Raw genomic sequence first — 61,868 nt, forward strand, 5'->3', positions numbered from 1 at the left:
AAATGATTCAAATCTTTAACTCTCAATCTTGTATGTGGACGTCACCAGACAACCGAAGACATTACAAATATTGTTGTAAAAAACTGGGTTGCATGCAGTAAATTATTGAAGTTGTACTTTATGTCACGTCAGTAATCCTTTATATTGCTTGTGAACCTCAAACTTGTGCCGCACTTTAAATTGCAAAACCGCACGTCAATCGCAGTGTGTGGTCCATTGTGTGTATCTGCATGGTGCTGTGAAGGAGCCCAGTCACCCAGAAGCTCATTTACATAGCACTCTGCACACGTAGCTTTCCCTCCAGGTATCGTCACCCTAGGGTATCGCCTAGTTTAAAGCAAGGTAAGAGACTTACTGGCACTAACCTTCACTGAGGCCCTAGAACCTTCTGGAGCGGTTTACACGCGGAGCTGCACGTTTCGACAGACATCACGCACTGTAGAATGTCCGACGTGGGAAAGGATGGGCGTGGGTTAGGTCACGGGTAGCCTGCCGTGACCTAATTACCACAAACTGGGTCATGCAGTGTTGATTCAGGAATGCATGCCTGCTTGATGCACCAGATATCCAGGAACGAACCGACGACGGGAACGCATAGCGCGATTGGAAGAGATCAGCGGCCTGCATCGCGACAGTGAGCAGCGGCTTCCAGTACACAGCGGGCTGGGCGGAAGTGCAGGTGAAGAGGGCTTAACAGACCGGAAGGAGGCCCTGGCAAAATCACCCCTGGAAGCTCACATTACAGACTCGGCCAGAGGAGTCCCGGACGGCACATACCACGCAGCGGGGATCAGACAAACAAGCTCCCAGGACGCTGCACTGCACAATAACTGATAAGGGGGCAGGATAAACGGAAAAACAGGCGATCAATAAACTGGGACCTGGGAAGCCAAAACGAGCACTTGGACAGGAGAAACGCGACGTGCACCAGAAACAAAAAAATGAAACGCCGGATGGGGGCGGGAAAGCCTGGTGGGAGGCGTGAATGCGCGAGGGGAGGCAGGCGGATTGGGAGAGAAGCCTGATGGGGGCGGGAGAGCCTGGTGGGTGGGCGTGAATGAGGGGAGGACTGGGCTGGGCTTGCATGCGGATTGGGAGAGAAGCCTGATGGGGGCGGGAGAGCCTGGTGGGTGGGCGTGAATGAGGGGAGGACTGGGCTGGGCTTGCATGCGGATTGGGAGAGAAGCCTGATGGGGGCGGGAGAGCCTGGTGGGTGGGCGTGAATGAGGGGAGGACTGGGCTGGGCTTGCATGCGATGCGCGTGCATGTTGACGGGCACTGCATGAAAACCGCGGGCTGAAAGCCCTTTGGTTTGAAGAGAAAATAGCCGACTTGAATTCTCCCCATTTCCCATTCCTGCGGAATGGTAAAGGCTCGACCTAAAAACTAGGAGAAATTAAGCATTTCTCCTCGTTTCGCCACCTTAAGAACAGGTCTGACCTGTTGTTAAGGTGCCACCTACTATCGCCTCTCTTGATAATAGGTGGCAGCATCGAAGTGAATGGATGTGGTGGTGGAACAATTATGCTATTGAGACTTGAATTCAGAAAGACTCTAGCATCTAGCTGCTCTTGAAGTAGGAAGCCATGCAGTTGCTTGGATAACCACCACTGCCGGATGGTTTAAGCAAATCGCACCAAAATGTGTCCCACTGAAGTGGCTATCATTTGAAGCAAGAAGCATCATTAGGTTTGCATGCAGCATACATTAAACACTATTGCTGTGACCGACTAACTAACCAACAACTAACCAGTTCAGGTGGAGAGCAGAGATCCTTTGCTTTTTAAAACACCAGCATTTAAGAAGAAAACAATCTCAACAACTGTTTACTGCACCCCTAGGCTGTGGAACATCAATCCATCAGCCATCAGGACAAGCCAGTCTTATGACACATTTCCAAATGTGAATGTTCCTGATTACAACTGTAATGTTTTTAAATGCCTCCTTTTTTTAATTAATAGTGCCTCATTTTCTATCCAAGATACTTCATTTTATATCCTCTTATTGGTACAGCAATATCTTACCATGCAGTACTCTTCCATGTCGTGCATCACAAGTTAGAAACAGTTTTTTTAGGCAAAACCTTCTGTAACTCATTGGATCTTTTCCATACTATACAAAACCCTCTGAATAAATACATTCCTATGTACTATCAATAAACCTAACTGCAGAGGATGACAAAGACAACCTGTGCAAGTCCTATCTTTTTGTTTAGTTTCATTGACGTCACTCGCCAACGCGGTGGTGGGATTCCATTTAATAGGGAATAGACTAACCCGGAGGCGTTCAGTGAATTTACTATCGGAGGCAGGGAATAGAGGACCTTTGCATTAACTTGCCGGTGAGTTCTGATTAGCATCACGCTATTTTGTGGAATATTGGGCACACTGCCCGTAGTTGCCTTTTTATTGCATTCACCACTACGTCATGTTCTCTTACCGCTTTGTTTGACACAGAGAGGGACAGAATTTGGAGAAACATCTCGCTCTTATTAACATCAGATTATCGCACCAGACAGGTGAGAATCTAGAACCTGATTCACAGAGTGATAGGGGTCAGGGATAAAACTTGATCACAAGTTGGGTTGTAGCATTGCCCATTTTTGATTATCTGTTTGACAGAACAGACCAGGGTTTTCGCTTTCCAATGCAAGATTGTGATTTGCCATGTAGTTTGCCATACGTGACGCCCTCTAAATTGACAGGTGAGCCGTGGTTTGGTTGGTAGGATTCTTTCAGTTTATCATTTTATTCAGAGTTTTACAATTAGCCTTCTCTCTTTTCAGACTTTTTACGTGACACATTAGTCCGAGCACTTATACATGAGTTACAGCTGTGAGTGACAAGTATTCCATCTTTGAATTAAAAGAATTGTTGAGCAACGCTGGATGGAATGGACATATTTCTTTATTTATTTTTATTTGTTAACAAGTGTTGGTTTACGTTGATTATGTGATTGTAATCATTACAGTATTGCATGAATTGAGCAGCAAGAAATTACACACACTCCAGGTGGGGTGTACTTGGGTAGTGCAGACTTTGTCTAAGGCAGAGCGTCTTAGTCTATATCTTCTTTCAGAATCAGTGTTGAGGTAGTACCACATCAAAGTCAGCACACCGATTTGGATTAATTTTGTACATTGTGTTTCTTTAGATTAGTAGCAAAATAGAGTGCACTACAGCTGTTATAGATCATTCATTTTTAGAAAGTGGACATTTCTATGCACTTATAGCTCTGTGTGCCTTGCAGCCTACCTTCAATACACGTCTCGGTGGGTGACAGCTACATTTTGTGCATTACCTCCAGACAGCCACAAACACAGGAAGGCTAGGTGTATCTGGTTTCCCGTCTACATTCATCTACATTCCAATAGCTCTTCCTAGGCAGGAAGGGAGGAAGAGACTGATAACCCCCCCACAGGTAAACTTGGGCCAGGACTAAGTTGAGAGAAAACGTGTGCACTTCAAAGACCCTTCTTTTTGTTTAAATCTTTTTATTAGGGTTTTACATTTCAGGTTCCCACGTGGGACACCAGATAGATCATAGGTCAGTCATCACACATGTAATTGTTATACATCAACTACGAGTACAGTATTTCACCCCTACTTCAAAGGCACAACTGCGTATCAGTTCTGGGTCTCTGACCCCCTAAAAACAGACTCTTCTGAATCTACGACTGAAACCACTAGATAAGCTGATGTGCTGCTTAAAGGACTCCTTGCAGGACTACTGACCTGGAAGGCCTGGTTTTCACTAGTGCTACCCTGATGCCTGCTGCCTTCTGACTCTGCTAAAGGAGAGCTTGACTTCGACTTCGCACCCATGTGTCTTCCAAGGGCTTGTTGGCCTACGTCCTTTTGTTAGGACTCAGGGAAATCAAAGTCTTTTCCCCGATACTGTGCCTGATTCACTGGAAGTAGACTCAGATACTTGCACCAGTGAAACTGAAGCATATCCTGTCTGGTGAATGTAGAATCTGCACATTAACCCTGTTGCAAGAACAGAATCTATGAATCGAACCTGGAGCCTGAGCAGCTTCACCGGAGCCACTGCATTGACCGCTGCCTTGCCGCCACACCTGAAAGAAGAGCGACTCATCCTTTTGACAAGCGTGGAGAAGCCCGGGACATTGAATTTGCAAATTAACGCATTGCCATCAACGTGTGTGTGAAATCAATGCATCCCCTCAACTCTTGAAATTACATTGATGCATGTGTTTGAGACTAGGGTCAAGGTACCCTGCATGGCTCCTGTAACAGAATTGCACTAAGCTGTCCCACTTCACCTGTATTAATTCCTAAGAAGAAGGTGGAGTTTCTACACACTTTTCACTGAAAGGTATGTAGACTGGACTATTGAAGATTGTGGAGAAGTGTGGCTCAGGGGTTAGAGGCGGCAGACCCGGAAGCTGAGATCGGCCCTGGACCAGGTTCAATTCCCCGCCTCGGCGGGTCTTGGGCTAAAAATTCCACGGACTTGATAATTCTCGCTCCGGTGCCTTCTCGACTCACGGGTTCACACTCTGCGACTCTGGGCAATAGCTTGCTTAATCTCCACAACGGCCCCTCGCGGCGGGATGCCTGGCTTTCACCTTGTGGATATCCTGCCGGGGTTATCTCACAGGGGAATACCAGGACGGGTTCCCTAAGCAAGCGCCGGGAAACCCACTGCGGGTAGCTGTGCGCTATATAAGCTCAAATACATTTACATTTACATTTGAAGATTCTGACCAACAACATAGCAGCAACTGATATAATTGTCACGTTCCCATTGTCTTTTGACAGTGACTATCAACGATGGTTGGAACAAACATATATGTCATGAGAGACGGAATTAGCATGTCAGAGTGTGAGGAATGAGTGGTAAGTCAGTGTGGGGTCATAAAATGTTCTTAAGTGATCACTTTCCATGAAAAAATGTACACACGTAGAAATATTTCCTTGTGTCTCAAAGACTGAGATGATGGTCTTTACATATGACGTGTAATGTATTGATGTAACAGAATTGGTATTAGCCATTGTATTATATTGTAAAGTATTGTATATAATTGTATAACACTGCATATACTGTTTGTATTAACTTTTATATTTTTCAATTACTTAATGTATTATAGACAAAGAAACTCTAAGTCAAGATAAGAGAAGCTGATGAAACTGACACAAGGAAACAATGGTTTAATTTCATCAAAAAATACTTTCTTTCAGCCTTGGGAACTCATTAGAGCCCCGTACAAATTATTACAGGTCGATTGGGACATCTTATGCATTTTATGTCTTGTTCTTCCTTGTTTGTTCTTCCTTGTCCCAGACCGTATATAGTGTACAGCATATAATAATCTATTTTTCTAAAAATGTTGTAGTGTAATCCTTGTGTTACTATGTGTTTTGCACAAATTCTTTACAGAATGCCTCTTCATATAACCCTGACTGCTCTGTGCCACACTACCAGGGATCATCACCACCCCCTGTTGTTTAAATATTTTGTCCTCCATAAGCGTGGAAGGGTATGCTCAGACGTGAGTCCCTTGCTTATTGCACCATCAGGATTCAAGCAAGCCGGGCCGAAGACGGCTGTAATGCCTGAAACCGGTCCCCGGAAGCTTGTTTCCTTCCCAGTGAAAGAATTGGCTTGGTAGTTTGTCCTGCCCTGTTCCCATGATGCACTGGGCCAGGGACAGACTAATTTGCATATAACCAGGTTCTGAGCTGGGATGGTGCAGTGAGCTAAAAAACGGTGTTGGATTAAGCCCTGATCTCCTGACTGGGTGAGAGTATTCTGCTTAATTCAGAAACTCTGTCCATCACCACCCCCTGTTGTTTAATTACACTACCAGGGATCAGCACAGGGTGGGTACCTTTAAGTTTGTATCTAGTTTACCCTGACTAGAGTGGTAGTTTCTGCTTGGACAGGGTTCATACCTTAGCCAACCAGAAACATCAGTTCTAACAAACAAATAGTGAGGCTTTACATTACCTTGCTACAGGGAGACATTACATGGGTGGGGTAAGTGCCTTACCATGTATCCTTTGTCAGTGGCGTGTTGGGTACTTGCGCAGAAGCAGAGATGCCTTTTCCCAATGCCCCGTCCAGGAGGCCTCCCAGTACAATTACAACTGCACCTAGGAGAAACTCCCAAAGGGGGAAGGGGGAGTGGATACAGTAATAAAGAAGACACAGAGACTGTCTGTGATTATCTGCCTCCAGTTTTCCTGCTTGACTTCCTCCGTTGTTGAGCTTCTAGCAGATGATTGTGGAAAGTAAACAAGAAAAGACAATACTAAACAACTAAATCTCTATTTGCTCTTTCGTTATTCTTTATCACTATTCTACATACAATAATAATGTAAGACCTTTGCCTCTCTTTTAATGTCTTCGTGTTTTCCAGCTATTTTCTTATTCTATTGCTCTAAGTAGTGTCTAGATTTATTTGGAGTAGAAAAAGATATATCAATAACTTGTTGTGATATATTATGTACTGTCTGCTACTATTTGATATGGTCTTATACTCACTTTCGATTTTCTAACTGTCTCTTTTTAACTTCTGTTTCTTCTGTATTTCTTTAGGATGAAGATGCCAAATGCTAATTTTCTTGGTAAGTATTTACAACTTTCTCTTAAACTGCTTCTTAAAAATTTCTAAAGATTAGAGTTCAAATATTCAATTTCAATAAGTTATGTAATTACTTAGCTTATTAGCCTGTGGTTCGAAGAGTCTCTTCACAGGAATATTTACCCACTGTCTGGTAACACCTTAAGTGCTGATACAGCTTCCTCGACGAGTTTACAGCTTCCAATTTCTATGCGCAGACTCGAATAATGACACTGCCTCCTCGACGAGCTTGCAGCCTCAAATTCAATGCGCGGCGTCGAAGTATGCAGCGCTCCGTGAATTCTGTCCGCGCATGTCTTAACAAGGAACTCTTCTTCAAACAATCCAGAGCGAAAGAACTGCGGGTTGACGACTTCCTATCCGTAGTTGACGACTGAAATTTCCGAATTGCTTCATCGACGAAATACGTCAAAAACACCCTAACTAACTAACTAATTCACTGAGAAGATAGAAAACGCAAGCGTCTCATTGAGAATTCGCAGGTGAAGTGCATCAATGTTCTATCGTGATCGCTTCAAATCAAACTCCCCCCCCCCAAAAAAAGACTAGTTCTGCGCCTTCCATGACTTGTCGGCCATCTTGGAGTGATATACAGCCAGATTCATGAGGCCAAATTGCGCTCGCAATTGCTGCAAATTTGCATTTGCGAGCGCAATTTGAAGAAAAGGAATTCTTGATAGTGAAAACTCTATAATTGCGAATTCGCTAAAGTAAAATTGAGAGTTTGCAAATAAATTTGCAGAATCCAGGAAGAAGCCCATTAGCGAATCGGAAATTGTGAGATAGCAGGGATTCTGCTAATCAATTTTCGAAATCGCTATTCAAGAAAAATTGCAAAATGCGAAAAATCCAAAAATCGTTATTTGCGAGGTGCAATTTAAGGAGAACCCAAACCAGGTGGTAACCAGTAAGGAAAAAAAAACCAACTTTAACAAACTACCAACAGGTGCAGGCCTGACCAGACACACTTAAGGAGATGCAGCTGGAGCATGAGGACTCTCACAATGCCAGGAATCTACATGGTGGTCAGGCGGTGAAGGCTACAGCGAGCAACACAGAACAGACGCAGTATCCAGGAGCGAATATTCCGCCAGCGGATCACCCTTCTGGGCCAAACTAATGAACAAATTTACTCTAAGTACCGGCTGAATGGGGCAATGATCATCAAGCTGATCCGGGACCTAGACCCCCTGATGCAGCACCCAACAAGGAGGACCAATGCCGTGCCCACCCATGTCCAGGTATTGTGCAGCCTGAACCTACTGGCCTCCGGAAGCTTCCAGGGGATAGTCCCTGTTGCAGGGGGGATATCCCAGCCCACCATGTCCCGCTGTTAGGAATTAAACACCTTGACATGCGAGATTGCTGGTATGTGGTCTTTTGCCCAGTTCCCTAAAACTAAAGGACAGCTATTTCTTTTTAGACGCTCCCTTAACAGAGAAAAGAGGCACGGCAGAACGTAGCCGTTGCTTGGCTTACTGTTCCGGTACCACGCCCCCTCTTCACTTCCTGGTTCCTTGCTCGAGTCCTCCGTGGCGTCCTTTGGATTTCTTCGAGTGTTCCTGGACCCTTTCCTTCCTGTATTCACTCATTCCCTGGCCCTGCAGCAGCTAGCTGGTCTGTTACTCTGTGAGAGTGTTTTTGCCGGCATTTCTTGGTTTTTACGCGAGTGTGTTATCGCGACTACCCTTACTTTGCTCACGCATTTTGCGGGCGTTTGTTTTCTCGTTTTTCTTTTCTTGGCTTCTGCTGTATGAATGGTACTTACCCTGCATTTTTCAGTTGTTTATTGTCTCCTGTGAGAGTGAGCGCTCCGCCCTTACCTTCTTTTAGGGCCGGGTGTCTCTCCTCGTGAGTGTGTGCTGCTCCGCTATTTCCACCCACAACAGCCGGCCGGTGCTCCTCATTCCCCTCATTTAGTTTTCGGTTGTGTCTGGTGTGTATGTCCTTCGAGAGTTCTACTCCTCATACCCCAATACTGAGTATCCTGCTTACCTTTACTGAACTCTTCGATAAAGCCCACCTGACTTCCAGTTGGGGTAAGCACACCTGGAAAATCACGCATGTCATTGTCTCCTGTATGAAGGTTAGTGAATTAAGGAGATTTTATGTGTATTGCATATTTTGTTTTCTAGCCTGGACATCCACCTGTGACTCCTGCTGTACCCTGCCGACCCCCTCGTATGAGGAGAGTGGTGGACACTCCTTGGGTAATTCCCTCATACTTTTAGGGGACAGTAGACAGGAGTGTGTATAATTCGCATTCTTGCTTCTGTGTCCTGGAGGTGTAGGGATTCTTCTTCGCTCCCGTGGAAATTGGTTATTCGCCTGACAGAAAGCCAAGCCCACGAATTGTACTTCCCCTGAGCGAAGATGGATCCTGACCCTTCGTTAAGTCCTCTCGACCTCCAGGCCCATTCAAAATAAGAACTCACTGCGGCCTTAGTAGCCCTTCAGTCAGAAGTAGGTAGATTGGGGGTAGAAAATCAAAGACTCTTAGCTGAAGTACACCAGTTAAGAACAGGAGAGAGAGACACAGGTACCATACCTAAAACTAGAAAAAACTATTTACAGCCCGCTAGGTTCACTTTAACTCCCCCAGAAACAGACAAAGGGGCTAGCGGCGATTCCCACATCTCCCCTGTTCAAGTCACAGTAAATACCCCTAACACTGTTCCTCTAGCCATGCTTGAACGATTCACAGGAGATAGCACCAAATATAATGTATTTATGAACCAATGCCAACTCCAATTTTTGTGTAAGACTGCATCTTTTCCCGATGACTCTGCCAAAGTAGCCTTCATAATTTCCTATCTTGCCGGGAATGCAGCAGAATGGGCGGTTCCCTTAGTTCAGAATAATGATCCAGCGTTATACGATTTGGATCTCTTTAAGGAAAAGATGAGAAGTCTCTTTGCCAAACATTCATATATGCAAGCAAGTGATACAGAGCTACTCAATCTAAAAGAAGGCTCCAAAGATCTCTTGTCTTACATTACTAGTTTCAATCGTTTGGTGGCGGAAACTCATTGGCCAGACGACAAGCGAACTTCCTTGTTTTATCGTGGGTTGGGTGATGACTCAAAAGACTTACTCTCCCAAATAGTGAACCCCCCGGAAGATTCTGCCTCCTGGTGACCATCCTGACTCGTCAGAGGCGGTCGCTCATCCTCACTCTGCCTCCCCGACCTCACTGCGGTATCGTTCATTCATCTGCTGTGCTGTGCCCAAATTGATTGATTATTTAATCTTTCAGCTGCTTTGCTGCTTTGTGCTGCGCCCAATTTGTCTACTTATTTATTACACAGCGCTCCTTACTTTAGCAGAGCAGAGTAGCGCTAGTCCAAATCGGACTAACTAGCATACTAGCACAGCGCGCTGTAACGCTGAGCTCTGTCTGCGGTGCCTCGCTTTCACTATTGTGTCTCCCTGTGCCCTAATAGTAGTTTTTTGCGTGTGTTTGCAAGTGTGTGCCCCGACTGCCATTTTGTATAGTACCTTGTTGTTGTTTAGTCTCCCCTCCCCGGATATCCACCCCACCTCCCAGCTGCTCCGCCCTCGCCCCTCCCCCCCACTTCCTTTATATGACTGATGTACTTCCGCGCAGCGTTCACGCGCAGCGATCACGCCCCATGCGCGCCGAAGGTGCACCAAAGGTAAGCCCGTCTATGCCCGTCCGCGCCTGGACCGCGCCCAGCACCAGACCCCCTGGTCCCCGCCTGACCCAGCCCACTAGAGTCACATACGATGCCGCCACTCTCCTCGCCCTCAATCCCGGCCGTACACCACTATGCTGCAAAGCTACTCCAGGACGTACCCACGGCCCATTCGCCTGCCTCCCCTGCAAGTTCAACTGCTTCAGAACACTCACAAAATCCACATCCTCCAAACACAACTCCGACTCTAACCACCTAAATTGCATCCTGCTTAACACCCGCTCGGTCCACAGACACGCAACAGAACTCTGTGACCTAATCGACACTACATCACCTGACATCGCCTTCCTTACTGAAACATGGATGAACACATCATCAGCCCCCGACATCGCCATAGCCATACCGGACGCTTACAAGATTATCCGGAAAGACCGCACCAATCAAACAGGAGGAGGCATCGCCTTCGTCCACAAAAACACCATCAAAATCACAACCAGCTCCGACAACAACCTTGCAACCGCCAATCATCTCCACTTCCAGATCCACACCGACCCAAGGACCACACTTAGAGGCACCCTCATCTACAGACCCCCAGGTACCCGCACTCAATTCAGCGATGACATCACGGAATTCATCAGCCCACACGCCCTCGCCTCCGAGAACTACATTCTTCTAGGAGACCTCAACTTCCACCTTGAAAACAAATACGACAGCAACACCACCACCCTTCTGGACAACTTGGCCAATCTTGGACTCAAACAACTTGTTGACACCCCCACCCATGTAGCCGGACACACGCTCGATCCTATCTTCACCTCCAGCAAGCACATCTCCTTCGATCGCACCACAGCTCTCCATTGGACTGATCATAGCTGTGTTCACTTCAACTACAAAACCACCCTGACCCCCAACCGTCCACTACCTATTCCCCGGAGAAACTGGAACAAAATCACCACCGACCAACTCCTCTCATCACTCCCACCCTCTCAATGGACCCAGACCAAGCAGCCACCAACCTCATGCAATGGATTACCCACAGTGCGGACAAATTAGCTCCCCTGAAAAAAATCAGATGAAATCAGCCAACAAAAAGGCTCCCTGGTTCAATGAGGAACTTAAAAAATCCAAGAAGCTATGCCGCACCATGGAGAAGAACTGGAGAAAAAACCCTACCTCACACAACATGACCTCCCTCAAGACAGTCACCCGCAAACACCACCAGCTGATCCGATCCGCCAAGAAATCAGCATTCAAGGATCATCTCGACAACAACACTCATAACAGCAAGGAACTCTTCAATATCGTCAAAGAATTCACCAATCCCTCCACAGCATCTAACGACATCACTCCCTCCCAAGCCCTCTGCGATGCGCTATCCTCCTTTTTCTACAACAAAGTCGCCGACATCCACAACAGCTTCGAGAATTCTCCCAGCGATCAACCCGCCCCACCTCCCTCAGATCCTACTCCTCCAACTAACTACCTCAACGCCTGGAAGCCAATCACCACTGAAGACACCATTCGCCTCATGAACTCAATCCACTCTGGCTCGCCTTCTTACCCCTGTCCCCACCACATCTTCAACAAAGCTGACTCCATCATCGCACCCCAACTCCGTGATGTCATCAACTGCTCTTTCAAATCTGCCACCTTTCCAGAAAGCTGGAAACACGCCGAACTCAGCGCCCTTCTGAAGAAACCCACAGCAGACCCCTCAGAACTGAAAAACTACCGACCCATATCCCTCCTTCCTTTCCCGGCCAAAATCATCGAGAAAGCCGTCAACAGCCAGCTCACCGCCTTCCTTGAATCCAACAACTCCCTTGATCCATCTCAATCCGGGTTTCGAGCCAAACACAGCACCGAAACCACCCTCATTGCTGCGACCGACGACATTCGAGCACTCCAGGACAACGGAGAAACAGCGGCCCTCATCCTACTCGACCTTTCCGCCGCTTTCGACACAATCTGCAACAGCACCCTTATACAACGGCTCAGCAACATTGGCTTACAAGGAAAAGCCTTGGACTGGATCATCTCATTCCTCGCTGGGAGAACTCAAAGAGTCCGACTTCCCCCATTCTACTCAGAGGCCTCCGAAGTCATCTGCGGCGTACCTCAAGGATCCTCACTCAGTCCCACCCTCTTCAACATCTACATGAGTCCTCTCGCCTCCATCGCGCGTCAACACAACCTCAACATCATCTCTTATGCCGACGACACCCAGCTAACCCTTTCCCTCACCAAAGACCCCAACACCGCCAAATCCAATCTTCACGAAGGCATTAAAGAAGTAGCCGAATGGATGAAACAAAGCCGCCTAAAACTCAACTCAGACAAAACGGAGGTGCTCATCCTAGGATCTTCCCCCTCAGCTTGGGACGACTCTTGGTGGCCTTCCGCTCTGGGCACAGCACCCACACCCACAGACCATGCACGCAACCTTGGCTTAATCCTAGACTCCTCTCTCTCGATGTCCAGACAAGTCAACGCCGTCTCGTCCTCCTGCTTCAACATACTTCGTATTCTCAAAAAGATCTTCCGCTGGATCCCCCTCGAAACAAGAAAGACTGTCACCCACGCATTGGTCACGAGCCGACTGGATTATGGTAACACACTTTACGCCGGAATCACAACAAAATTACAGAATAAACTCCAGCGCATCCAAAACGCGTCAGCAAGACTCATATTGGACATCCCGCGCCAAGATCACATCACCGGTCATCTAAAAGACCTCCACTGGCTTCCCGTCAACAAAAGAATTACTTTCCGCCTTCTCACCCACGCACACAAGGCCCTCTACAATCTAGGACCCGAATGTCTCAACACTCGTCTGTCCTTCTACAAACCCACCCATCAACTAAGATCATCCAATCAAGCCCTCACCGCAGTCCCGCGCATCCGGAAATCCACCATGGGTGGCAGATCCTTCTCCTTCCTGGCTGCCAAGACCTGGAACTCACTCCCCACCCACCTAGGCCTTACGCAGAACAACATCTCCTTCAGAAAAGAACTCAAGACCTGGCTTTTCGACAATTAATGAACCCCTCCCCCTAGCGCCTTGAGACCCTCTGGGTGAGTAGTGCGCTATACAAATGCTTGAACTTGAACTTGAACTTCATTGATCTTGTAGTGAAATTGGATCATAGATTGCATGAGAGGAAAGGATAAAGAACTCGAAACATTGTACCTAGGTTTCTTTTACCTAGAGTTGAGAAACCCATACCAAAAGATGTCCCTGAACCCATGCAAATAGGGGGCATACGCGGTCCTTTATCTACAGAGGAAAAAGACAAGAGAAGAAAATTAAACCTATGCTTGTACTGTGGAAACGGTGGCCATTATGCTAAAGACTGTGCAGTCCGTCCTAAGACACCAAGACTATCAGCTAGCAGTCTTTCTAGTTCGGAAAACTAGAAAGCTTGAGGAATAGAGAGGTCACTTCCTCAAGCTACATCCCACAACAAATCTCTACCAACAAGATACATGTAGTAAAACATTTCAGCTTACCCATTACACTCATGTACAGTTGTAAAAAAACAATTCACCATGTCTGTCCTCCTAGATTCTGGAGCGACAGGAAACTTCTTTGATATTAAACTCGCTAAACAGTTGCGATTGTCTTTTGTTGCGAAACCCCAGCCTGAATCCATATGGGCAGTAGATGGGTCCGAGTTATCTTCAGGGATGATAAGTTATCAAACCCCGTCTATGGTTATTGTTTTTAATAATGGGCATTCGGAAAGTCTTGTCTTTGATCTCATAGACGCTCCTAATTTTGGTGTTATTTTGGGAGTGCCATGGTTACAAGTGCACAATCCAGTTATAGACTGGGTTAAAAGAACAGTCACCTTGATGTCCCCGTATTGTAAATCCCATTGCTACTTAGAAGCCAGAGAACCTGAACTCCCCTTATTTTGTGCCGTCCAAACAGGAGCAGACCTGAGGTTACCTGAACAATATTCAGAGTTTGAAGATGTATTTAGTGAACAAGAAGCAACTAAATTACCTCCTCACAGGAGTTATGATTGCAGAATTGACTTGATACCAGGCGCTGATTTGCCCTGTAGTCGGATTTATGCTTTAACTCCCGCAGAAAATGACTATCTAAAAAACTATCTGGATGAAATGCTAGTGAAAGGTTTTATCAGACATTCTACTTCCCCCGTGTCTTCTCCTTTGTTTTTTATTGATAAGAGGGAAGGTGGACTCAGGGCATGCCTCGATTATAGAGCCTTGACTAAAATCACAATAAAAAACAAATACCCTCTGCCCCTGATTCCAGTCCTTCTGGAACAGTTAAAAGGAGCAAAAATCTTCACCAAGATAGATCTCAGAGGTGCTTACCATTTAATATGCGTCAAACAGGGCGATGAATGGAAAACCGCATTTCGCACTAACTTTGGGCTCTATGAGTATTGCGTTATGCCATTCGGTCTGTGCAACGCACCTGCTGCGTTCCAATATTTTATCAATGACATTCTACGGGAATATATCGACATTTCTGTTATTGTCTATATTGACGACATCCTTATATTCTCGCAGAATGAGAAAGACCATGTGGAACACGTACGAAAGATCCTTACCAAGCTAAAGGAAAACCAGTTGTTTGCTAAATTGGACAAAAGTATGTTTCACCCTACTGAAGTGGATTTCTTAGGCTTTACCATCAAACCTAATGGCCTGCAGATGGATCCCAAGAAAATTGAGGCTTTGGTTAACTGGAAAAGTCCTAACTCTGTGAAGGAAATACAATCATTCCTAGGATTCGCCAATTTTTATCGGTGGTTTATTGATCATTTTTCTGATACAATAGCACCAATAACTCAACTCCTGAAAAAAGGAGTACCTTTTAAATGGTTGACTGAAGCGGAAAGAGCCTTTTGTGACTTAAAAACTCAGTTCACTTCTGCTCCTATCCTTCATCACACAGATAATACTCAACCATTTTTTGTAGAGGCGGATGCCTCTCAATACGCTGTTGGAGGCATACTTTCTCAAAGAGACCCTGAGACAGGACAAATGCATCCTATAGCATATTTCTCTAAAACCGTATTACCAGCGGAGAGAAACTACACTATAGGTGAAAGAGAATTGTTAGCTATTAAGTTGTCCTTTCAAGAGTGGAGGCATCATTTATTAGGATCCCCACATATGGTTACCATTTATTCGGACCACAAGAATCTTCAATTCTTTAAATCAGCAAGAGCCCTAACGTCCAGGAAAATGAGGTGGTTGTTATTCTTTAGTGAACATGACTTTTTAATCACCTATCGCCCAGGGATACAACAAGGAAAGGCTGATGCCTTGTCACGGCTTGGTCATGACCAATGTTTGGAACAAGAACAACCCCGTCCTATAATTCCTGAAAACAAGATACTGGGAGTGGGGGAAAAAGACCATAACCTTCTTGAGGAAATCAAACATCTTCTCCTAGACTTGTCACCGGAAGACTGGTTGAAGGATCCTCTACACACCGTTAGAGAAGTGTTGTTCTATCATGACAACAAATTGTTTGTCCCTGTTTCAGAATTGAGACGGAAGATCATAGAATGGTGTCATAGTAGCTCCTTGGCCGGTCATCCAGGCATTCGGAGAACCACTGAACTATGTCACAGGTGGTTTTGGTGGGATTCTATGTCCAAAGAGGTAGCAGCCTATGTACAAGCTTGTGCAACTTGCACTTGCCAAAAGGCATCACATTGTGCTCCTACAGGACTCTTAAAAAACATAGCCATTCCTCTGAATCCTTGGCAGACAATCAGCATGGATTTTATGACGGATGTACCCCCTTGTCAAGGTTTTACCATGATCTATGTGGTCGTTGATTTACTGTCCAAAATGGGACATTTCATTCCTCTGAAGAAAGTACCTTCCTCTAAAGAACTAGCATCTGTCTTCTTGAAAGACATTGTCAAATTACATGGTTTACCCACTGTCATAATCTCAGACAGAGGTCCACAGTTTGTCTCAAAGTTTTGGAGGGGGTTGTGTTCTATGCTGGGTATAGACCACAGACTATCCACTGCTTATCACCCCCAAACTGATGGGCAAACAGAAAGGACCAATCAAACTGTAGAACAATGTTTGCGTTGTTTATTGACTTCCCTTCCATCCACCTGGGTTCAAGCCCTACCCTTGGCAGAATTCGCCTACAATAATTCTAGTCATTCCGCTACACATATCTCTCCTTTTTTCTTTGTGCAGGCACAACACCCTAGAATGATCCCCATTACAATACACCCTGAGGACTCCTCTGTGCCTTCCCTAGATGAACACCATGCCCAAATCAAGCTAGTATGGGAAACAGCAAAGACAGAGCTAGGTAAAGCCAAAGAAGCTATGAAAAGACAAACTGATAAACACCGAAGACCAGAACCCATGTATACCATAGGAGAGAAAGTGTGGTTGTCCACTAGAAATCTAAAGATGGAAGGGTCGAAAAAACTCCAACCCAGATTTATAAGTCCCTTCCCCATCGAGAAAGTCATATCCCCTGTCACCCTGAAGTTGCAACTACCCCCTTGCATGAAAATCCATCCTGTTTTCCACAGCTCATTGATAAAGAAATATATCCCGTCTATTGTCCCTGTAATCCCTCCTCCACCACTACAAATTGATGGAGAAGCTGAATATGAAGTGAGAAAGATTCTAGATTCCCGGAAAGCAAGAGGCAAACTCCAGTACTTCATAGATTGGGTAGGATAACCCCCAGAGGATAGGTCATGGGAACCTGCAGAAAACATTCATGCAGCTAGATTGATTAAACAATTCCACAGACTTCATCCTGCTAAGCCTGGTCCTCTGAATAGACCTTTGAGGAGGGGTACTAAACACCTTGACATGCGAGATTGCTGGTATGTGGTCTTTTGCCCAGTTCCCTAAAACTAAAGGACAGCTATTTCTTTTTAGACGCTCCCTTAACAGAGAAAAGAGGCACGGCAGAACGTAGCCGTTGCTTGGCTTACTGTTCCGGTACCACGCCCCCTCTTCACTTCCTGGTTCCTTGCTCGAATCCTCCGTGGCGTCCTTCGGATTTCTTCGAGTGTTCCTGGACCCTTTCCTTCCTGTATTCACTCATTCCCTGGCCCTGCAGCAGCTAGCTGGTCTGTTACTCTGTGAGAGTGTTTTTGCCGGACTTCGGCATTTCTTGGTTTTTACGCGAGTGTGTTATCGCGACTACCCTTACTTTGCTCATGCATTTTGCGGGCGTTTGTTTGCTCGTTTTTTTTTTCTTGGCTTCTGCTGTATTAATGGTACTTACCCTGCTGTTGTTTATTGTCTCCTGTGAGACTGAGCGCTCCGCCCTTACCTTCTTTTAGGGCCGGGTGTCTCTCCTCGTGAGTGTGTGCTGCTCCGCTGTTTCCGCCCACAACAGCTGGCCGGTGCTCCTCATTCCCCTCATTTAGTTTTTGGTTGTGTCTGGTGTATGTCCTTCGAGAGTTCTTCTACTCCTCATACCCCGATACTGAGTATCCTGCTTAACTTTACTGAACTCTTCGATAAAGCCCACCTGACTTACAGTTGGGGTAAGCTCACCTGGAAAATCACGCATGTCAATGTCTCCTGTATGAAGGTCAGTGAATTAAGGAGATTTTATGTGTATTGCATATTTTGTTTTCTAGCCTGGACATCCACCTGTGACTCCTGCTGTACCCTGCCGACCCCCTCATATGAGGAGAGTGGTGGACACTCCTTGGGTAATTCCCTCATACTTTTAGGGGACAGTAGACAGGAGTGTGTATAATTTGCATTCTTGCTTCTGTGTCCTTGAGGTGTAGGGATTCTTCTTCGCTCCCGTGGAAATTGGTTATTCACCTGACACCCGCTGCCTAAGGAGATTCCTGGATGCAATGCCCCGGCTACACCACTACATCTCATTCCCCACCACCCAACAGGACTTGAATGACACCAAGCTTCATTTCTACAACATTGCGCAATTCCCACATGTTATAGGATGCATTGACTGTACCCACATCCACATCTGCCCACCAGCACAAACTGAATACATGTACCGCAACCGCAAGTCCTACCTCTCCATCAATATCCAAATGGTGTGCAACGCCAAGACTTTCATCACGGACATAGTGGCACAATATCCGGGGAGCACACATGACTCCTTCATCGTCCGGCACAGCGGCATGCACACACGACTGGCCAGGGGAGACTTTGGCGAAGGACACCTACTAGGTAAGTACACATGCCCCCAAATAGTACACTGTGATCATGTATCTGCGCAGAACAGGCACTCACCCTGTGCTTCTTACCTTCAGGTGACAGCGCCTACGGTCTACGTGAGTACCTCCTCACCCCATACCTCAACCCTGCCACACCACAGCAACGGCGTTACAATGCTGCACACATACGCACAAGGAATTGCATAGAGAGGACATTTAGCCTATTGAAAAGCCGTTTCCGCATACTTCACAAGACTGGTGGGCCATCAAATACACACCTGAGGTCTGCTGCCGCATCGTGGCCGTGTGAGCAATACTCCACAACATTGCTACCAAGCGCAGGATACCAGTGGAGATATCTGGCAGTGAGTTGGAAGGGGACAACCGCCCACCTCCACATGTGCGTTATGCATGCGAGGAAAATCCTGCTGAAGGACACAGCACCGCAACCACATCACTATTAACTGTTTCTAGTGCACCCATACCCCTAACACAACACTGCACTCATGCATGACAAATGTAATAATGACATGAGTTGGATTTAAGTCAGACCATAAATCTTTATTGTCAATGCACAATAAAGTGGCCTTTTGTTTCTATCGTGTCACATGAGGACAGTATTTCTTCATACCTCCCCATGCAGGGGTAGAGGGCTTGCAGAGGTGTCCAGTATGGCCTTACCGACAGTGTCCAAGTTCTAACTGGCGGCTGCGACGAGACGCACCAAGTCATCTCTCTGGGTCCTGAGGGACGGTGTTTGCCCGAGATGATGCTGTGGGCCTGCTGCTGCGGCGACGTGCTGGCACAGGCGGCAAGGATATGCTGCTGTTTGTCGACGCAACCTCGCTCACATCGTCAGGACCCCTGATTCTCCATGGGCAGTGGGCTGGCAGCCGAGCACTGCTGCTGTTAGCAGATAAAGTGACCTGGCCAAATCCTGGCAACACTGTGCCTGCGTGACAGCTGTGATGTCGCATTACCTACAATGTGGTTCGACCTGGTGTAGGCTGACAGGCCGGCCAGTTGTTGGTGGTGGCTGCAGCAGGTCATGTCCTGCTGGGCTACCAGCAGCTGGCTGTTCTCCCTGACAGCAGCGGCCATCTGGGCCACATTTTGGGCAGTTGCCTACAGCTGTGTTTGGATTGCTGCCAGGTGACGCGCCTGGGTATGGTGCACCGCCAGCATACGGCATTCAATGGCCAGGCCAGGACCAGGAAGATGGAGTGCCCTGCCCATGCCTGTTGAGGCCTGACGCTGCTTGCGCCTCAGTGGGCTGTAGTGTGTTCTTTCTCCAGCTGTGCGCCTCGCCTGCCTCCTACGCGCTGGTGGTGTGGCCTGTACCCCCGCTGTGGGTGTCTGTTGGGGTGTTGGCTGGACACCTGTGGCTGCAGGGGTGGCCCTGTCCACACGGGGTGGTGGTGGTGGAAGCACTGCAGGTGGCTGTGATGGACCGAGTTGTTGATTGGACTGGCCCTCACCCTCAGTGTCCTCCTGGTTCTCTGTGATGTGCAGGGCCTCGCTATCAGTGCTGGGTTGGTCGACAGCACCTGTGAAGTAAAAGAGTGAATGATTAATGTTATGTCTCATGCACATGTCACCACGGACAGACAGTTCAGGGAGTGGATCTCCACCTCCCTCGACTCTATCCTCCCCATAAAAACCCGTGAGGACAAAAACGGGAAAATAGGATCAGCCCCATGGTACAGCCCAGAACTTAGAACTCTTCGCAAAGATTGCAAAAAAGCGGAGCGACTGTGGAGAAAGGACTGGCTTCATGCCAGCAAGGACGCCTACCGTAGGTCAGTGAGAACCTATAAATCCGCCCTGAAGCTCGCTAAAGCTTCTTACTACAACGCCAGAATAAAAAATTCCACTAACTCAGCGAGAGAATCTTACCTCATCGCCAAAGAACTGCTGAAAATACCAGCGCCCCCCTCTTTGCACATACCCCCTCCTGACAGAAGTGATGAATTGGCAACCTACTTCGACTCCAAAATCGCCCGGATCCTAGCCTACCTCCCACCTCCCAGTCTATCTAACCACACGGACAATGAGGCAGCCACCAACCCTACAGGCAACACCCCACACCCACAGTTGTCCACATTTAGGGCAGTATCTCTGGACAATGTAGGAACAACTTTGGCCAAGATGAAAAGCGGCTCTCCCCTTGACCCCGCCCCCATCAGATTCCTGAAAACAGTGGCCCCTACCATAGTGCCCACTATCACGGAACTGATCAACATCTCGCTATCCCAAGGCTCTGTCCCTCCGAGCTGGAAGAGTGCTGTAGTCAAAGCTCTTCTTAAGAAACCTCAACTGCACCCCTCCGATCTGGCCAACTACAGGCCGATCTCGCTCCTCCCATGCATTAACAAGATGGCCGAGAAACTGGTCAATGTGCAACTGTCCCAGTTCCTCGAATCCAATAACCTTCTGCGTCGGTCCCAAACTGGATTCCGTCCCGGCCACGGCACGGACACCGCCCTCCTCGCTGTCATCGAGGAGGCAAGGTGCATTCTGGATTCAGGAGGATCAGTGGCTGTGATCCTCCTGGACCTCAGTGCAGCCTTTGATACGGTGAACCACCGTGTCCTACTCCACCGGTTGGCCGGGGGAGGAATCGCGGGCACCGCGCTCGCATGGATAGAATCTTTTCTATCAGGCCGCTCATTCCAGGTATGGGACGGCAACTCCCACTCAGCCCCTCTCCCCCTTTCTAGCAGAGTCCCCCAGGGGTCTTCGCTAAGCCCCACCTTGTTTAATGCATACATGGCCCCTCTTGAGGATGTTGTCGCCCCATTCGGTATAAAGATAGTGAGCTACGCGGACAACACGCAACTGGTCGTCTCACTCTCACACCTTGACAACCACCCAGACAATCTGTTGAACTGCCTCCAGGATATCCACCACTGGATGTGCGAGTCATCACTAAAGCTCAACGGATCGAAAACCGAAGTCATGCTCATGGGTAAGAAATGGACCACCATCCCCCCATCGGTCTGGCCAGACGTTTTCGGCGAGGTGCCCACCCCGAAAAAAGAAATCAAGACATTGGGAGTCTGGCTGGAACCTGAGCTGTCTATGAAGACCCAGGCAGCCAAAACAGCAGGAACCTGTTTCGGACTCATGCGATCCATCCGCAAGATCCTTCCACTACTTCCTCCCTTATCAAGGAAACTCCTGGTTCAAGGTCTGATCCTTGCTCGGCTAGACTATAGCAACGCCGTCTACCTCGGAGCCCCTGAATCTACCCTGGCAAGACTCCAGCGCACTCAAAATGCGGCTGCCCGGCTCCTCATGAGTCTCCCCTCCAGAGCCTCTGCCAGACCAGCGCTCAAGGCCCTACACTGGTTTCCAGTGCGTCAGAGGATAGAATTTAAGGCTCTGTGTACCTCCCACAAAATCCTCCACGGTCTAGGCCCTTCTATCCTGAAAGACATGGTCACCCCTACAAGGCCCCCAGACTCCTGCGCTCGGATAACGAACGCTTGGCCATAGTCCCTAGATTTAGGAAGGTACGCACCGGCGGTCGACGCTTCGCAGTAAAAGCGTCCTCAGGATGGAACTCACTCCCCCGCAGCCTGCGGCTGGAACCCTGCCACCTGCTCTTCCGTAAAAAATTGAAAACTTTTCTTTTCCCCAAATAGCACCACTTCCCCCCCCACCTCCCCCCCCCCCCCCGGTCTCCACAAGTTTTACAGCGCGGGGATGCCTCCGGGTCACCAGGCGCTCTATAAATCGCTAAATAAACTAAATACAATAAATAAACACGAGATGTTGATACATGCATGCAGGCTTGCTTTAACTGACTGGCTTTTGGAATTACTTTGATTTGACAGGTCTGGCTGTGTTGAGCTATCTGGGGAATTATGATTTCACTACAACTACCACAATGCAATGGGGCATTTCAGGTGTGCATGGCCTGCATTACTGGGGATGTCATATTGCTAGCTCAGGAGTCATGGGCATTGTTGGGGGACAGGGTCGCAGTCGCATGGCACTTACCTTCTGATTGGTGGCTGGGTCGGGACGAGTCCAGCTGGATTACCCCCACGCAGGCTTCTGGTGCGATGGTGTCCTCTATGAGGTCCTCCAATTGAGTGTTTGGTGTGGCAATAGGATCTCCTCCACCGGTGGCCAGTTGCTCCCCAATGCTCTTGGCAATGCGCTCCTTTGCACTACCTCTCAAGTCGTAACAGTGCTTCTTGAGGTCATCAATTGACCCCTGGCTCACCCGGACCGAATTTACTTTTGCGTGGATGCACAGCCAGATCCAGCACTTGTCTGCCTCTGGCACCCTCCGGGAGTCTTTGCCGAAGAGGCGTCCATGGTCCTTGCAGACCCCCTCAATCAAGTACTCGAGCTCTTGTTCAGAAAACTTGATTTTTCTCTTCCTCCCTTGCCCACTGCTCCCTGCTGCTTCCTGGGACATGTTGAGGATTTGTGCCTTGCTGGGGTGCTGCAAATTCAAAGGTTTGGAGCTCTTCAGAATGCTGCTTCCACTGTCTGGCTCAGTGTTCTGTTTGTGGGTAGGAAAAGCCTACTTCCTGGTTGTGATGTCATCAATAGGCTCGAAATGCGACTTCCCGTTTTTGCGATCTCACAGTTAGCGAAATCGCAAAATGCGATTTCCCTAATTGCGAGATCCAATTTCTACATGGAAAAATGCCGATTCTGGGAAATTTAAGCGATTGTGGGAAAATCGCAATTGGCAATTGCGGCCAATTGCGATTTGCTTTTTTCTATCGCATTTCTACATGAATGCCCTTCTGCGAATTTCAAATTGCGATTCGCTATTTCTCGCAAATTACTATTCTCAGAATGGCACTTTTATGAATCTGGGTGATAGTCTCCACGCTTGTCTCCAGGTAATGGCTCTGACTTTCTGCGCATTTAAAGCTGTTAGTTCTCGGTGTGTTGTGCAGACAGAAATATTCTGATCTTCTGGGATCCTGACATCCACCCATGGGTTTTGACACAATCCCAGATACATAAAGGTCTGAAGACCTGGGGGCATATTATCAACAAAGGGCGTTACATTATCGCCGCTTTTATCGACAGGAAACTGCCGATAAAGCGGCGATAATGGGTTTGATAATATGCTCTATTGAATTCCAATCGAAGCCCATGTTAAATGTCTTCACATCTAACATGGGCTTCGATTGGAATTCATAGAGCATATTATCAAGCCCATTATCGCCGCTTTATCGGCAGTTTCCTGCCGATAAAAGCGGCGATAATGTAACGCCCTTTGTTGATAATATGCCCCCTGGTATTATATTTGACTCATATTTAAAAAGAACTTGAGAATTCACTGAAGAAACAAAGGTTAAAGGGACAATATAGTTAGCTCACAATGTCACCTAAAATATTTAGGGGCAGAATTATGTCGGACTTGCGCCACTTTTAAGCCGTTGTTGCGTCACACAATGGCGGCGTAAACATGGCATCCCTGTGACCCATTTACAACGTGACGCATCTAGGCAGTTGCGTCACATTGTAAAGCCCTGCGCCACTTGTGGGAGTTCTGGCACAGGGTGGGCGTTCCGGGGCAGGTGCGCCTCGCAAAAGTGCCTGCGTGAAATCTACAAGATTTCACGCAGGCACTTTTACGCCAATGCTGCATCAAAACCCTGCGCCTGCTTGAAGCAGGCGTAAGGTTTGATGCAGCATTGGACAAATAGGACCCCCCAGAGCACTGCTGGAGCTGCGTCGCGCTTGCGACGCAACTCCAGCAATGCGCCGCCTTTACGGCACAGATGCGTCATGCATCTGTGCCGTTTTTGCCCCATGGTGCGCCGCATTGTAAATGCGGCGCACCGTGGCGGAGCTGTGGCCACAATAACTGGCGCATCCCTGGGGTTGCGCCAGTTATTGTAAATCTGCCGCATAATTTTAAATGAACAAAACCACTGAAATTCACCAGTTATAGGTGTCTCAAGTAACAATAATTCATATCCTAAAGTAACCCTTTACCATGCACTGCTTAAAAACTAACATATTACATCACTCATGACATGTTTGATGACTTAATTGATAAATTCACCGCAACATCTAAAATGACATAATTGACGACAAAGCAGTGTATTGTGGGGGCACAGGTTAGCCAGCAGCCAGGTATACAGCAGACAGTGTGCACTATTTACCCAGCAGCCAGCTACATAGTAGACATTCTTTTCCACGGGTCCAACTGCTGAACACATAGCAGCAAGGTGTCACTATTTAACTTTAAATGGCAGATATGTTTTACCATTAAGGCACTAGTAGATACCTAGGTAGGTAACAGATAGTCTGCATTATTTGGATGGTGGACAAATACAAATCAGAGGAGGTTTATTGGATGCCCCACTGTATAGCAGTGATTCTTTACCCTTGGTCCATCAGTCAAGAAATATCAGAGAAACCTTCTGATGCTATAGAATGGATCATATTTATCAACCAGTCAGGGTGAATTTTAGTTTTTTTTTCTACTTGGCTACTTGATCATTTGTACATGATCTCTGCTATTTTAACTGTTGGCCAGCCAGATGGAAGATATAAATTACCATTTTCCTAAAAAACATCCACCATGTAAAGTTTTTTCTATTTGCCTTGCCACCTACTAAAGGGATAGTTATTTTTTACATCAGCAGAATGGTACATAAGCTCTGCTTTGTAGTACACTATTGCATAAATATTGCATTTCTTTGCTATTTCCCCGCAGCTAGTCAAAAAATAGAGTGTGTCAGCTATTATACTGGTTGGTGGAGAACAGTGATCCTTCTTTGGTCTCTGCACAGCTATTCTCTAAATCTTTGCTATTTCACTATTATACAGCCAATGACCAAATTGTGCATAATTGCGGCAGATGGTGAAGTTTTTTTGCTATAAGCACTGCCAACAACTGAATTAGGGAGGATTCCTGCTATTTTGGCAACTGTCAGGATAATAGCTATTTGCATGGCCATTGACCAAACAGTGCATAATCTCTGTTTTTGTAATCAGCAGTCTGGTAAATAATCTTGTTTCTATGATAATCTGTTTTATTATGAAGTTTGTGATGTTTCTGTGCTTCTTGGGCAGTCTCTGGCCACATAATGCATAGTCTCTGCTATTTAGTCACTGATTGGATAAATACTTAGGTTATGTTGCTATTTACTCATCCTCAGGGAGCAGAGTGACATTTCTTGGCTATTTGGGTGGCCGCCGATCAAATGCTGCACAATCCCTGCTGTTTAGACATGGCCCTGGTTTATAGTGAATTGTTTTTGCTATTTACATAGCTAGTGGAAACTTAGTGTATAATCTCTGCTATTTAGCCAGCAGCAAAGCACATTCACTGTTTAGCAAGGGGCCACCACCATTCCACAAACAGCTGTGCCAGGCCATATCTCAATGCCTCTTACACACTGAAGAAGACATGATCTCTGGATCTTTTCCAAAATGAAATGAACACTGTTCTTAACACACACATTAACCACCTTAATAGAAAGCTTTCAAACTGAAGTCTAATTCTGCTTCACCTGACCCGCTCTCTTATAAAGAGACAATGAAGCATCTCTTCAGAATTTTAGCAAAGTAACGTTCTTGTGGGTTTCAAAGCAAATCTTTCCTTTTTTCATAACATGACCTTCGATCCTTCAGTGCACTATGAAATTATAATTCTTCTCCAGTGACATTTTAAAATGTGATTCAAATTTAGATGCATTCTCTGAATACTCAAAAGTGGGACTACAGTCACAGAAGTTTGCTAAAACATTGAAAAAATAGAAATACTGCAAAGTTTTATATCCTTGGATTTAAATAACTGCCATGTTTCATGTGGGTATGAGCAGATGTGGTTCCTAAGCTCCCTGTGCCACTGGATCCAAGCCATTCCTGACAAATAAGCCCTAATAAGGGTGAAACTGGTGCTGGGCTGCTTGTTTTCAGGTTCCAGGAAGACCTGACTTGGCAGTTCAGGCTGGCCTGTTCCCATGAAGAGCAGGGTCAAGCTGATTTGCCTATGGCTGAGTCCAGGTGTGGGGTTACGGTCAGCCAAAAACAATGGATTGGGATCCGGTGCGAGCATTTGCCTCTGGCTAAGATGAATACAAGCATTCTCTCCATCCCTTTTGTGTCTACTTTTTCAATGTCAAGTAGCCCAGAGCATCACTTTGTGCAGATGATGTATTGCTATCATTTGTGAAAAAAAGACACATCGGTGCCATCCCTGCTAACTGAATTTTCCACATTATCTGGTCACAGGATAATTGGAGTAAAAGTGATGAACCACCATGTCAAGGATCACAGGATAAGGTATTCATTAATGATTTCACCTTCCAGTGAAAACAAGATGGACCAACATGCCTAGGTGTCCTCATCAACAGAGACCTTGAACCCATGATTGAAGGCATGCCGACTCCTCTGATACCTAAAGCAAAACTAGGATCATGCTCAGTGGCAGAAGGGCACAGGCAGTGAAAATGTTAGTGGCTCCATTAGAATGCTACCTGTGTGCATGCCAAAGAAATTGCATTCTGTTATTTGTATGGGGAATGTAAAGCATGGAAGAAGCACCTACAAATTACAGGCAAACAAGGATTCAGGAGTCCTCTGATGATCCCATATGGATTCCTACTGCGGGCACATCTGCCTTTATAGGTAAGTGACATACGCTTCCAAGATATCAGCATGCCCCTCTCTGGGTTCACCTAGGGAGGGAAATATACATCCTACGGGCTCCTTACATGTCTATATTGTAAACTCTGTTTACTATTATGAATGACCCAATTATCCGCTCTACCCTCAGGCTTAGAAAACTAAGGCTTCAATTCAACCCCTTCATCCATGATGGTGCTCCCAAATGGGGGAACTCTGTGTTTAGGTAGGTAGGAAAGGTGTACATAAGGAAACGTGGAAAAGGCTTGGTGTGGACACACTAGAGAAGTTTCTTGTATCTGGAACATTTAAGGTCTTTGCAGCTCTGAGAATGGAATTTGGCCTAGAAGAAACCATGTCTGGGAATATAACCAAAGTGGATCCTGTCTCAAAAGTATGTTCTCTAATACCTCCATAGATCTGCCCTCTTCCACAATAGTGGAACACTTGTCAAGATGGGACAACCACAGGGGAGTTGTGTCGGGCATACATAGTACTGTCATAGCTAGCACCTTGCTGGACCTTTTGAGGACTCACTATTTTTGATGTAATGGGTTATACTACGCCACAAATATTTGAAGGAAGACCATTTAGAGATTTTAGTATCCCACAAATCAGGTTTAAGAGAAGGAAGTCTAAAATGTAGGTACTTTAAAACACTTAAACACTATCACTGGACAACAGCCATGCTTAAACAGACTGGCCTTCTCAGATACCTCTTATGTTGGTAATGCCAACAGACTGACGGTACTATTCTGCTTGTGCTCTGGCCCTGTCCCATCCTAGTCACATGCTGGATGAAAATATAGAGAACACTATGTTAAAATGGTGATCTTGTTCTCATCCCTTCCCCAGGCTAGAAGTTCTACAGCATACAACTGGCCTTCAGAAGATCTCTTGTCATTTGAAGAGAAGGTGAGCAACCTGACTGACCACAACCTATGCCACTGTGATGTCCTGATATACCATCTCACAACAAATAGGTAACTAAAAGAAATTGATGACATCCTACAATAAGTTCATTTATGAAATGAGAACCAGAAGTGTTCCTCCAAATCGACTGCTCTTCCTACATGACAATGATCAACAGAATGATGCCTTTTTCATCCTCCTTCTCACACCTCCTTGCTTCCATACAACCTAGACATTCTAAGCTTCCACAATCAAGCAACAAGGCAGGTGGTGAGTGGACCCTAATCAGGGTACCTTCTCCTGTGATTGTTTCCTAGTCTCAAGGGGGAAATTAGAGTTTGGCGGTTTAAAGTAAGTAATTCTTTAGCAAGAGCTGGAGCTCATGTGAATAAATGAGGAATAAAGGAACACCCACTACAGGGTGTGCCAGGAACACAAAGGTGAATACATATAATAGAGGAAACCTCTATAGAAATGAGAAACTTCACACGCAGAAAGTTTAACAATTCTAGTTGTTTCACTATACTATTAGAGTAATTTGGGAGAAATAAAACACCTTTTTCATTATCAAAAACATTTTAGTGTAACACAAACTCTTTGAAGATGATAATACCTATGTAAATTACAAATATCTTTTTTGCTCCATTTCATGTTTATAGACAAGTCTTGGTTATAATTTTGATATTCATGAAATATGTCTGATGTACTTTTCACTGCTTGAAATGAGAATGAAAGCATGTGTGTGCATCTGAACCTACATGTATTCTCGATAGGCCCAAAGTCTGATAAATATCCCAGAATAGCATTTATTTAAAACCCTGGTTAGGGCCCTTTTCCTGCTACTCATGAGAAGTGCACCAGACTCCTATGTTACTGGTATCAAGTGCAGAACCAAGAGTTTATGATTTAAATGAACTTGGCAAGAGAAGGGATTATAAAATCTCATGTGATTCTGTTGCAGGCCATATTGTACTCATGTCAGATTGGTGCTATTGGTTCTGACAGGTCGGGTCGGTAGGACCTGCCTTGGGGAAATATATGAAAAAAGTTAAGGTGTTCCTCAACTGCACAGAGTAAGTTCTAAGAATATAAGTCCTCAATATTAAATACGTCTGAAACAGTTAGTGTTTAAAAAAGTAAGCGCTGCATGTTTAAGGAGGTGTTGTATAGTATGAATTAAGTGATTTTATTAATTTAATTGTTATAATACTCCGATTTAAAAATGATAGTAAATTGTATGTATACCAAGAAGTAATATGTTTATTGATACCGCTGTGCTATGTATCTGTTGCTGTTTTTATTTTATCCTTTTTAGTAAGACAAGAGGAAAATTGTACTTTTATGGTTGTAACAAACCAAATAAAGTTTGTTTTGACTGACTGACAGTGGGGATCCATTGATTCCAATAATGAATCAGTGGGCGGTCTAAAGAAGTCAAAAGGTTAACAAACACTGCTTTAGAGGATAACATTTTTAAAGGTGTATGAATTGGTTTCGCTTGGTGATATCACTTACTGTTATTCCTTATATAGGAATAAAAGTTTGAAAATGATCACATAATATCTGGAGGTACTGTCCTGTAATACTTTCCGTGATAAACTATTCTTACAAGCTATCTTTCAGGATGGCTTTATACAGACTCTGAAATCCAGGTAATATCCTCACAGGATATCTCCTGTACTGTTAACTATATACTGTAATGAACTTAGCTGGACACCACATCTGTTAAGCGTTTTTTACTTTATATCGAGGAAGATCTTTGCTCTGCCATTTATAATAATTGAGTTCATGACTCCTTTGCCTTTTTGCACATTGTCACTTTAATTGTATCTGTATGAATTTGAAGTGTGCTTTTATTTAGCTTTTAACAGTATACTAATTTTAGATACTTTTAATCAAATCGTACCTTCCACCAGAAGAACTTGCACCTCTCTGGGCGGGTAACAGGGATGGCTTACTCTGCAGCACTTCCACTTGTCCAGGAAGTACTCAGGTGTGGGTCTCCGGTCCAGATGCTGAGCCATAAGGGAGATAATAACACGGCTGCAGAGCGGCTGCGCAGCGGGCGCGCCAATGGTGCGCCAAGCCCATCTGCACCTGTCCGGTTCTGGCCCGTGCTTAGTTCCAGGCACTCTGCCAGTTTTAGCCCCTACTCTGTATCTAGGTTCATCTATACTGGGGTTTAGCTATGAGATTTCAACATTAGTAGTAAGTGCTGTCAGAAATCTAGTCCTAGCATTTATTCGCCTGTGGTACCTTTCCAGTGCCCTGACTTAAGCTTCTTTATCTGCCCCACTAAACCACAATTGGTGTCACCTAGTTAAATTGTACCCCGAATGGGTTATGTGAGATGAGGACAGTTCTAGGTCCTTTAATCAATGCATGCTCCATTTGCAAACATGCAGACGAGTTTGCTATGTTTATTGAGGCACATGCTGTTGACCTAGCCTTCATTACTGAAACATGGGGGAGGCCTCCTCAGACCCAGACTTAGCAATGGCTGTCCGCGCTGGGTATACAATGTTTAAACAAGATCGGGTGGATAAAAGGGGAGGGGGCTGGGCATAATATTTTGAAGTATGTGGAAAGGGACTTTCTTCTCCCAAAGTAATGGGACAACTCTGGAATCCTTACTGTTTAAAATTTCAATAGACAACCATTAAACTTTCAACAGCATTTTAGTCTAACGTCCTCTTGGTCCCCGGGCAGATCTTTTAAATACCATTGGCCGATCCTTGGATGTAATATCCCAGTCGTCAGACTTTACACTTTTGGGTGACTTCAACCTTCACCTTGAAGACCCATCAGACAGAGACGCAGTACATTTATTGATATTACAAACAGCCTAGGCCTCGCCCAGCAGGTGACTGGCAGTACGCACTCTGGGGGACACCTGCTTGATGGACTGTTCTCAAATAATACGCTCATCTGCTCAGATCATAATTCTGTTATGCTCTGTCCTTCCAAAACCCTCAGGCAGAGAAACTGGAAAACAATCAGCCTAGAAGGGTCCGGCCTTGGAACAAGATTGTAATTGAAACTCTTGAAACCCTGACTCAGAATCAACCCAACATTCTAAAATATCAGAATGCGGCAGCCATTGCCTTCGAGGAATGGCTCAGGAGTTCAATTCAACAGGTGTTACCGGTTAAACTCATTACTAGCCATAGGTCAAGACACACTGAACCCTGGTACTCCGAACATCTCAGACTTCTAAAACAAAAATGTTGCCGCCCTGAAAGGAAGTGGAGATCATACTATGAAACTAAAGACAGTACTGCCTATACACAAGCTTTGCTTGGTTATAAAAAATCTGTGTATGAGGAGAATACTCGTTATTTTACTGCAGCTATAACAACTGCAAAAAACTCCTCAAAATAACTTTTTTCCATAGTAAAAAAGTTAGCTAAATGCCCCGAAGTGATAGACTCACCAATAAGCCTGATCTTCTGTAACTCATTAGCCACGTTCTTTCAAGATAAATTGAACGCAGTTTATAGTGGCTTTTTCCTGTGTTTTCCAGTGTGGAATGGGAAATTTCCTCAGCTACCCCAGACATCAGTGACCCCCTGAATTATCATTTTTTTCCTTCACGAGGTCATTCATCTCCTTTTGTCCACTAAATCTGGCTCCCCATTGAGTTCATGTCCCACAAAATCTTCCACCTTCTACCGGAAGTATTTGCTTCTCATCTGTCTCCTAATTTCAACCAAATGTTTTCCTCAGGTATACTCCCAACCAACCGGAAACTGGCGTCTGTTCTCCCCTCCTAAAGAAAACAAATCTAGATGGGGCTGTACCAATAATTGTTGCCCAATCTCCAGACTCCCCCTGCCCGCAAAAATGGTTGAAAAAGCCTTGAATGTTGTTAAATCAGACTACATGGAGAAGCAGGCCTTTCTGGATGCCGCTCAGCTTGGCTTTAGAAAGCACCATAGCCCGAATTGGCACTGATTTCAGTGTCTGAACGGATTAGGCAGACAGTCGATGGAGGGGGCAATGCACCAATTGTGCTGCTTGACCTCTCTGCCGTATTCAATGCGGTTAATCATGAAAAATTGTTGGAAGTCCTGGAGAGGATTGATATTAAAAGAAACATTTTTGCTTTACTTAGTTCAAACCTGTCTGATTGGGAACAGTTTGCGGCTCTTTCGGAATTCAAGTCGCCAAACTTTACATTGCCATATGGAGTACCACAGGGATCTTGATTGAGCCCGGGCCTTTTTAACATTTACGGTTCCCCCCTGGGGAGGCTATTCGGATCTCTGGGTTTCTCTGCTATCTCTATGCTGATGATACCCAGATTCTGGTTTCAGTGACAGGCTCACCTTCAGACACAGCAGCACAGTTCCATACCTGTCCCCGCCAGTTGGGGGACTGGATGGCCACTAATTGTCTGAAACTGAATTCAAGTAAAACCGAAGTCCTCCTCTTTGGCAGCCACACTAATTTCTGGTCCCTTGCTTTATGGTCTACGGAGCTGGGCATGTTACCTATTCAAACAAATACGGTACAGAATTTGGGAGTCACGTTTGACACCATTCTTTCCTTTGAAGGCCATGTAAACCAGGTCATATCCATATATTTCTACACACTAAAATTACTTAGAAAGATCCTTCTATTTAGTCCGGTAAATCTGCGGAAGTTAGTGGTCTTGGCTCTTGTCTCATCTAGAGCCGTTTATTGCAACGGTCTTTTCATTAACCTTCAGATAAAATGCTTGACTAAATTAGCAGGTTGTGCAAAATTCTGTAGCACGTGTATTGCTGAGCATTCCTAAACATCAATCTGCTTCCTCAGCGCTCAAAGGGTTACACTGGTTACCAGTGAAGAGACAGATTGATTTTAAGGCTCTATGTATATCTTTTAAAGCAACTCTTGACACAGGACCTGCCTTTTTTTAAACAGAATTTACAGCCATACATCCCTGCTCGCCATCTTCACTCAGCTCATGCTCACAATCTGGTAGTCCCTAGGTTCAAAAAGAGTTCCTGGGATGGAAGAAGCTTTCTGTTTGGTATGACCAGACTCTGGAACTCGCTTCCACTGAAGTTAAAAGATGAAACACACTTGTTGGCCTTCAGGAAGGTGTTAAAGACGTGGTTTTGCAATCTCTGATGTGGTTTTAAGACTGCCAAGCATTTCCCGTTTGATGAGCTAGCCCCTTGACACTGTTGGGTGAATGTTTTGCGCTTTATACATTTCTTTTTCATTTCATTTCATCCCCTCATGGGATATCCACTTTGATATTTCTATACAAACTATATTACACTGTTCTTACCCATCATGCGGTGCAGCACCTTTAAACGATGCTTATCCTTCACAGGATATCAGCTGTGACATCTCTAAACTTATCTCACCATTATCGGCTGTGACTTTTCTATACAGACTGTAATAAACTGTCCTTACCACTCACAGGATATTAGCTGTGACACTTCTATACATACTGTAATGAACTGTCATCCCTTCACAGGATATCAGCTGTGACACTCCTAAATACACTGTAATTAATTGATCTGTCACCATCACAAGAGATCAGTTGTGACACTTCTATACATGCTGTAATAAACTGTTTCTACCCCTCACATGATAGCAGCTGTGACACTTCTAAACATACTGTCAAAAACAGTTCTTACTCCTCACAGCATATTTGCATCTGTGAGACTCCTATACACACTGTAATAAACTGTTCTTACCCCTCACAGGATATCGGCTGTGGCTCCTCTTTAAATGTGGCCTCCGTGGATGAATATTCAGAGTGAACGATGAATGCTCCTCCTAAAATCATATCTCCTTCTTTGGTGTAGGCATTCTGCTTCCATGCCTGGAGTCTGCATGCTGGTTGCAGAGCTTTGCTTCTGACAAAGGCTAGAAGCAGAAACATTGAACGTAAACAGAGACCCATTGATGTGGTGACTGCTTCCGTCTCTGCAAAGTTCCCAAAGAAAGAGAGTATCAGAAGATCAAACCTCTTGAGCTGCAATTATTATGATTGACAGGGAAGTCTTTTACAGATCCTTTGAGCACACAGTGCTGCAGTACAAACTCACCAAAGGGGTGGCAGACCTCAGTATCACAGTGATAGTTGCACAGAAATTAAGCTATTTGTGCTGCCGTTCCTGATATCAAACTCTTAGCGGTGACTCTGAATGTCACAATCCATAATATTTATAGGTAGAGACAAGAGGATCTGACCTCCAGTCCTACAGGAAAATGCAGAAAGCTATAATTTGAACCCTATTATTTGAAAAGAGTGCAGCCTGACAATTATCAATTTTCCATCGCAAGGGAATAGTAGCATTTCTAATAATACACTTATGTATTTAATTATAATGATAAAACCAGCTTACTATGATAGCATTTTGAAGGTAGTATTTTACTATTAGATGAACACCTGTTCTGCCACAGCTCCAAAGTATAGGAAGAAAATAACATTCGATTATACAGATGTGTTTACACAATGACCAAAGTTGCTGCACTGCATGTGTGTAAGGGAGTCCAGAGTTAACATCATATCCAAAAAGATATAGGGGCATATTACCAAGGAATAGCGATATTTATCGCAAAATGCGCTTAGTGCATGTTTTTTTTTATTGCTGCCTATCGCTGGATACGTTAGCGGAGAAAACATGCTGTTAGCAACGTTTTTCTACATTGTGCTAAAATATCCAGCGATAGCGGCAAAATGCGTGAAGATCGCTGAGAATACAGCGATATTCAGGCATTGGCGACGAAATGCTCTTAGCCATGTTATAAACCTCCCATTGGATAACATGGCTAAGAACTGGTCTGGGCAGGTGTTAGTATTTGGAGATATTTGCTCTTAGCACGAATATTTCCATCGCTGCGCCTGCCTTGCTTTCAGTCGCTAACTGGTTGGGTACGCCCACTTTGCATGTCAATAGCGATAAACATCGCTGACACGCAAAGCGGGCCCCTAACCGCTCGCTATTGCCTAAAAGCTGTCGCTAACATCAGTTAGCGACAGCTTACTAATAGGGCGATAGAATTATCGCCGCTTAGCGGCTGAAAAGGGCCGCTAAAGCAGCAATAATTGCCTATCGCCCTGCTTGATAATATGCCCCTTGATTCTGCTGCTCTGATGCACTTCCCATATGCATGTTACGGTGCCTTGTGATGGCTAGCTTAGGTCTTGTACTGGAAGAGTACCATTCAAGTACAAAATACTGTGCTTGGACGTAGTTTAAAACTAATGGGAGGTAAAAGTCCCCTGCATTGTAACAGACAGGCACCACTACCCTGAGTGCCCCAGTTGCATGGAAACCTGAATTATTGGTACTGACTTTTTGTTGTAGGAGAACATGGATCATGCATGTGCACTACGACCTAGGCCTGTCTCAGTCTTGTGGCCTGTTTAAACCGGGAGAGGCACGCCAAGCGTTACCCTCAAGAAGGAATAGGGCTACTGCCTTTACCTGGAGATAAGACACAAACATGGTAGTGGCAGCGTACCTGCTTTTGTTGAAAAGATTCAGTAATGTTAACAGGCCTTTTTACTAGTGCTACTGGCGTGGGTCCTACTGGTCCACTCGAGTAAAATTCTGTGGCTGTGTACTTAACTCATCTTTGGCTTACATGGATTTCGTGCAATTCTGGACAGCATGTGATACTTGTGTATTGGTGCTGTGTGGCATGTGTGTGCCTGTGGACGGTACATTATTTGGACTGTGGTGAGTTCCGGTTTGGAAGTGCTGGGCCTAGAGAGGCTGGAGATGTGAAGACTGCATCATCCAGAAAAGTGATGGGTATTACTGACATTCCTGAGACCTGGGGTGGAGCACACACTCTGAAATGAGAGCAAATAGCCTCTATGCAACATCAAAGGTTACTGGTCAGTGATACCTGAGCTTATTGTCAGGAAGATGGTGGGACTGATAAAGTTGGTATTACAGTAATCATGATAGAGAGGAAGGCCTTATATGAATCTTTATGGGGAACTTTCCAGAGGAGGGTGAGATTCAGGTGTGATCCCCAGCTCATTCCTTGGCCTATGTTGTGGATCACATAGAATTATAGCCATTCCTGCTGAGGCAGTCTGTCCCTTTGACAAAGGGCAGTGCCTAGGAGGGAGCACTTCAACGGGGCTGAAACCACCAAAATGAATTCCAAAGGCCAGACACTAAATTCCATATGTGCCTGTATTTGAGCTATAAAGGTGATAGCAGGAGCCCCGCACTTGCTGAACAGCACTTTCTGATCAGGAGAGAGAAAATTGTGAAGACCTCTTGCTGCTAGAATAGGGGCTGGGGACTAAGCTCTGCTAGCCTCCCTGCTGGGTGAGGAGCTTTTACTCAGGAACTCAAGACTATTTGCCCTGAGATTGAATGGACCAGCGTTCCGCTTGCCTGGCAAGATGGAACCTTCTGCAAAGAGGAGATGTACCTAGAATTAGCTTGTCTGCAAGAAAAGAGTACTCTGTGAGAAGGCGTTAAATTGCACTTCATGCATTAGTTATCTCCATAATTGAATACCGCTGCTGAACCCTATCTGGCCTACCAAAGACTTTGACGGCCCCGCTAAAAGCTTTCCTCAATGCAGCAGCTAGACTCTTATCTGGATCAAAAACTTTGACCACATTTCACCACATCTGAAGGCCTTGAACTGGCTTCCTCTTGAATGCTGAATCCAAGCTAGCCTGCATTACTCAAAAAGCCTTGTACACAAACATCCCAAAGTAGCTCACCCAGAAAATTGCGATATCTGGGAGAACCAGAAATTTGCGGTCTGCCAGAGACCATGTGCTCCAGCCACCCCACTTCCACAATGTTAAAACATATAACCGAGCGGGTTCTGGGGCCGCACCAAGAATCTGGAAGTCGCTACCTCCGTCCATCAGAAGAATTCCTACTTTGTCGCATTTCAAAAAGAAGCAAAAACCTTCCTAATGAGCAAATTCCTCCAATAACTCTCCTTTATTGCGCATTCCACCTTTTCATGGCCTATGTTTCTGTGCTTAATCTCCTGTATTGCTTGAACCTCTCCATTTATCAGTCAGTCAGTCAGTCAAAGAATCTTTATTCGATTTAGTTAAAAATCATACAAAGAGAATTAAAACGTTTTTATACAATTGAAACACACAAATATCTTTTTCTATGATCAGAAAAGAAACCACAAAACATAACAAAATGCAGGGTATCTTGAACAGAAAAATTATCACAAGTACAGGGCGGTGCTGACTCTGGTTTCACCCATGTGTTAAAACTACCTAAATAAAAATGTATACGGTTAAATCTGAATTTAGTCAAAAGAAACCTATGAAATGGCCTGGTGACAAAACATAAATAAGGTTCTAGTGCGATGGAGATCACTAACAAATAATGTCATCTCACTGCTGGCTTCTGCAGTTCCCTTTCCTCACGACACACTCTTGTCCTTATCATAAACTGTTTTTTAACAATATCTACATCCTGTTTCTTGATGCCAGAGGGGTATGTAAAGAGATCCGGGCGGCCCAATTCCGTAAAGGACTTCTTCAGGGAGGCCATCCACGGTACTCTACTACGATGATCCAACGACATGACATCATTCATTATCCTGTGATTAAGAAATAGTTCTTTATTGAGCCATGTCTTTAGCCAATAAATTAAAGGCGCTAAATTTAACCTATCACAAACGTGATCCAGACCCACTTCTGCATGTATGGAAAAGGTTGGTGTCGACTGGGGGACAGACAAAAGGGAAAGTAAGAATATATTTTTCGCCTTTTGGATAGGTTCCACACATACATAACCCAATAATGGTGCGCCGTACATTGCCAGTGAAAAACATTTACTGTTGTAAACCTTTAAAAGGGCTTCCATCGGTCTAGAGCCCAGCCTTTTTGCAAAACCCAAGAGGGCCGCTGATGTCCTGGTCACCGCCAGGCTTTTGGCCCTTACCTGTGAACCCCAGGTACTCTGTCATCAAAAAGCATCCCAGGTAGGGAAAGGCCGAAACACTAGTAACAACTTCCCCCTTACATTTAAAAGTTTTTGCTAGGGCCTTTTTCCTGTGGTGTCCAACAACCATAGTGTGTGACTTGTTCGAGTTAACCTTCAAGTCTAGTTGGTCCATGAAGGTACCAAAGGCACCCAGGAGCCGCTGGAGACAGACGCCGGTGCGGGCTATCAACACTGCATCGTCCGCGTATAGGAGAGCAGGGATCTTACCTTCTCCTACACGCGGAACGTCTCCGACCACTGCCTCCAGGTAACTATCTAGACCATTGATATAAATTGTAAAAAGCAGGGGGGCCAGTATGCAGCCTGCCTGACCCCTCGCATGGAGTTAAAACGGGACGTGCACCTACCCTCTTTGGTGACCCGCACAACTGCAAATAGCTCTTGATGGAGTGTAGCCATAACCCTAACCAGTGTCTCATCGATCCCAATCCTCAAAAGGATGTCCCACAACTTAGACCTGTTCACCAAGCCGAAGGCCGTGGAGTGGTCCATAAACGCTAGGTATAGTGACCCCCTCCTTGGCCACCGTATACTTTGAGATCATCAGGTGTAAGTTGGAGCACTGCTCTATTGTTCCTCTCCATTTTTCAATTGTTCCCCTTGTTTTATTACTGACATGTCACTTGCTGATTTTGGTTCTGTACTGTTTATTGTATATAGCTCTGACGTTTGCCCTACTGTAGTCAAATCTCTAACCCCATCCTTGTATTCTGCCTATGCATATACTGTACACACGTGTTTATCTCTGTAAAGTGCTCGGATACATTAACGGGTCATATTCGCAGTATACAAAACCTCAAATAAAATAATATAAAGGAGAGTGCCTGGAGTCTACTGTAGTGTAGTTCCTATTTTCCCAATAGGCTCGGTGCATTGGAATAACATAAATGATAGTTTAGACATAGGACTGAGGTCGACTAGGTCTCTATTGAATATGTTAGACTTAATTTAGGTTTGCCAGCTAGCTCAGAGGTCACTAGAAACTTTCTGGAATGAAAAGGGAGGAGTGAACTTCCCTGATTAGACAAGAAGGGATTCAGATTCTGACAACCGCATAAACATGACAACTTTGCTCCCCCAGAATAAGGAGTATATCTCTAGAGTCGTGTGAAAACAATAGATAGCTATTTCACTCAGTCAGTTGTGCATACTTAGTTTCACCAGAGTGCAGAGAAATAGAGACACGGGCGTTTTCAATAAAAAGGTGTTATTTATTGAACAGTCTTCTTTCTCATGCAAGAGAAATGAATTGCTATGATCGCAATACTTGTTATAAAGTAAAGTGCGTACAGTAGTAGGAGTATTATGAAATAATACTGTAAAAGCATTGATATGGCTTCTGAGCCATATGATACTTAAAAGGTATAAAATATATACAGTTACATACGAAGATAAAAGCTTGACTAAACGTACTCAACTGGTGCTTCTAAATACGCCTACCCCGGTGTACCTAACCAAGCCTAGTACATGGGAAGGAGTAGATGGGCTGCAGTTTAAGTTAAGTTAGTTTTTTGCCAAGTATCGGACCCAAGAATTCTCTAAGGATCTAATCAGTTCCGTACCTTGGTTTTCAGAATGGAGGAGGTCTTGTATCTCGCTCTCAGGACTCGATCTCCCAGTGACCCGCAAGGGTGACTGGAAACACCGGAGCTCATTTTCTCGGCAGGAGAAAAAGACAGCGTCTTTCTCAATGTGTCAAATGGGAGGGACGGCTACCTTCGGCACTCACATCAGCTGGGCTTCACATAAGTAGATAGCCGCTCTGCTCCACACCACCGTGTGTTGCTTAAGGCAAACGTTGGTATATTTATACCTGGAAGGTGCTGTGTTTGACGTAAGGTTGGACATAAGACTTCAATTAAAGATGTCACTAAGAACTGACTGTTCTTTCAGTGCTTGCAGGAGTTCTAAGACAAATCAAAACAAAAGCACGGGGACTTCCCAAGTTGCTGGAGGTTTGGTATGTTGTAAGAACTCGTTATGCTTTCTAGGAGTCTAAGGAAGTAGCCTTGCCGCATTTGGTTTGCATTGGCTTATTATTAAATATGAAATATTTAATTAGGGTCCTAGATAAAACACAACACTACCTTGCTGTCAAGACCACAGAGCCTTCTAAGGAGGAGAGTGCCGGGAGCGAGCAAGGCCCAGTGGGGATTTAGTTCAGTGCATCCCAGTGAGCGAATTTTGAGATGCCCTGCCAATTCCGGAACATTGCTTGAGTTTGTTCCATCTCACTGATTCTGCGAAAGATAGAGCTCTTGCCCTTGGATTTTTTACTATTTCGCAGAGCTTTGCGTAGCACAACTATGCAAATTCCGCCCACTCCTAGAGAATATCCACCCTGGCAAGTGCAACTATGGACAGAGAAATACATTGTTTAACTTTAATAAATTGTAGGTATATATATATGGGTCAGTATGTCACCTGAAGTAAGAAACAAAGACAAGATTTAATATGCATTATAAGAAGTGTATTGCAATATGCCTAAATTGATGATCCTGGTCACGAAGTGGCACCAAAATATGCCCTCCACACCCAGTTCAAACAAGGGCTTATAATGTATGCACATTCTGTAGTAATAGGTCTCGGAGAATACCAGTCATTTAACAAAATGACATATGGTTACTTAGTACCCCTGTTAACCTAGACGATACATCGAAACAGTTCTAAAAGGCCCTTTATAGGTCACACATAATCAGGCAAGGAATAAACAGAGGCTAAGCCAACAAACATATGGACAGATAAACTCGACGTAAAATACACAACATACAATGAAATTATTTACAATGTATCACAAACAATGGCCTGCCAATTACGTATATACACACAGATAAACAATACTGACACTGGTTGTTTATTATCGTCTCAAATGGGGAAATATATTTTATTTTTTAGGCTTAGCCAAAAACGCACTCTATAATCTGCTCAATCGTTGCGAGCACTCTTTCTGAAGTGCCTCCCTGAAAAAGAACACAGATGGACCAATTACTACAGCATCAATGTGCTGGGCAGCTTGACCACTGGTTGTAGGTGTTGCAATATAGTATTGGTTTGACATGCTGCTCATTTTGAGGTATTACAAAACACATGTTGAAGCTCAAAAAAAATAAAGGTGCATCATAATATATCATAAATATTAATAAATGTTGATGTATATCAGTAAGAATGATTATTTACATCAAATTTATAACCTATTTGAATTCTTTTTTTTTACATGATTTTGGCCACAATTTTGGTTTTCTATCTATGACATCAGGCTAAATCCAATGTGGGCATACACATGACATGCACTGATGTGTACACATGAGCGGTTGTGCCAAATTTGATGCAAAACAGAAGATTTAAAATGTGTTTTAATATTCGTTGTCCATCTTGGATTTTGATTTGACTGTATGACGCCATAGCTAAGATCCACTTGGAGACATGCTCTATATGATTACTCATCGAATGTCTGTACCAACTTTCAGCTTTTTATCATAAGGTGAAGGATTTTCATTAGAAAACGGGCCTAACAGCCTTACTATATGCGGTCTCATTGTCCCTTCATTCATGTTTACTGTAGTAGTGAACTCAGTACTTCATTTGGGTCAATGCATTTGTCCAGGGTTTCATTTTGCCCATGCAAATTCACTGGTAAATGTTGTTTAAGTTTTGTACAAATCTTATCAGGCCTTGAACAATATTTTTTGACTACTCTAGGTATAGCAGTTCCACAATGTATAACAGTCGCAATCAGTTTGTGTTCTAGAGTGTCTGCTAACCATTGCAATTGGTGGTCTATGTCCCATGTTCCAAATCCATGTTTGTGAGATGTGACATGCATGCTTTTGCAAATTCCACTTCTTTGTATCAGAATGAAGGTCCTCTGAGGTCTTAAAATATTTTGCATACATATATTTATATAATTTCTATTTGTGTACTAAATGTTACCTCACCTTCATCTTTAAATATTAGCTGTGTTACTTTCACCCACTCTCATTGGTGAGGTTTGCTTTTATTCCTTAGTACATTTTCTATGAATTAAAACACTCTTTTCTAACTAGAAGATTTCTGGTGTTCCTCTCAGGCCTTACAAGAATAATATAACATTTGGGAAAAAATATACACCCTAGTAGCCCTGCACTGGAACACAAGATGGCAAACACCTCCACGGCCACCAGGTACTTCCCCCGTGTGCTCAGGTATGCTGGGATGAAGGAAATCCAAACACTGACAAACACCAGCATACTGAAGGTGATCAGTTTGGCCTCATTGAAGCTTCCAGGGAGATTCCTTGAGAGAAAGGCCACTATAAAGCTGACCAAGGCCAGGAGAGCCAAGTATCCCAGCATGCAATAGAAAAACATGGTGTCTCCTTCATTACATTCAAAGGTCATTTTCTCAATATAAGACTTCAGGTTGAGCTCTGGAAATGGAGGTGATTCGACCAGCCAAACAACACAGATGATGATCTGAATCATAGAACAGAAAACAACTATAAAGCTTGGTGTCCTTGATCCCAGCCACTTTCTGGCAGAGCTGTTTGGATGTATTGCCTTGAAGGCAACAACTACAATTATAGTTTTTGCCAAAATAGAGGAGACACTGATTGAAAATACTATCCCAAAGACAGTCTGTCGGAGCATGCAGGTGAGCTTCCCGGGACGGCCGATGAATATGAAGGAGCAGAGGAAGCAGCACTTGAGGGCGATGAGGAGCAGGTAACTGAGTCCACGGTTGTTGGCTTTGACAATGGGAGTGTCTCGATACCTGATGAAAAGGAGCAGCACACTTGCAGTGAGGATAAACAGGAGCGCACCGCAGGTGGAAAGAATTACACCCAGGGTTTCTTGAAATGAGAGGAACTCAGTCACCTTTTGGATGCACTGATCGTGTTTTAAATTGGACCACTGATCATCAGGGCATTTCCTGCAATCATCTGTATCTACATAAGAATGGAAATTAAGACATAGTTTGTGTTAAACTGTAGTTCATAACACACTGCTATACAACTGAATCAAGGGTAATCCCATCAAGTTATGTTTAGTACCATTTTGACTTAAATATTCAATCCATAGGTAACACATTCATTTATTCTGTAATTCAGGTAACAGCAATTTTAGCTAGGATGTCCTTATTAGTAAATAAAGTGAACAGATGATTATACGAAGAAGCAAAATATTGAAACACATTCAGTGATAATCCAGCCACTGATTTTATATGAAGTCAAGATTAAATGTCTAGATTCTAGGCAGAATTAGTATAATATGGAGGGTTGCTGTTTAAAAATATTACTGGGCTTGCTAGAGATCTGTACAGTACAGCCAATAGGAGCTGAAGCTAATATGCCATTCAGGAATACTTACCAGAATCTCTTAGACTGTTCTTTTGAGAAAAGCCTAACAAAGAACAGCTTGAATGAATTGAAAATACTTCCCCAGAAGTCATTGTTTATGGCAAAAGATTTGGGCCCAATGGATAAGGAAGAACTTGTTTCGGAGAACAATAAGCTTGGATTTACTGCCCTGTGTCTCTATAAAACATCAGGAATTACTACTCAAAACAACCTTAGCCGGAAGACTAAGTAATTCAAGTTACTTGAGTCATAAAGCATCAGTTGAATATCTTCAGGACTCATGGCAGGATCAATCAATTTTTGCATCACTTGCCAGGTATGTAAACAAGATGTTTGCTTTTAAGGTTTAAACTAGTTTGTATTCTTCTTTTCATTCACAACAAGATGGGATCTGCATTTTGTGAGAATGTGTTTATGTGGGAGTATTTTTCCATAAACATTCGGCCAAAGAGTGCTCATTTTCACCAAGAAACAGCATTACAGAAAAAGAGCACAGTATCCTTAGCAGTAATGCTCGAAGTACATAAACAAAGGAGACTTAAATGGAGAGAAACAAATATGGAAGAAATAATGGACACAGTGAAAATATATGTGGAGAACAACGAGCCACTATGCGCCCATTTATTAGTACGGGATTGGGAGAACCTGTGCACGTTTTTGTTAGACAAATTTCCAGCAATCCCAGCAGGTAAAGCCTTGTACGAATCTAGAAAAGAACCATGGTACAATATAAAGCTGCAAGATCAGAAGAGAAATATCGCAAGGGAGGCAAGAGCAATGGCCTCAGCAGCCAGAATGGAAAAAGAAATAGATAACAGCAAGATCACAAAAATGAGAAAGGCATAAAAGGAAATGTGCAGAGAGGCAAAAAGGATGCTGAAAACATCTGGGAGAAATTGCTATGGGCAAACAAACTACTGAACAGCAGCGAATTATGGGGATTAATAAATAAACTAACAAAGGGAACAGAATCCCACCAGAATGCAGGACTAAGTCAGTTTGGATACAAACAAGTACTCACAGGTGTGTAGATACAAGCCCAGACGAGCCAGAGGAATCAAATCTGAAATTAACCTCAATAGGCAGTCCCATTTTTGAAAAAGGACAATCTGTAACGCACGATTTAACACCTTTTACAGCAACAAAACAATTAAAGGTAGTGATAAAAAAGTTGAAGTCCGCTGGCGCAGCCGGGCCAAATGGCCTTCCAAATGCCCTTTTCAAGCAAGACCCGGAATTTTGGGCCAATTACCTCGCTCCACTTTTCAACCAGCTACATTCTTAGAATAAGATGCCACATTCCTGGAGAGAAAGTCTACTTCACCCAATTTATAAAAATGGCAGCCAAATAGAACCTGGGAACTATAGACTAATTGCCCTTATTGATGTAGAGGCAAAACTGTTTGCATCTTGCATTTTACAACATTTCCAGGAGTGGACAGAGAAAAAAAGAAGAATCCCGAAATTTCAAACAGGTTTCAGGCAGGGCACGGGCACCACTACAAATCTGGCAGCATTGGCGATCTTAATTGAAATTGAAAAAGCGGCAAGTCAAAAAAAAAGGTCTACTAGCATGTTATATTGACTTGAAATCTGCTTTTGACAGAGTGCCGGGAGACCGTCTTTGGCTGAAATTGAAAGAATGGGGATTACCCCAGAAACTGATAGATACAATAATATCTCTACACAGTGAAACTTGGGCCACGGTGAAGCTTGGAGACGGCAGCAGAATATCATCAAAGATAATAATGGATTAAAACAAGGCTGTGTCCTTTCAACATGTCTATTCAATTTATACTTAATGGTTTAAAACAACTACTTGCTAAAGACAAATGGCCATCCGCCCAAACTGGCAAATGAGTCAATTCAGTTCCTGCAATATGCAGATAATATTGTGGTTGTGAGTCAAACCCCAATAGGGCTACAAAGAGTCATAAACAAACTGACTGATTGCAATGCCCTTCCCACGGCCATCTTTTGAAAATAATGGCAGCACAACTGCTTCCAACTGTGTCCTAAGGCAGGGAAATTTGGCATGGTCAAGAAATTGCGGGGCATATTACCAAGCAATAGCAATAATTATCGCTATTGCTTGGTTAGAGACAAAAATGTATCGCCGACCTGCGGCGATTTTGATCGCAGATAAACCTTGGTATTACCAAGGTTTATCGCAAATGCGCCACAATGCATGAATATCGCTGAAAAGTATGCGATATTCATGCATTACCGAGCTAATGCTCTTAGCCATGCTATCCTCCTCCCATTGGATAACATGACTAAGAACTGCTCAGGGCAGGTGTTAGCTTTTGGAGATATTCGCGCCTGCATTCGCGATCCTTTCTGTCTTCACCAGGTACATTTTGCAACGGCCTGTCGCTACGTTTTTCATTTCCTTCTGCCCTACCATTAGCACTAAGTAATTGATCGCATTTGACTCCCCAGATTTTCATCCACTGGTGCAGCCAACCGATTTTGAGAAGCTTGCTCCACACCTGTAAGTTTCTCCTAATTTATGTGACTTTCAATACCCCTTTTATTTTATTTGACTACTACTCTGATGGTGGTGTGCTTTGCATATGTCTCCCTTTTAGGACTGTTTTGCCACCACCTTTCAGAAGTACCATTCCCTAGTCACTCTCTGACTTCATTAACGTGAGTTGTTTACCTTATCGAACGCACATTCCTGTGATGTTCAGACATTTTTGGCTAACTGCCATCTCTGTTCCTCTTGTTTCACTGCAGTTTCACGCTTTCCCCTGATGTCCATTGTCCTCTAAGAAGTTGTGCTTCCACAATCTAGTCGGATATAAGGCGAACCATTGGTAATCACCCTTTTGACCTATCATAACTATGTGCAATACATCTATGGATCTCTATGACCATTTTGATTAATTGATTATTATTCTTTGTTCAGATTGTCTGCCCCACCGAGTTTTTCCACCGTCCTGATGAAGACCCTCTAGCAAGGTCTTAGCGAGTACCTGCACCGATTTTGGGTCGAAACATCGACACACCTTCTCTCCCCTCAGCTTCTGTTAATTGTCATTTGGCTTTCTCCATCGAAGCATGAAATTGTCTTGATTTATTTGTGATTAACTGGCCACTTGCCGTTTTTTATATTAAGGTTTAAACTGACTATTAATTTGTCACATAGTTAGTTTCCCTACACTGTCCATCACCACCCTGACCTTTCCCTTCCCTTAGGGGCACCAAGTGTGTGTATATATTTGTGCATTTTATGAACTAATTGCAATTTATTGCATTGGCTGGTTGTGATTAAAAACAATGTTGCTAATTTTCTTTGAATTCAGTGTATAATCGCTTGCCATTACTCTATATTGTTTTTCTCCTGTTCTGGGACCACTTTGTTTGTATCATTAACTCACCCAGGTCCCAGCGACTTATTTGGGTATACCCCCGTGTTCATAACACAGGGCTAATTGAAATAGTTGTGTTTTGAAAAATGAATAAAAGTTAGATTTTGAAACACAATCGCAAGACTCCTAAAAATTGAATATTGTTGAATGTTCCATATTCGAAATGTTTCTGGACTTTTTATTGCTTGAATCTTGGATGGAATTAGATTATCATAGTAGTAGTTCCCAAGGAAATGGGAGACGATATGGGGGGCCTGGCAGATTTATAAGGGTCTATAATGTTTTCTGCAAGTTGCAATTGCTACAATTGCCCATAATTGCTGGGGCAAATGATGATGTACTTTGGCATCAAAAGAGATTGCAACACATTATAACAGTTCCTTATATGTACTGGATACTGATCACGTACCAATTAAAACAGTTAAAGGAAGTATATACACTGCCAACATAACGGTACACCTGCTGGATTTAATTGCATGCAGACCTTAGCCAAACCTCTCCAATGGCCTAACAGAGTAAAGTGTGTCGGAGAAATTACTACATTGTTGAGGATAAACACCTAGATCACATTTTGCTTCTGATTGACTGGAGTACTTGGGTATTCGCCTATGCTTGCATATGGAGAACAGAGGTTGTGTTGCAGATGAGAGGGATCTCAGTCTCCTTGGAAGGGAGTTTGAGGTGGTTTTCTATCATTCAGGAAGAGACATCTTCCAATGCCTGTGTCAGATAAAGGATTATCTGTTCTGGAAGTAGTGCTAGGTGTCATAGGCATATAGGCATCACTGAAAAGCCTCAACAGATTTGATATTGACCAGAGTAGGGAAAAGGATTAAAACCGGTGGGACTTCATTTTGTACAGGCACATGGTCCGAAGATAGTTTTCAGAGGTGAATGGATTTTTTGCAGAAATGTGGGAAGTAAGAAGTAAACGTACTAAGATCTTGGAAGGGAAAAAAAGCTAAAAGGCGATGTCAGGGTACGGTACCTTAGATCCAAGTATACATAATATAAATAATGCTCATAAGTCATTGCCTAGAACAGGAACAATGTGAGTTAGAAGGAACACCATAAGTAGGTAGTCAGTCTCAAGTACATTGACCCATGGGCCTGTGCAGACGGACTGACAATATTAGGTTTCTCCTGGAGGAGAGTGCTGATGCTCCACAGAGAGAAACTGAGAATTTGTCCATCTCTAAATAGGTGAACCAAGAGTTTGGTGTTTGAGGCGTATAGTATGTTTTTTTATGGATTTCCCTCTGCATTTTTGAAGTTCTAAGTGACCCCCCAAGATTTTATAATTGTTGATGTCTTGAATATCATTAGAGACATGTAGAATTGTCTGTATATTATTTCTATTACCTCTTTTGAATATATATAATCATTCATTATGAAAAAAACATATTTAGAAAGGTACTTTTCTTATTGATTTAACTCTCTTTTAAATGGAAGCCATGCCAGTGGTGATTTTAGTTTGAGAACTTTTCTTAAAAAAGTGTTCCAATTATCAAAACTTACGAGGGTCAGTGATCTCCCCAGCTGAACACGCAACACACTCAAAGCAACATATGGGTTTTCCTTCTTTAGCGGCCTTTCTGTAGCCAGGGAGACAATTTGCATTGCAGACCGAGATTGGAACCTATGGAGGGATATAGAGAGTATATGAATGTAAATAATCAAAAATAACTTGTGCAATCTGAAAGAAGTACAGAGCACACCTTGAAGTACATTATGCTTGGCAAGGAACATAATCTTCAAAAGAAACAGATAGAGAAGTAAAGGCACAGCTAACAGTTTGGATCTAACCGAAAGACTAAGGGAGAGACAACTTTCATAAAACAATTATGGGCATAATTTATAGCTGTAAGGGAGAAAATAATTAAAGTAGAATTTTTAAGACAGACTTTGTGGTATTAGACATCTGCTCAAGTTGTGTTCAATGTTCTACTTCATTTGAACTGAAGGTGATCATTACCAGCTATCGAGATATTTCCTCTGCGTCCCCAGAGTTGCTGGTACCTGCGAACTGAAAAAACAGGGTGGTTTAGTTGTTAAGGGTTACCGGAGGAACTATGAGGTACCCCTGAGAAATAAGGAGTTACGAGGAGAAGTAGAAGTTCTGTGGTCAATTCTCCCAGTATTTCTTCATTCTCTCCTGGAGTTTCTCCTGGAGATTTGGGTTGATATCCGTGACATGTGTCTCTGAGTGACTGGGTCCCCAGAGGTACTGTGGACACAGAGCTGACAACCACTCTTATCCCTAGCACTACTCTATTGTAAGCACTGTACAAATATCACACCCACCATCAACACACCACCTTTTCAGTGAATTTGGCAGTCAAAGCTTGGTGTCAACTTGCCATTATAAATCAACTGCAATCCTTGGCTTTTTAAGTGTATTAGTGCATGCATGTGTCCTTTTCTTGTGCAGGTTTACTGTTGTGGTTGAACCGAAGGGCACCTTTTGGAAGTGTTTCAATTAGATAAAAGAATGCCCAATTTTGTTGACATTTACCGATAAAGAATATACTTTACTGAAAAGCTCACACTTAACACAGGTAACCCATATTGCTTATGCATGGAGCATCGTTGTGGAGGACTGATTGAGCTCACTGTTACACAGTGCACTGCTCTTACTCTAAGGGTGAAATTGAAATAGAGGAACCCTTATGACTACAAATGGCCACTGAGAGAGACACAACTTCTGGGTGCCCATGCTTTTTTAGCTATACGATATAGTGATGACAAGTGCCCTCTCTAATGTTTAATATTCAGAACTCCAGGTCCATTCCAAGGAGATGTGAAGACAAACAAGCTGGATAGTGGATCCCTATGACTCTGTTGCATGTGCTGCACTTCTAACAAGGATACATGCAAAAGCCAACATTCCTACTGGAAAATCAAAAGCATTGCAAGCCTCTGGGGTACTGTGCTGGTGACGCCTGTGGTGATAGATGTAGCTTGTGAAAGGAGTTAGTGTTGGATATACACCAAGGAATGGAGCTATTCAAGGAAAGCATGGCTGAAGTGATGATTCAACTGAGGACCAGAACATTTGAAATGGAAGAGACCATGCAAAGCAAATCAAATAATTGGACAACAATCTTAACAATCTAGAGACACAAAAAATGTCAGGAATTAGAAAATATGGCAACAAAAGACAATATTATAATATAAATAGGGAACATGGCTGCTAATATTAGGTGCTCAGACATTCACGAGTATGTCTAGTCTAGTCCCCATTACACTGACATAAATGAACAATCCTCCAAGGATTGTTTTTGTGCAGGAAGGGGCACAACTCTCTCTGCAATGCAGGAACTCTTGCAGCATGATACAAGGGAGCTGGCTTTGGAGCTGGGCTATACTGAGTGCGAAGGCAGAATGAAAATTTGGGGAATGCACCATATCTTTGTAGATACAGCACATTCTTGCCCTCTCCTTGTGATTCAGTTCAGTACAGCAAGTTGTCTTGCTATGTTATGCTGCATCAAAGTTTGATAAAAGGGTCCCCAGATACGTATGCTTATCTATACTGTTGTGTCATGACTGATGTAGTAAAAAGGACATATTAGCATGCTGATTTTTCCTTTCACTCCTTTTAGTGATGATCACAGGATGTAATTTTATGTAAATGATAGTCCTTCCCTTGATTCAGCGATGCCCTTTTTATTGTTTTGTTGCAAAGTGGAAGGTCAGCATTTGTGTACTTTTAGAGGCTCAGAAGCCCCTTGCTGCACAGTTGCGCACTTTTTAAACTAAGGCCTTACCATTATGATTAGTTTTGTGCAGTTCGTAAACTGTAACTAAGTGCTATTAGAAACTGTGACCATATGCTGGATATTATTGTATAGTTTGCAATATGAATACATGCTATAAAGTGCTGTGCTAATGTTGTGGCAACCTTAAACCAACCAAACTAAATCCATTTTTGACTTAAACCTTTGCATCTCAGAGAGCACACTAGAGTAGAGTCTGGCAAACCATATGGAAAGAAAGCTTGATGAAGAGCCCCACTGGATGGTGAATAGGCTGCATGGAAAGGGTCACTGGGTATTACTAGGTGTGCTCACTCAGGGCTGGAGGACTGTATAAGAGGGATAGCTGGTTGTGACCATTCAGAGCAGTAGGGCTAAATGGGAGAAATCACTGGATGTGACCACACACAGCAGGAGAACAAGCTGTGAGCATTCAAGGGATGTGATCACTCCTGGTAGGAGGGTTTGATGTGAGACATCATTGGAGCGGCAGATGGGAGGGAGCACTGGGTGTGACTGCGTGGGGCAGAAGGACTAGTATAGAGGGATAATTGGGAGTGACCACTCAGAGCAGGAGTGCTAGTTGAGGGGGATCATGTGATCATTCATAGCAAGAGATTTAGATAGTAGGGGTCACTGCTTGTGACCACTTAGAAAGAGCAGGAGATTTAGATTATGGGGTGTGATAATTCAGTGCAGGAGTGCTGAATGGGAGGGATCACAGTGTATGTCTACTGAAAGTAGGTGTGGTAGATGGGAGGGATCACTAGGTGTGACTACTCAGAGCCGGAAGGATAGTTGGAAGGGATCACTGAGTCTGACTGCCTAGGGCAGGAGACTAGAAGAGAGGATTCACACAGTATGACCAGTCAGGACAGGAGGGATAGATGGGAGGGATCACAGGGCGTGCCTGCCAAGCGTATAAAGACTATAAGGGAGGCATCAAAGGGTGCGATCACTCAGGGACGGAGAGCTTTGGGCACTCAGATTAGCATGGCTAGATGGAAGGGATTACTGGATTTGACTGCCTCGAGCAGGAGGACTGAAAGGAAGGGATCACAGGGTGTGACCGCTTAGGGGTAAATGGAATGGATCACTGGACGTTCACTGGAGTGACTTCTCAGGGACAGTGGGCTGCATAGGAGGATTCACAGGATGTCAGTCAGTCAGAAAACTTTATTTCACCAACACAAAGTAGCCATAAAAAGTATACTACATAAAACACAATTCACAACATTACAAAACACACGAAAAAAGATTGTTACTTTAAAAATACAGATACAAATTCATGATCATTTACACAATAATAAAATCTTTTCATTTTGTAGGAATATAATTTCAGGTAGTTATAGATCTCTTTTTTAGTGCCAGTAATAACAAATATGCTAAAGAGAAACAGATAAAAGGATCAAGAAGGAGCTGGATGTCACTGCTACAACAGGAGGGCTTGTTTAGAGGATTCCTAATGACAGACCAGTCATGGCTGGAGGTGAGATGAGGGGGCTCACTGGATCTGACCTCTCAGAGCAGGAGGGCTAGATGGAAGGGATCAAGAGAATGATATTTAGGTTGGAGGGTTCGCTGGGTGTGACTGCCTGGGGCAGGAGGGCTAGAAGGGAGAGATCACTGAGTGGTACTGCTCATGACCGGAGGGCTGCATGTGAGGGATTACAGCAATGTGATGGCTCAGGTCAGGAGAGCTAGATGAGAAGGATCACAGGATGTGACTACCCAGGGCCAGCCTATTAGAAGGGTGGGATCACCGGGTGTAACCACTCAGATAAAGGTGATCTAGATGTGAGAAAGGTAACTGGGTGTGACCAAGTAGAGCAGGAAGACATGGTATGGGTGCTCTTAGCAGGAGGTCAAGTCGTAAAGAATCAAGGGGTGTGACTCCTCAGGGCAGGAATTAACATCAGCAGTGATAGCCCCCTAATGGGGATAGACATAGACAGAGATTGGAGGATGTTTCAAGGAGGACAGCAGTCAGAAAAGGATTAAATAGAACGGTGTATGAGTCCAGTGGAAGGAGGTAGGCAGTAAAGTCATTGGTGTATTTATTATTTATTTGTAAAAGTTGGCATAACCAAAGGTGTTACATTGCATAAAAAATCTGAACCCAAGGTCTAAACACCAATAGGTAGCAATATTTCAGCCCTAACATAGCTCTCATTTCACTGGCATACAGGCACGGATTCTAGGTTCTTCCGGAGGTTTTGATATTTCTGCAGCTTGTTTAATAATGTATGAGAGGATTATGCCTATTTGGTTGATTATGGATGCCCATAGCAGGCTGCTGAAAGCTCATGAAAGATTTCCTTCTTACCTGGGAGTTATGAGCCCATAATATTGCTTTTGTATTGACATAGACATAATCGCTTTGTTGGGTATCAAAACTGCCCACATTCACAAATCTAATGTCATCAGTTCCAATTATCTGCACATTGAAGATGTCGTATGCACGTGGTGCATCACCATTCACATCAAAGTAGATCCGGTCACCATTTTGAAGGGAAATATTGACTTTCTTCACATAGTGGAGGACCTGAAGGATTCAAGCATAAGCATAGTTCATACAGCCTATTGACAACGAGGGCAGAAAAAGAACTCATTTAGTCATCTGATCACTGGTTATTCAAATCCTACAAGGTGGTCAGTACACACTTGTAGCCCATCCTCCCACTCCTGTCTACATCCCATAGCATCTATTATTATTTAACAATACAGCCGGGTGAGGAGGTCTGGGAGGCTACCCTGAGCACATGGCCAGATATGTCTGTGGATGAATTTGAAGCAGAAACTGACAATGATAACATTCCATTCACACAAAATTCTCCATCAAATGTGGCCTACCTCCACATTAGAAGACCCCAAGCCAGCATCTGTAGTTAGTAATCTTGGAGTCAGTCATTGCATTTGTAAAAGTATAAGTACCAGGTCCTGAGCCATTTCTCAGGATGCCAATGTAGCATGCACTACCCACTGCCCCTGCCAGCTCTGCCAAATGCCAGTGCCAAGACCACTGATTAACCATCACTCTGCTACAAGTGTAACACTTTAGGCTATTACAGGTCACTCAGAGCTGCAAGAATAGACTAAGCATGCTGATTTTGATATTCATTTTTATGTATATTTACGTTTTAAACACTCTACTGATATGATTTACTCAAAAGTAGACATATACACTGTGTGGTGGACTGCTATAACTAAGAGGCAATGTTGAGAAACAAGTATCAATTTCGAGCACCAGCAACACCTGTACAAATATTGGAGTCCTGAATAATTTAATTATGTTGTTCGGTTATCATCTGGCAGCTGTGTCCAAAAATTGCCTTTAATATTTCAGAGTTTGTTTAAGAATGTTTCCAATTTTTAACCACAACCCATAAGATGTATTTATTATTTATTGAAGGTTTTATATAGTGGGCACATGACCGGAGCTCCTTTTGGCTGGCTTAGGACGCTTTACCGCTACTAACCAGTGCTGAAGTGCTTGTGCTCTCTCTCCTACACAAAGTGATATTGGATCTTCCTCAAATGACATATTTAATTTACTTATAAGTCCCTAATAAAGTGTACTGCATATGCCCAGGACCTGTAAATTAAATGCTTCTACAGGGCCTACAGCACTCATTGTGCCACCCACTGATGTAGCCCACTAACAATGGTTCAGGTATGCCATTATACAGCCTGTCTGTTAAGTTGCACTGGCATTTCAACCTGGCAAGATAAACCTCTTGCCAGTATTAAACCTTCCCTTTTTATACATATAAGTCACCCCTAAGGTAGGCTTTGAGTAACCCACAGGGCAGAGTGCAATGTTTTATAATGGCACAGCATGTACCTTTAAGTTTTACATTCCTTGGCAGTGAATAACACCCACATTAATTTTTCAATACTGCAAGGCCTATCTCTCCCAGGGCATTACATTGGGATTACCCTGTTATATCTTTTAAGTGTAATTTCCAATAGTGACGAGATAGACTTTTCAAGTGTGGTGTCCCTGGACTCACAATTTAAAATCACAACTTATGATAAAGTTGGAATTAAATTACTGTTCTGAAAATGCCTCTTTTAGAAAGTTTGTAAAACAAGGGGATTGTACCTATGCCTCCGGGATGTATTACTAAATCACTCAGTAAGACAATAGATAAAGCTAAATGAATTAGTTTTGCCAAGACAATTTATTTTGTCAGTATCTTTAGAATCAGTTTTTTAGATGATTATTTTATAGGCAAGAGAATCAACATTATCAACTCAACCTCTAGCGACTGAATTTTCACAAAAGACCAATATACAAATAACATACAAAAAACATTGAATTAATCATCAATAGACCTTAACAAAAAAGGACTAATGTACATGTGACATACAAAAAACATTAAATCAACATATATCATTTCATTCCAATTATCAAAAAACAGTTAATCATGGACAGAAAGAGTTTGCCAATATTAAATATGCATTCAGTTTCCACAATGTGGTGCACTATTTCTTTTTAGAACCACATGAGTCAAAGTTTAAACATTCCTTTTAAACTTGAACATTCATATTAAATGTATTAACAAGAATTTTATGCGAACTAGTGTCGTAGCCGGCAGATATTTTAAATCTTTTTTTCACATAACATTCCTTACGGTTGGGTGCACCTTAGAGTGTGCATACCACCGGAGGATCACTGTCCTTTGGTCCTGATGAAAGCTGAGCGAATTGGGCTCACCAACAGCAGAAACATGTCGACCATTTTTTTCACCCAGTGGACTAGGTGTCTTTAATTACAGATACCTTACCTTAATCTCCACTCAACATTGTTTTTACAAATGCTAGTTGGACCTTGAAGAAAATAGTTTACTGTCACAACTACGCACTTTTTAATTTGCACTCACAAAGCACTTTTTGGTTTCTTCACGTTTGCACCCTCAACACTCACAACAACCAGCTCCACTGCAAAACAGGCGTTGCAGCACACTGGAAAGACGCTAGGTCTTTCCAGTGGGAACCCAGTGATGAAGCATGTCACCACTAGGTGGTGAGTGAGGGTTCTTACAAAACCTTTTTTGGTTCTCCTTCACTTTCTGTCTATCTCTTGCTTTCCACCTTAATTTCTTTTTAAGTGTGGTTTGTTCTTTCACTCTCTAGTTGTTTTTGTAGTCATCTCTTGGGGGTACGAGAGTGATCTGCTATACCCTTACTCTCTCTTTGTTTAATAGTTATGAATGTACCCAGACACAGTTCGGCGAGGGTTGCATTGCGACAATTGCATTTTCTGCAGATTCATGAAAGAATCACGTTTAAAATCTTGTGCACAGCACACAAGTCTATTTGGAACAACGGCCCCAAGATTGTTCTTCCCCTGTTCCGTATACACCAATCTCTCAGATCCCTTAGGTCCAATCAGCGTAATCTACTGGTGGTACCTGGGTGAAGCGAGCCCGAATGGGTGGTCACCAGCTCTCTTTCCTAGCAGCCAAATGCTGGACACATCCTCCCGGATAACATCGGGCTTGAAAGTAACAATCTCGCCTTTAGGAAGTGAATGTCTCCTTTAGCCCTCTGGTCTAACAGCGCTGGGATGCCCCAGGGTAGCCATGCGCGATAGAAGTGAGTATTCATTAATTCATTCATTCACTCTGGACACCCGCATGTTGGCCACCAGATGATCACCCTCTACCAAAACAAAGGACTTGGGCATCATCATAGACAAAGAACTTAAATTTAAAGAACAAATCAGCAAAGTCACATCTATTTCCTTCTGTGCCATGAGACTAATTAATAAAATTAAGAAATACATACCAGGAGAACTCTTAAAAACAGCGACCCTGGCTTTGGTCCTCTCAGGTATAGACTATTGCAATAGCCTTTACCTCACCATCAACTCAGGTCTGGTTAACAGGTTCCATATCGTACAAAATAATAATAATAATAATAAAAACATTTATAAAGCGCCTGGCTGCACAAAACTGTGTGTCCCCGCGCTAACTGCTTACAAATCATAAACTGAGGGAGATGAAACCTGAGGGAGTAAAGACAGCAATTATTTAGGGAATAGAAAAGTTTTCAATTTGGCCCTAAATCGTGTTTCGGAAGGTTCCATCCGAAGTGGAATCGGAAGGGTGTTCCAATATTTAGTGGCCAAAAAACGGAAGGATTTACCTCCCATTTTGGCTCTCGTAATGCGAGGGAGTTTGAATTGCATCATTCCTGATGATCTTAAGTCTCTTAACGGACAATGGATGGTCAGAAGGCTTCTGAGGTAGATGGGGCCTTTTTTATGAGCTATTCGGTGGGCATAGCAGAGGCTTTTGAATCTAATTCTTTCCTTGACAGGAAGCCAATGTAACTTGGTTAAGGCTGCTTTAGTAGATGTTCTTCTCGAAAGGCCTAGCACCATTCGAGCAGCTGCATTTTGAATACATTGTAGCTGGTGCAGGCCTTTCTGATTGAGACCTATCAGGAGAGCATTTCCGTAGTCCAAGTGGGAAGTTATGAGAGCATGGACTAATGCTTTTCTAGCTTTGGTGGGAATAAGGTCAATAATTTTTTCGAAGAACCTTTAGTGTGCCGAAGCATATTCCTGTAGTTTTATTAACTTGGGATTTGCCAGAAAGATCCGAGTCTAGCATGATCCCTAGGTTTCTTACCGATTTAACAGGACTGGGTAGTTCTCCCAGTTCACTAGGCCACCATGCGCGAGACCATATGGAGGTTTCCTTCCCTACCACCAGCACCTCTGTCTTGTCACCATTTAAATGGAGACAATTGTTGTCCATCCAGGTGGCTACAGCCGCCATACAGTTGGAGAAGTTGGCGGCATAGTCCTTACTGTCCGGTGTTAATTTGAACATTAATTGAGTATCGTCAGCATAGCTGACAATGCCCACCCCAAAATTCTCTACAACGTGTGCCAGGGGTTCCATGTAGATGTTGAATAAAGTAGGGCTCAAACTGGAGCCCTGTGGAACCCCATGGTTTACGCTGCGAGGAGATGACTTAAAGGGTGGGCAATACAGCTGGAACGATCTATTAGTAAGGAAGGATTCCATCCAGGCAAGAGCAGATCCTGTCACACCTAAATCCGAGAGGTGAGACAACAGCGTGGAGTGCAGCACGGTGTCAAATGCTGCACTAAGGTCAAGCATGACCAACGATGCCGTCTCGCCCTCGTCCACCATCTTACGGATGTATTCTGTGGAGTACAGGACTGCGGATTCGGTGGAATAACCTGGTCTAAATCCCGATTGGGATTGATGGAGTAATGTTTCTCCCTCCAAAAATGCCATAAGTTGTTTATTAACTATTTTTTCAATAATTTTGGCACAGTACGGGAGAAGGGAGATTGGTCTAAGGTTTTGGAGCTGAGAAATGGGAATATTCGTTTTTTTCTTTAAAGGTATTACTTGGGCTATTTTCCAAGCCTCTGGAACCATACACTCCTGAAAGGATAAAGTAATCATATGGCTGATGTGATTAATAAGTGTGTTTTCCATAATGTCCTTACTCTTTTTCTGCGGGCACACATCATTGGGGGATCCTGAATGTATTCCATTTATGATCTTAAGTAGATCCTTTCTGTCAGGTGTAATAAACTTGTTAAGTGTGAGATTATGTATAGAAGGAGCTTAAATAGGTTCATTAGTATTAATCAAATTAGTAGATTTAGTGAAAGTAGAATGGATTTTCTCTACTTTTTCTAAAAAATAATCTGCTATTTGTTCGCATATTTCTGAGGAATACGTGTCTTGGGTATCTAGGCGTGAGGAATTTGTTAGTTCTTTATAGATGCAAAACATTTCCTTCCTGGGATTGTTTGCCTCCTCAATTCTGTTTTTAAAGAAAGCACTCTTCTCTTCTCTTATCAATTTATGATATTCTTTAAGCTTAGTTGTATAATTTTTCTTAAGTTCAGGTGTATAGCTTTTTCTCCATTTGCGCTCCACTGATTTGCATTGAGCTTTAGCAAGTTGGAGTTTTTCAGAGAACCACGGCTCTGATTTCCTTGTTCTGACAGGAGGTTTGGTGGTCCATGGTGCTATTTTGTCCAATGCCTTACTTTGCCAAAGTTCGTAATTATTCCATGCCTCTTGTAAGGATTGCCCCATGACAAGAGGTTGTTCGTCTAATGAGCTTTTAAAACGGTCCGGGGTATAGTTCTTCCAATTACGGCGTTTATGAAAATAGGGTTTGGAAGGGGCATGCATAGTGAGACTATTTAGTATTTCAAAGTTTATCATATAATGGTCAGACCATATTAACGGAATAGGGGGGACCTATGCGGCAGCACGTCTCATTTTAAAGATCCCCAAAAATATATCAGCAAGAGAAGTCCTCTGTAAATATTTACAGGTTCAAGGGCTAATACAGTTCACAAACAAACTAAAGTGGTATATCCCTGACAGGACATTACGGTCAGGAATGGCCATGAACATGGGAGTTATCCCCTTCAAGAATGCCACCTGGGGAGGTAGGAGCCTCTTTAGATCAACAGCAATGCTTTGGAACAAACTACCTATCACTGCAGAATTACAGGAAAAGCTTCAAAATGTGGCTATTTACACAGACTGCCTACATTAAATAATCCTTTCCTCTGCCTGTCGCAGCCTAATGTCCCTTCTGTCCTCAGTTGTTATAGTGCCAAGACGCCTTCGGGCAGTTGCGCTTTATAAATCCGATTTCAATTCAATTCAATTCAACATGTTTTGCGCCCTTGATGGTCTCAGTAGGAGACCCTTAGCGCTTCTTCAGAACCAAAAAGAACAGGTTAGAGAAAGTGTAACTGTATTAAAGATGGCCTCCTCAAATTAAATAGTGCCACCAGTAGGACCCTGGTGGTGGTGCAATCTGAAACAACAAGAGGGAAAAAGGGTAAAGGCATACAAAACAAAGAAACATAGCTTGTCATGTCTCTGGTATATAAATCCTAATACATCCAGATGGACCCTTATATGTAGACCATGTGTAAATATATCTGGCCTCCAAAAGGTAGACCCGACACAGTCTCGGCGATGGCTGAGCTAGTGAGGCCATGGTAATAAAAACAATGGTGAGGTAATCGGAATTAATAACAACTAGTATAGGGGTAAGGACATCCCAACATGTTATAACAGTTAGTAATAGGGTGAGTATATCATAGTGGTTAGTATGCATATCAACGGAGGGGGGATAGGAAAAGGAGGGACGTCTTACGTATGTGACATAAGAGATAGTCACCATGAGTCACAGTTACCGGTGTGCATGTTTCAGAGCATAAAAGTGCTGGCATTGTAAAAGTCTAGAAGGTATTTAGGATTATGGCGAAAGGAACAACTTGCTGTAACTACCAAACCTCTTGAGCGCTTGTAGATGGTTGCTCGTGGATTGCCCCCAATTTTTATAGTGCTCAGCTTTAAGAAATGACTTCCGGAATCAGAGAGCGATCGGACATCAAGGCCACCATCTTGGAACAGTGAAAACTGCTGATAAAGGCAAGCCTGTGGGTGGTTTTCTATTGTTCAAAAAAGGCCTATGGAGATTTGTCATTCAGAGTTCCACCCAGCAAGTGATGTTGTGAGGTATAGATAGTGGAATGACAGTGTCGGTTATTTCAAAACAGTAGCTTCAATGTCTGTATTAAATCAAAAGAATGTGGAAATTAGGAGACAGAATTGCACATCAGCAAATCCTGTGAAAGGGGAGTGAAACAAAGAGTAATGGAAAGGGATGACAGATTGTGTAATTCCAAAACAATGTAAAGAACAGTTGCCATGTAAAGATGGTTAGGGTGTTGTAAATTAGCAGAGATTAGGTCAAGCATTAGCAGACGACATCTTGTATTTAGAGACTATCTTGTCCATTTTGCGGAATCCATTTTGTATTTCTGCCAGCCATTTTGTTTGCCATGTGCTCTGTCCTACCTCCCTGTTAACTGCTCTTAAAACCTGCAACAAAACGAGATATATTTAGCTTCTTCTGCTTCGCACATGCTTAGTTGAGCTTACAGCTGTCCTCAACTTGTAACTGTCAGGATATGTCCAACAGAATTAGCTGTCAGCCCCTCCCACTTGTTGCCAGCACACTTTCTGTATGACTATTATATGTACTAACAACCAGCATTCTGTGCTTGTACCGCCTTCATTTGAGCCCCTGTGTGGGTATATAAGGACCAAGCTCCTTCCATTCAGTGTGCTACTTCATGCATTACCGAAGGGTGTTGTGTGAATGCAGTTCCACCTCATGAGGTTTAATAAACTCTGTCTTTTCTATTCCAGTTTCTATGCCAACTTCTTCCTACTGGTCTGAGGACTCTGTGCAGAGAAAGGCGAATCCCTTGCACTGGTAGGCCTTGCTGTGGCTCACTACTACAAATTGGCGTTTCCAACGTGGGGCTCATCGGCGACTCGGATGCCTGAAGGACTGGTCACGACGAAGGATTGGAATCTCACTTTGGACACAATCGCTGCCTGAGGAGACCCGAGTCTTGGCACCCACGGCGTTTTTCCTTTCTTTCTGATCAGACCATCCAGGTGGCCCCGGTCCTCGACTGAGATCTCTTCTGTTGATTCGCCGTGCAGTGACCATTTGGTAGATTTAAGAACTTGGCAGTTGGAACCTGGACACCTTTTGATTGGTAAAAGCCGTTCTGCGGCACTTGCTGTTGGTTTGACGCCTTTGATTGGTAAGGTAGTTTAGTAACACTTACTGCAGGTTTGTTTGTACGATTGGCCAATATTGAAATCTGTTTGACAATTATATATGTATTGCAATTCATATAGGCAGGTAATGAGGAGATTTTTCCCTATTTAACTTTGTTTGAATGGCGCAACAGACGAAGAGTGCCTTAACTGCTACTTTGATTATAATACTGCATATTTTGCACTATTTTTGGCATGCCTGTTTCCAGCACACTTCGTAGGATGTGTTGCTTTTGTAGTGGTACCAATTTGAGACTTGTCGAAGCACAACCGCCCTCCCCCCCCGAGGTGACCCCTAATAGGGACATATATATTAAGTATGGTATTTCTTCCATAATGTACAGCACGCTATGGAACAAATACACTCGTAAAGATCCTGAGTTGCGTTGGCCTATGCATGGTTCATTTGATTTGCGAAAGATTCAGTATGTGGAGCAATGAATGTTTAACTGAAAGGCTAGGCAAGATATGTTTGACTGTGTACGAATGTGAGAGAAAGAAGTGCGTGAGCAAATGAAGTGTGAGCAAGCCTTGATTGAAAAATAATGACGCAAGAGTATTCATGTGAAAGCATTGGAAAAGAAAAATAGGGAAATGAAAGAAATTAAAGAGAGGGAAGATAGGGAGCGTGATTTACAGGTAAATGGCCAATACGCTGTTCGTAGACCTCTTTATCCTATTCTTATTAAACCCCAAGATGATTTTCTCTTATTAGATCATTGTCCACCTTCGTATACTCTTCCTTCTGCTCCTTATGAGTCAGATGAGGACTCTCCTACAGACCAGGAAAAAGCT

At 43.7% G+C, this 61,868-nt stretch overlaps 1 protein-coding gene across 1 annotated transcript; it reads right to left on the minus strand.

The window, feature by feature from the left end:
- Positions 1-41,949: 41,949 nt before the first annotated feature.
- On the minus strand, positions 41,950-57,578 carry LOC147693286 (vomeronasal type-2 receptor 26-like). The gene is made up of 4 exons (XM_086935895.1): positions 57,381-57,578; positions 52,733-52,951; positions 48,167-48,287; positions 41,950-42,860 (listed from the first exon to the last, which is right to left on the minus strand). Exons 1-4 carry the CDS (start codon positions 57,576-57,578, stop codon positions 41,950-41,952), a joined length of 1,449 nt encoding a protein of 482 aa, XP_086792021.1.
- Positions 57,579-61,868: the final 4,290 nt, after the last annotated feature.

The sequence above is a fragment of the Lissotriton vulgaris genome, chromosome 8 (genome assembly GCF_964263255.1).
Source record: "Lissotriton vulgaris chromosome 8, aLisVul1.2, whole genome shotgun sequence".
NCBI lineage: Eukaryota > Metazoa > Chordata > Amphibia > Caudata > Salamandridae > Lissotriton > Lissotriton vulgaris.

Coding starts and splice junctions, on each gene's coding strand:
- LOC147693286 (XM_086935895.1), bottom strand. CDS start 57,578: ATGGTGGACGAGGGCGAGACGGCATCGTTGGTCATGCTTGACCTTAGT. Junction 52,952..57,380: donor TTAAGTCATCTCCTCGCAGC/GTAAACCATGGG, acceptor TGAATCCTTCAG/GTCCTCCACTATGTGAAGAA. Junction 48,288..52,732: donor TATGGGCTCATAACTCCCAG/GTAAGAAGGAAA, acceptor ATCCCTCCATAG/GTTCCAATCTCGGTCTGCAA.